Source organism: Adiantum capillus-veneris, chromosome 2 (genome assembly GCF_014529385.1).
Source record: "Adiantum capillus-veneris isolate H3 chromosome 2, ASM1452938v2, whole genome shotgun sequence".
In the NCBI taxonomy this organism is placed as follows: domain Eukaryota; kingdom Viridiplantae; phylum Streptophyta; class Polypodiopsida; order Polypodiales; family Pteridaceae; genus Adiantum; species Adiantum capillus-veneris.
In genome coordinates this window covers 58,258,189-58,330,277 of record NC_140932.1, presented here as the reverse complement: position 1 = coordinate 58,330,277, position 72,089 = coordinate 58,258,189, and the positions used below count along the sequence as shown (strand labels likewise).

Genomic DNA, 72,089 nt, shown 5'->3' with positions numbered 1-72,089 from the left:
AGAATAGAGTTTTTGAAGAAACAACTTGACAAAATACAGATGGACGAAAGTGACGATATTGTCGAGCATCTTACAAAAATCAGGGATCTTAAAGAGCAATTGCTTAGCATTGATGAAGTGATTCCAGAGAAGGACTTGGTTTCCAAAACACTCAATTCACTACCACCATCTTATTTGACTTTTCAGACTTCTTTGACTCTGTCTTTGCGAGCTAATCCTGACCCTCTTTATTTTGAAGAGTTAGTGGATTTGCTATTGCAGGAGGATCAATCACGTAAGAACAAGTCTTTACAGGTGGATGGTATGGATCATGCTCTTGTTGTACATAACAAAAACAGGGGTAAAGAGAGTGCTCATCACTCCAAGTCTAGTGCAGGACAATCTTCAGAGAAGTCTAAAGGTGATTCTGACAAGTCCAAGAAGAAAGGTAAATGTCACTACTGCAAGAAACCTGGTCACTACATTAGTGAGTGTAAAAAGCGAATTGCTAAAGAAAAGAAGAAAGAGTCAAGTTTGGTTGTTTCAGCTTCTGGTGATTCTTCTACAGCTAAAGAAGAGTCTGCAAACTTTGTGCAGGATTCTTATGCTTTTGTAGTATGTTCAGATTTTTCTGCTTACAGTGTTGACAAGACACAAATGCTTTGGTACTTTGATAGTGGTGCATCCAGGCATATTACTTCAAGGAAGGATTTGTTTTGTTCATTGGATACAGCTCCAGCAGGAAAGAAGGTGACATGTGCAAATAATGCTTCTTATCCAATCAAAGGCGTTGGTAAGATTTTGATTACCATTTCAGATGGTTCAGATTTATGCTTGCCAGATGTCTTATATGTTCCAGGGATCAAGAAGAATTTGTTGTCTGTATCCTCTCTTGCAAAAAATGGTCTTCGGGTCATTTTTGAGGATGACAGATGTGTTGTACGAGATCGAGAGAATGGTTATTCTCTTATCACTACAGGTACGCTGGAAAATGGACTATTTGTGCTAGATCGTTATGAAAAGCAGATTCAGGTACGTATTGCAGAAACAAAGACTCAGGCCATGCAGGATGCTGAGTTGTGGCATGCTAGAATTGGGCATGTTAGTTATGGCAGTTTGATGACTTTACAACGTCATAATATGGTGCATGATTTGTCTTTATTGGAGATGCCACCAAGACATGTATGTGAAGGTTGCGTTCTTGGAAAGATGCACAGATTTGCATTTTTGCAGGATGGTTCAGTTAGAGCGACACGAAAGTTGCAGCTTGTACACAGTGATGTATGTGGTCCTATGAGGACGCCATCTTTGGGAAACAGCCTTTATTTTGTGACCTTCATTGATGACTTTTCCAGGTTTTGTTGGGTGTATCCACTCAAAGCAAAGTCAGATGTGTTTGCAGTTTTTCAACATTATGTCGCCATGGTTGAAAATGAAATAGGTTCCAAAGCACAGACTCTTCGTACCGATCGAGGAGGTGAATACATGTCAGGTGCATTTAAGGACTTTTTGGGAAAGAAAGGCATTAAACACCAATGCACTATGCCATACACACCACAACAGAATGGTGTTGCAGAAAGGAAGAACAGGCCTTTAACGGAGATGGCTAGATGTATGCTCAAGGCTAAGAGTTTGCCTCATAAGCTATGGATGGAGGCAGTTGCTTGTGCAGCACATGTTTTGAACAGGTGTCCTACTCGTGCCTTGAAGACCATTACTGCATATGAAGCTTGGTATGACAAAAAACCTTCAGTCAGTTATCTTCGTGTTTTTGGTTGTCTTGCTTATGCTCACATCCCTCAGCAATTACGTGGGAAGCTTGATGATAAGGCAATCAAATGTATATTTGTGGGGTACAGTAGTGGAAGTAAAGGTTATAGACTTTACAATCCTGCTACAAACAAGATTTTTGAAAGTCGTGATGTAATTTTTGCAGAAACTACTGCTCAACCTATGGTTGCTTTTGATGTACCTCATATGCAGACACATGATGTATTTGAAGGTTTGCTTCCTTCTTTTGTGGAGAATCAAGAATCACAACAGGTTGATAATCTTGATCAATCTTTTGATCAGCATGTGACACCTCATGATGTAGAGGAAATTGTGCGTGAAGAGCAAGAAGTTCTCAGGGAAGAAAGAACCTTGCCTAAATGGGTTCAGAAAACTTTGCAGGATAGCAAGTTGGATGCACTGTTGCCACGAAAAACACGTGTTGGTACTACTTTTGGCAGAGAGCAAGTAGATTTGGCTTGCTTTACCACTCTTTGTGATGCAGATGAGCCTGATTCATTTGAACAAGCTTTAGAGTGTGTTCAGTGGAAAGATGCTATGCAGCAAGAAATTGATTCTATTCATAAGAATCATACATGGGATCTAGTGGACTTGCCTACAGGTAAAAAGCCTATTGGTACAAAGTGGGTTTTTAAGGTAAAAAGGAAACAAGATGGTACTGTTGACAGGTACAAAGCAAGGCTTGTGGCAAAAGGCTATGCGCAACAGAAAGGCATAGATTATGATGAAACCTTTGCTCCTACTTCTCGTGCGTCCACAGTTAGATCACTAGTTGCAATTGCTGCTCATCATGGTTGGAAAGTGCATCAGTTGGATATCAAAACTGCTTTTTTGAATGGTGATTTGCAGGAAGAAGTTTATGTAAGTCAACCAAGTGGTTTTGTTGTAAAAGGTCAAGAGCAAAAGGTATGTAGATTGCGTAAAGCTTTGTATGGTCTCAAACAGGCTCCAAGAGCATGGTATGAGAAGATACATACTTATTTGATTGGCCAGGGATTTCAGAATAGTCCAACAGAAAGTACTTTGTATGTCAAAAAGGGAGATGGAGTTCTCATTATGCTAACACTTTATGTGGATGATATGCTTCTTACAGGAAATACTGCAAATGAAATTGAAGCGTTTAAAGATGCTTTGAGAAAAACGTTTGAGATGTTTGATCTTGGTTTGCTACATTATTACTTGGGTATTCAGTTTGTGCAATCAAAAGATGGCATATACATGTTGCAAGCAAAATATTTGCATAAAATTTTGGACAAGTTTGGTATGCAAAATTGTAAGCCAATCTCTACACCCGTAGAAACTGGATCAAAGTTGAGCATGCATGATGCTGGAGAAACTTTTATGTACATACTTATGCAGCAGCGGTTGGTTGCTTGATATATTTGGCAGGCAACACTCGTCCAGACATTCAATTTGGGGTTTCACAAGCAAGCAGATTTATGCACAGCCCAGGTATGCATCATTGGCAGGCTGTGAAGCGCATACTTCGTTACCTTTCAGGTACCCCTAATCTTGCCATTTTCTTTCCAAGGGGGGATATGTATGGAAAACACAGTTCTATGCAGCTTCTTGGTTACAGCGATTCAGATTGGGCTGGTGATTTTGACACACGACATTCCACAAGTGGCAATTGTTTTTTCTTGGGAAATGCATGTATATCTTGGCTAAGCGAGAAGCAACCCACAGTGGCTACATCAACTTGTGAAGCTGAGTACAGGGCACCTTTCACAGCAACAGTTGATTGTGTATGGATACGCAGGTTATTGGCAAATCTTTGTGAGTGTCAACAAGCACCCACTACCATTTTCACTGACAGTCAGAGTGCTATGGCAGTTGCAAGGAATCCAGTATTTCATGCAAGAACAAAGCACATAGAGGTTCACTACCACTATGTCAGGGAAAGGCTACATGCAGGGGAGATCACACTAACTTACTGTCCTACACAGGATAACATTGCAGATCTATTTACGAAGGCGTTATCACGAGAAAAGTTTGAAGCTTTCCGAAAAGCTTTGGGCTTACTCTCATACACATGATGATCTGCTACCTTGTACGGATTCACACTATCACTATAGGGGGGATTTGTAGACATGTAGTAGTGTTAGTGTGTATACGCGCTTCACCAGGGGAACTTTTCTCCCACTGGGTTTTTCCCCCTGGACATCCGGTGTGAAAGGACACCTTATCTCTTAGAGTTTCATATAAGCTTTGTAGCTCTGAGTTTGTATACAATTATTATTCTAATACAGAGAGAGAGACTATAGAGATCTCGTACACAAGCTCTATGTCTTCTCCTTCTCCATCTTCTTCCTACTCTGAGTTGATGTCTTCCTTCTGTTTCCTGTTTCATCATCTTCAACAAAGGTTTGACAGTCAACTTAAGATTATGGTTTTGCTATGATGGTATGATAATCATCTGATGGTTATGGTTTTGGTTTTGGTTTTGGTTATGGTTTTGGTTATGGTTTTGGTTCACGTGATGGTTATGGTTTTGCTATGATGGTATAGCAATCGTGTGATGGTTATGGTTATGGTATGACAAGCAAGTTATGGTAATGGCTATGGTATGGCAAATAGGTTATGTTTATGGTTTTACAGTTTTTGACTCATGTTTTAATTATGTTAACAAGTTATGTTATTCTTACAATTTTTCTAATTGCCATACACTTGCTCTTTAGCGTTAGCTTGTAGGTGGAGTGCGGTTGCTTGTGCACTCTTCCTTTGGGCAGAGAGGGCTATTTTCTTTTGCTGAAGTACATGCAGCATAAGTTCCCAGCCCTCTCTACCCAAAAAAAAATTGCAGGTTTTGGTCGCTGGTACAGGCGAGGGCCAACGGAATGAGCGTCGGACTTTAATATACTAATAGCGGTGCTTATTACGTTGAGTATTCCGACGCCTATTCAAAGGCCTATTTTGACGCCCTATATACCCATGGTCATACCGACGCTACGATACCGACGTCTCTTACGAGGCTTATTTCAGCGCCTTTTAGTTTAAAAATTAACGCTATTTCATCGGTACCTGCACCGAATTCTACGCGACGTCTGGTAGTGACTTGTGAGGGGAGGTGAGATGCAATTACTCATTTAGCATAGTGGATAGATATCTTGTAGATCTACCTCGATGATCATCTCCTATCCAACACGAAGAGCAGCTTGTTGTTGTGTCAAGAAAGAAACCTGAGGAATGTGGAGCATGTAGAGAAGAAATAAGTCAAGGAGTAGGACAAGGAAATGATTCTCGAGGAGTATGAGCAAGTTGTGACAAGATAGATAGAAGTATCGGAGGGCACGAAAGCAGAGCTGAGAAATCAGTTGGCAGTGGTGGGAGGCCAAGAAGTCAAAGAGAAGATGGGCCGTGCAGCATGATCCGCTTCTAACTCCACTTCGCTAGACATTCTTCCCTCGCGACACCCGATTGGTCCCTTAGTCGCCCTCGAACCTGATTCCGATGATCTCGTGCAAAAACATTTCTTTTGACTCCTTTTTTGTTTGTCATATTCCTTTTTCTTTGCTTGGTTGAGGTTCATGCCACTCAACACAATACTTATCAACCATCGGCAGCTACTAAGGCAGGTTCCCACTCAACCATATGCAAGACAAACTGCCCTGATTTTGATGTCCTCAACAACTTGCCTCAAAAAACATTATAACCATTGAAGGGTTGTTTTTACACATCTTGTTTTTTCTTTTGAGGTGTCTCTGTATTGCTCATCTAGAATTGTAAAGAGGAATCATATTGTTATCTTTTTTTTTTTAAAAAACAACTCATCATTTGAAGTTTTCTAGCATTTAATACACACACGCTCATTATAAGAGGGTTATAGACACTGCTTGAGTCGGATGTGACCAAGTAAGACTGCCTCCTGGAGTAGAAAATTTCCATTATTACCACTTTTAATGGCGATGATTTTTTCTTTTCTAATGTGCAAAGGGCTCTGGCATTTAATAGAGCCGCATGAGGATGTGTTTGTAGAAGTCAATGTGGCTGCAAATCAGAAAGCATTGGGACTTATTGCACAATCACTTGATGACGACATTATTTCATATATTTCTGACATTAAGGATGCTAAAGAAGCTTGGAATATTCTAAACAAAGAATTTGGCACCGCATTAAAAAGCTCAAAGACCAACTTACTCATGCAATTCTACAAATTGCAAAAAAGAGATGATGAGTCCCTTGTAGCTTATCTCAATAGTTTTAAATCATTAAAGCAGCAACTACTAGGAGTACAAAAATAGATTCCGGACAATGAAGCTATTGCAGTTCTACTCAACAGTGTTGACAAGGCACCATTTGACATATTGGTGTCTACTTTGCAGAATATGGAGAAGGATCTTGATGAAGGCATTTCCGCACTTATGGATTTTGATTCAAAGCAAAGAATGCAGTAGACAGTGTTACTCAAGCAGAAAGACAAAGAGATCAGGAATTCTTCAACCAAGGAGAATTCAGAGGAGGAAGCATGATTAGAGGAAGAGGTAGAGGCCAAGGTGGAGGTAGAGGACACTTCACTTGCCAGAGATGTGGACATCCATGACATTTTTCTCAAGATTGTCCTCAACAGGAGGCAAATTTCATTGGGAGAGAAGAAGAAGAGGAGGCACCAGGAAGGGCAAAAGCGTTTAAGAGGACCAAAAATCTATTTGAAGATGTTTTGAGTGCACATGTCAAGATTTGGGCTAAAGGAATCTGGGGCACCATGTGTGGGCTATGCTACTAGGAAGTAGGCATATAGGACATGGTTGCAAAGATGGTATCTTTGATGGGGAGTGTTAAACTCTGTGGTCAAGTTTACTAGAGTGAATGAGAGGAAAGGGAAGAAATCCCACATGCAATGTACTATTAAAAGGCCAAGTATAAAAGGGGCCTATGGTTGAATGCAAAAGTATCCAAGTTTGTTCTCCTTGTGTGCAATGCTCTCTACATATGAACTTGTGATTACCTTGTCTATACTCAAGATCATGTTAATGAGCCCAAGCTTCCATCTTGGGACCTAACTTTCTTGAGTAACATTGTTTGCCAGTAGGACACACACACACACACACACACACACACAGGCATCATGCCAAAGAAGTAGAATGAACCCACCCTAGCTCTAGGACATCTTTCCGTTTTAACATGACAATGATGATGACTATCAGTGGTAGTCATCCAAAAGATGTACATGTTGAGTTTGACATCTCAACAGAAGTATGGGCCTCATCTCTATGCACTAACCTCGTTGACTTTTGGGAATCTGGGGGATTCTAATGGTGGTACACATGGATTTTAACCTGATTTGGTGATATCTCCTTCTTGATGTAGTGAAGGTATACCTTGATGGATGTAATGCTTGTACATATGGAAAGGTGGATGCAATATGTTTGTACAAAATGTAAAAATAAGCTCATGTTAATCTCATGGCATAGGGCTACTTGAGTACTCTTGGGATTGGATAAGCCATACATTGCTTTTGTGCTTAGGCTTTGCGGAGACTTTACTGTGGAAGTAGTGAACTTTCTTCTCTTTTTGTGATGCTTGTATGTTGGAGCCATTGTTGGTGCAGGAGTGTGACCCGCGGGGCGGTCACTTTTTAGAATGTGTATGATATCACATGAGTTAACCGGAGAGGATTATTAAAAGACCAAAATGTATAAAAATGTATACATACAGAGGGGGGTGGGGGTTTTTTAAATAGGCCTACAGTGTAAGTATAGTATGTATATTGGGGTATTATTAATTACCTCTTGAACACACGTGATATAGGGGTCTTTTGATAAGTGATTGCCTCGGGGTGTGACCTTGAATTATAGGACCCTCTCAAGAGACACAAGATCTGACACAAGAAGAGGAAGAGAAGCTGCGCAAGGCCATAGAGGCAGAAATTAGAGAAACGGACAAGGAAGCCTTGGAATGGGAGCAAAGGGTTTTTAAATCCATGACCATTCAGAAGATCGACGCCAGCAACTTCCGGCGTGAATGGCTACAACCCTCTCTCCCATATCCTTTGCTAAAGTACGAAGCCTCCACCATCAACAAGAGGATCAGAGAAGAGCCGACAATGCCACTCTACACAACAGATATCTCCCAGCCTGAAGGGGCCAAGTTGATAGTCGACTCCCAGCCCAGGTGGAGAAAGGAGTGGCTGACGAAGTATCCACAGTACCTAATCCATTTGGTAGAGGCACCCAAAATCATCAGAGATAACCTAAGCTTCTACCCTCTATCAAGGATACAGATGTGGAAGGCCTAGGAGATACTACAAAGAAGCCAACCCACTTGGCTGAACTATCCAAAGCGGCCAGGCTTGAAGCCAGGCAAGAGTATAAGTGTTCAATACATGGTGAAAACCCTAACGGGCGCCATAAAATTGTTCATTGGCTCACCTGACCTTTCTTGCATAATGATGAGGAAGATCTGCAAAACCCTTTTGGCAGTCTTCGAGACGTTCAGACAGTATCTTCTTCTTTCAAGATACTTACAGATGTGCATATGATCTGTCTGGTCAGCCTTCCAAGGAGGTGATACATGCATTGTATCAAAGGATAATGCTTCTGCCATCCTATCACCTCCAAGCCTTTGAAGAAGCATTCTACACCAGCTTCTTCACCATCAACACTGATATATTCGGCCCAACACTGCTGGATTTACATGCAAGATACGAGTCGCTGCTCAAGATGCGCGAAACCATAAGATGAAGAAGCAGCTCAACAGCCATGTCGGGGACGACATGAGAAAGGAGGGAGGGAGTGTTAGAAGCTGGACACACCCTACGGAAACTGACTACTCAGTAGATTATCATTTTTTGTAATTATTCATTTATTGAGAAAACTCGACATTTCACCTTGTAAATATTGGGGCTTACAGAAGTTTCCAGATTGTATCCTAGTTTTGATAGTTAGATTGAGTAGATGGTGGATTTGGAACTTTAGGGTTTGAGAATTGTAAGGTATTTATACCACTTTTTGACCTTAATGAAGGACCTTTTGTCATTTTTAAAAAGGTTTTGAAGTCTGTGAGTGAGTGTACTGTGTACGAGAGAGAGAGTGAGCTTCATCTTGATGCTACGTGTGCACCGATGGTTGGAATCGAGTGCGGAGAAGTGCAACGTGTTGCCCCTGACGAGAGCTACGTGTCGATACCTACATTGCGTGCATACGGTCCGGTTTTGCGAGCTCCATCTACGAGCTTTATCTCCTGATTCGGTGAGCATATATTGTCCGATTTTGCATTGCAGCATATCTACGTGTTCACATTGTAGAGCTACACATTAGGCACTTTAGGTTTTGGAAACGAAGACGTGCAAATTTGGACGAGACATCCTACGTGATTTTGCACCGAGTGTTTTGGGTTGGGGTTTTGGTTCATAGACCTTAGGGAGAGCGACCTATTGGTGTTAGTAGAGTCTCCTTCAAATTCAGTGGTGTTTTAAGATTGTTTGATGGGTGTTCGGCTCTAGAAAGCATTGTAGGAAGTTTCCTCTTATGCACTCTTGAAGGCTGTGACTTAGACATTGGGTAGAGACCTCTGTAGGAATTAGTTCAGAGTCGGTCGAGTGTAGGTTGACACCCTATGCTTGCTTCCACGCGCCTAGGAGTCGAGCTTTGTCCTTAGCTGACAAATCTTGTTAGGTGAGTTCTCGCTATGCTGACTTACGTCGCGGCGTATCCGTCCATATTCATTAATAAATTTCGTTAATATCTTATTCATGCCATTCATTAAATGAGCTACAGAATTAGTAGCACCCTGTGGCAGAGTGCACATCCTTACCAACCCGAGAGGTGTACGCTATCGGGACGCTCCGCTCCCATGACAAGAAAATGAGCAAAGGGATGCCAATCAAGTGTATTTGAATCCTACATGATTATTCAACAGTTATAAGGGCTTGCTAACAAGCCAATTTTTAAGCTAAAAGTGTGCCAGATGAGGCTCTAAGGCCCAAAAGATGTCTTGGTAATGCTTAACTGTGAGTATGCTTAAAGTGGTCACAGCTGGGATTTGATTGATCAAAGTTGAAGTACTTGAAGGGCTCTACAGGCTTGTCTTTACGGCTCGTCGATTGGAGCTACGGTGAAGAAGTTATGGCAGTTTAAAGTTCAAGTCGATTATAGATCCGTACCAGATTGGACAATTGCAGCTAAGATGACAAAATTGAAATGAATGTACGGGCCTGAAGTGCTCACTCTGAGGAGCACATTGGTCTTTTCAGATCAGTGATCGGAGTCCTGGTAGCCAAGATATTGGCCACCAAAGATTCACCGGGGGTCGGTTCTGTACCAGTCCCAGTCCGCTCGATCGGTGTGCCATTTTGGAATTTTAAGTAGCAGCCAGGATTTGGAACGCAGTAGAAGCAACAAATTTCATGATTAGGTTGCTCAATGGGGCTGTTAGGGGAAGGTGTTATGCTTACCAATGCCTTGCCCGATATTGTATCAGAGTGGCGTATATGGGTATTTTGGAAGTTTGCAGTGTGATTGAAGCCAGCAATGTGATTGAAGCTTGCAGTGTGATTGAAGCCATTGATAAAGGAAAGCACATTCATGATGAGATTTTTGGCAAGGACTGCTTAAGTGAGATGTTGTGCTTGGCATTGCCTTGGCCGACATGTGTACCAAATATGAACCCTTTTTGCAAAAATTGCATGGCCGGCATGTATGCACGAATGTGATGCCTTGCTCGGCCGAAATGTGTACCAAATATGGTGCCTTGCAAGCCAAAGGCCGCCCACCCTTTAAGACTGACCGCCCAAGGGCCTACTTCAAGGGCCACCCTGACTAAAAGAAAAAGGAAAAAGGGTGTGAACAAAAGAGGGGCATGGCAAGCAGAGCCGCAGCGCGGCAGCGTGTGAGGAAGGAGACAGGCTCGTACATGCCAAACGACGTCTTGGATGAGCTAGTCGTAGAATTGTAACTTTCTCAGGAGCTCCTCGTGCAGCGACGCTGGTTTTCGGGCAACTCAGAATCCACTTGGCATGTCATCGGGGGGGTACCCATTAGCGACATCTCTAATGGGTGCCTAGGCACCTTTGAGCAAGGAACTTGGCTCATGCAAAGTATAAAAGGGGAAAGATGCGGCTCTCTTAAGCTCTCTTGTGTTTTTTTTAGAATCCTCTTCTCCTTTCATGAGCTCTCTCTCCGGGGAGAAAAAGCCTAAACCCGAATTTCTTAAGCTCTCCTTAAGCCGAGCTAATCTTAATCTCCTTAAACCAAGCCAAAATTCAAAACACTCATTAGCCAAACTTGATCTCGCCCTCTTAAGTCGCACCTTCTCGGATCAACTTAAACCTAAGATAGGATTTCTAATCTTCTCAAGCTAAGCCAAAGCTCTGATCTCATTGAGCTAAGCTTAAGCCTTGATAAAACGAGCTCTAAGCCTAATCTCTATCTTCATAAGCCAAGCCTAATCGAAGGTATTCAAAATCCTCTTGAACTATAATCCTCAATCATAAGCCAAGCCTAATCGAAGGTATTCAAAATCCTCTTGAACTATAATCCTCAATCACAAGCCAAGCCAGGTTCAGCCGAATTTCATGAAGCTTCCTTAAGACATGCCTAATCACAAACTCTTAGTCCAAGCCTAATATTAATCTTGCCTAAGCCATAATCTCCAAGCTGTTAATCTGGTATTAATCTGTCACCCTTAAATCGAATTGGGCCAACCAAGGCCATTGGAGTTGAAGATAGAAGTAAATCCAAGGCAATTCCTACTGATCGTCTTGATTATCACCTGGATTGAGACAATTTAACCTTGTAAAGAGCATAAACATTTCCATTAAAATTTAATTAAGTAGGGTTTCTGTTGTTTATTAGGCTTTGTCTATTTTGAGCTTTGTTCCCGTTAATTATTTCTACTGCAACTCTTTTCGCCCGCACCTCTCACAACCAGGGGCCCGGTGCCTTTTCGGCTCACCTTTCGCATAATTATCCCCCGACAACGCATTGTAGTAAGATCCCCGCTCTCCAAAGCTAACTGAAATTGATCATATCCAGAGTAAAGATCACCCATAAAGTAAATTGATCTACCTGCAAAGGCCTCAGCAAATTCATCCTTAATTGGACACATTGCGGATTGTTACCTTGTTAACTGGCTGCATATCCTGTATGAACCTTAAAGTACCATTTTTCTTTGGAACAATGAACCATCGGTTAGAGTATGCGCACATGATGGCTCCAAAATTCCCATTTGTATCTTCTCATTAAGCAAATTAATAAGCTTTGGCAACTGACCTTTAGGAACTGGAATGGGACGTAAGCTCCATGGCATGTGAGGAACAGTGAATATAACCATAGGTGAAACAACACTTGGATCCACACACCCAATCTCACTTGGCTTAAAAGCAAAAGCTTTACCGTGTTTTTTGAGCATACCTTGAAAGCACTTGATGTCCTCTTCGTTGAGAAAACCATCTTCTCCAACCTTCAGCTGCTGTTGCAATGTCTCTTTCGTGAATTTATGCCCAATGTTCTTAGGATTTCTAAGCATAGGCTGTCGAGAAGCTTCTTTAATCACCCCTTCACTTCCTTCTGGTAGAGGTAGAGGTGTAGCCACTAGTCTCACTTTCTTTGCAATTGTCTTGTACTTTGTCTCTACCTGTGATTCAAATTCTTTACCCAAGTCATCCTCAATACGTATAAGTGCCTCGTATATGTCCAGCTCTTCATATATGTCCATTGAGTGCACCTTAAGAACTTCAATTTCACTTTCTAACCTGTTTTTCTTGATATTCTCAAGCTCTAACATAGTGTCAACATAAGAAATCTCTTCGAAGATTCCTGAAATCACATCATCTGGGTCCAGTACATCACATCCCTGCAATTCACTTTGAATGCTTAAAACATATTATTTCTCCCACTTAATTAAATCATTAAATTTCCTATAAGATACTGAACCCTCAGTTGTCAATCCCAAAAAACCTGAAGAGAAGGTTTCTCTTTGCGAGAAATTCTCCTCACTTGTACCACCATAGTCCCGCTTTATAGTGGCACCCCAAGAAAATCCTGAGCAAATCTTTGTTCTTTGAACTCTTTGTGTATCTTTGTCATTGGACGATCACATAAACTGTTTTTGTTTTTGGCATGGTAAACACATACAGTTAAAAATTGAACCGCTTTCTTACCATCTTGGCTCTAAACCCTGGCATGGCCGAGCCATCATCTAACACCTTAGTTTCCATCCGCACAGTCGTAATGTAGGGCTGATCCAAAATCACTGGGTAGGAGGAATGCTCCTTTATAAAAAAAAATTGCTCATCACAAACATCCCCAATAGTTACCTTAACATTTGCACATGCACCAAAAGATCTCCAAGAAGCATGTTGGCAGCTCAAATCCACCACCCGTGATCCACATCAATAGGCCACTTCCCCTTTTAGTGAAAATTCTTTGCCATAAGATTGATTTCTGAACCATGGTCTATAAGGGCTAAGATTGGCTCCTCAATGTCACCAAGCTTTACCATTGTTTCTGTCGTTGCTTTTGCTCAATGAGTCCTTGAAAACTGACTCTTGGGTATAATTTATTCATCTTCCCCATCAAAATGTATGTTTCTTACCTCGGGTACAATCGGGCTTGAAACCACCACAGGCTTTGACTCTTCTTCTTCAAGATCTACTAAATAATCTTCATAATCATCCAAAATTTCTTCGATGTGGCGAACCACTTGGCTCTTAACTAGATCTGGATCTTGATCACTTTGTATCTGTCACTTCCTTTTAATAATGTCAATGATCTCTTCATGGAACTCGCGCTTGGTAATTCCCAGAATATCCCACAATGTGAGCTCCACTTTACTATTCAGGATACGTTCTTCAAAAACCTTCTTCAAATCTGTAGCCAATTCAATATCAGATTTGAGTTTATACCAGGGCCCTTTAGGCTTACCTTGCTTTTTGTCCTTCCGAGCCTCCTCCATAACCACTTCAAGAGCAGGCTTAGGAGCAGGCCCTTCTTCTTTCTTGTTGCTGGATCTCGTTGGCCTTTTTGACGTTGTCGAGAAATTTGTGGTCTTGCCAGGAAAGCACTGGGCTTATGGCTGTGAGAGTTTGTGAGAGAACTCAACAAAAACTATATGAAGGAGTTAAACCATAGATGCCATGAAGACTAGGGTTTGGAAATAAGTGCAATAAAAAAAGACCCACTCTTTCTCTCTTGCACTCACACACACAAAGAAAGAACACAAAAGAGAATGTCAAAAAAACACAAAGATGAAAACATCAAGGCTATGGTCATATCGTATCATGGGTAATATGAAAGGGTTAATAGATGAGTTAATGGCATTCAATCTTGGCTGGCCAAATAGGCAACGAATTGTTCTTTGGAATTGTAGTTTTGTGCTTACCATAATATATATATTTTGTCTAGTGATTGGGATTAATTGTGTGTAGAAATCCTCTTGGTTCATAGCAAGATAACTATGCTTACATCAAAAGAAAATTTATAGTCTATGAGAGGTAGTATGATGGGATCCGGTAATAGAAGTATTTCATTGAGCCTTTCTGGGCCAAAGAGAAACACTATACGTTGTTGAAAGTGTATTTTACGGCTAATCCATACGTTAATTCTAATAGATCGTACAGACTGAAAGCGATAGAAATTATCATCATGTGGGTTATTCATCTAGGATAGTATGTGAGAAATGTAGATATGAGAGAAGTGAAGAGATGAGAAGTTTCCCTCCCAAGCCCTATTCTTGCTCGTATACGGGCAATAAGGATACTGCGGGGAGAGATGTACCTGTAGCAAAGAGAACTTAGAATTTGTAGAGAGGATGAATTACTAAGAATGAGAGAGATAGGTTTGGTTAAGGAGATGAGATTAGATACACACACACCCACACATATATATATATGTTGGATTAGAGATGAAAAAGAAAACAACAAGAAATCAAGAAACATCAATGTAGAACACATCTTACTTGACAAACCCTTCGGCACCATTATTGATGGAGAGAGAAGAAGAGGGGAGAAATCCACTTTGATTGATACGCCAAGTCCAAGACCTTATTTGATTAGAGTTGATCTTCCATGGATAGCATGCAAGAATGGCTAGTCTTCCTCTAGGAGAAAGTGTAGGCATAGGCTTATGTTAATGGTTAAGTACAATTTGGCATTACTACTCACTCCCTCATGAATTCCTCTCATCAATGGCTTAAATGCTTGAGTTTTTTTCAAGGAAGAAGAGGTCTTCTTTTATAGGTGAAGGGAACCCCCAAGGGTTTACACAAGAAGAGAGGAGCCAGTGTGAACAGAAACTGGAAAAGTTGGAAATGAGCTATCCCTGCATGATGTGGGCAGACTGGGGTCCAGTATTTTGATCATATCTCCTCAACCGTGGCTCCAAATAAAATAATAAAAATATGGGAAGAAACTTCTTCTCATTACCTACGACTTCCTTTTTATATGCATTTTCTAATTCGGATTGAAACCTTGTGCAAAAAAATCATCAAAATAGGGTCCATTTCTTGCAAGCAAAAGTCTTCCTGTGGTCTCCTTAGCCTAGACTTTCATTTGATTCCAAAGGACACCTCATGCCATATGAAAGCATGACATTGATCCTTGACAAAGTTTTGTAATCATTCTTGCAATAATGCATTAAAATAAGTGTATCTTTGAAATCATGCCACCTAGTGTCCCACTAGGATTTGATTCCCTCCTAGTAGATAGCTATTTAAAACGAAATATAAGAAAAATATGAAAAATACATAGAATATATATATATTGGATTTTACCCTAGATATAGGATCTAGATATGGTGTGAGACGATAATGAGATAATATTTTTTTCCCCAAGTTAAAGAGGCGGAGCTATTGACGCTTTTCCCATAGTATTTTATGATGGTAAAGTAAGAATAGGTTACCCTTGAGAAAAATAATAGGATGAGATAGAAGGATTATTATTATACTTAAATATGCATATGTACATTATAGGAAATATAATTATGTATCTAAAAAATTGCAAGATAGATCTTGTAGCATGCGTTCCCACTATGTACGTGTCACAGCACGACAACATACCAGCAACCTCTTCATCCCTTTTTCTCTTCTCTTCAACCATAGTTTCGTTGGCTTGAGCTTTAGCAATATATGCATACATTGAAAGAGAATCTACTGGATCGGTCCACCCTGTAGTTTCCCGAATTGAATTCCCCACCTGGCATAACTTTCCATATGTTACCTTACCTACTTCTACTGTCTTTAAAGCATATGGCCACAACTGGCCCTTTTTGCAGCTTTACCTTCATCATCTCCCTTACCACAAACTTGCAGACCATATGTAGCAACTCCTTTATCTTTTTCATGGATTTGACATGTGCTTATGTCCATTTAAACTTTTGATTCTTTCTAAGCAGCTGATAAAGAGGATCAGCTACATGTGCATAATGTGGAATCCAAATAACATAGAAGACACATGCTCCCAGAAACCTTCTAACCTCAGTGATGCTAGTGCATGTTTCTTTCATTATTTGGATGGCGTATACCTTTGTTGGACAAGGTTTCCTACCATATGGCCCGCACATGTGCCCCACAATGAGCACTTCATTGACACCAAATATAAACTTTTTCCCTGCCAATGTAAGATTCACTTCTTCCAACCTAGACAAAATTTTATCACTATCATTTATGTGATTTACCACAAACCTGCGATATCCCCTGAGATCCAAAGCTTCATCTTTGTCACTTTCTTCACATCCTTTGATAGGCAAATCATGAATGAAAGGCATTGTGATTTGAGGAATAAAGTCACGTAAGACCTTCTTCATCCCATTCATCATATGTGCAATCGAGTTGGTTGCTCCGTGTGGGCAAGGTACACATCCTTACCAAACCCAAAGGTGTCCTCATGGTTGTCAAGTCTCTGCTTTCGATTGCATGCTGAAATTGATCATACCCTGAGTAAAGATCCCCCATTGAGTAGATTGCCCTTCCTGCAAATGCCTCTGCAAACTCATCCACAATTGGACCTGTACCTACAATTAGATGTCACCTTGTTCATTGGTTGCATATCTTGGATGAAGCGTAGAGAACCATTCTTCTTTGGAACTGTGAACCACCTGTTTGAGTATGGAGCACAAGAAGGCTCCAAGATTCCCATTCTGATTTTCTCATTCAGTAGCTCTGCTAACTTTGGAAAATGAGCCTTTGGAACCGGAATAGGCCGCAGATTCCAAGGCACATGAGGTATTGTGAAAATTACCATAGGAGCTACAATAGAAGGATCAACACATCCTATCTCATGTGGCTCAAATGCAAAAGCCTTACCATGCTTTGAAAGCATTTCTTTGAAGCACTTTGTCTCCTCCTGTGTTAGAAACTCCTCGCAACCAATTTGCAACTCTTGAAAAGACTCCTTTGTGAAGGTATGCCCGATCTTTTTAGGATTTCTTAAACTTGGTTGCAAAGAAGCTTGCTCAATCTTTTCCCTATTGTTGTTGGGTGGTTTCGGTGAAGCTACTGGTTTTACCTTCATTGCTACAGTCTTGTATTTAGTTTCAACATGGACTTCTGGGCCAGCTGTTTGGTTTTCTTTAAAGGCTTCTATTACTTCATACATTTCCATAGAGAATACTTCCACAACTTCATTTTCAAGATGCAAACTAGACTCCATTATAGCATCAAGCTCACCCATAGTATCTACAAAAGAAACTTGCTCACACAAACCCAAAACATTTTCAGTAGGCTCTAGCAACTCACTCTTTTTCATGCCTATTTGTACATTATGCACATATTGCCTCTCACATCTCTTCAAATCTTCAAGTTTTGTAAAACATACTGATCCATTCCTTGTTACCGAAGAGCCCGTTGAAAAAGTTTCACCTATTTTTGGATCAGGCGAGACCCTTTTTCTTTCTGTACTACTGCAATCTCGCTTTACAATGGTACTTGGCCAAAACCCATCATTTCTCTATGATCATGAAACTCTTTGCTCGCCTTTTGTAGAGGATGTTCTCTGAGGTTGTCACGATTTCTTTCATGGTTAACACAAACTGGGAGAAATTGGACAGCTCGTTTACCATCTTTGCTACGTATCCTAGCATATGCTGAACCATCATCCATTACCTTTTTTTCCATCCGAACTCCCACGATGTAGGGCTGTCCAAGGATGAGATGATATGAAGATGTATCCTGTACAAAGAAGTTTTGGTCAATCTTTACATCACCTATTGTCACCTTCACACCTGGACATGCTGCATACAATTCACCGGATGAATTGTTTGCTACTTTCACCATCCAACCATGATCAGTGTCCATCGGCCATTTGCACTTGTTGTAGAGACTCTTTGACATTATCTTTATTTCTGAACCATGGTCAATCAAGGCAACAAATGGTTCTTCAAGGTCACCTACCTTGACCAAAGTTTCTGTAGTAGCCCTTGCCCAGTGACTTCATGAATAGTAGCTCCTAGGAATATCTTCAACTTCTTCATCATCATTTGAGAAATGCACTTGCTTCACTCTCCCACTAGATTGGTACAATCCTACCACAACTCCATCATCCTCCTTATTTTGCAGCTGCATCCCTTGTGTCTTCGAGGTTTCCCCTTCAACCTTCAACAAGGGTTTGCCTCTTCCTCTTGATGATGTCAATGATCTCCTCATGGAATGCACGCTTTGCAATGCCAAGAAATTCTCCATTGTAAACTCAATCTTGCTATTCAAGATCCTTTCCTCCAAGACTTTATTTAAATCTGTAGCAACCTCAATATCAGATTGTAGTTTATAAGTTGGTCCTTTTGTCTTACCTTTTGTTGGCTCTTTCTTCTTTCCTGTTGTAGAATCCTCCATGAGTACTTCAGGTGGAGATGCTCCTTGTGTTGAGGGTGTTTGAGAAGGCATTGAGTCGCTTCTTCCCCCACTTCTAGAAGTTCTTTTTGATGGTCCTTCATCAGCATTCTCACGTCTGCGTTTCTCTTCTACAATTGCCTCATTTTGTTGGCATTTTGTAATGTAGGCATGCATTGACAATGAGTCCACTCGATCATTCCATCTTGTTTCTAGACGTATGCAATCACCTGCTTCATGTAGAATCTCTTTTGTAAGATTTCCCTTTTTAGCTAATTGCATGACATTTGGCCAAATCTGACCATGATGGTCAATCACCTCTTCATCACAAAAATGCTCAATTTTTACTCCATAAGTAGCTGCCTCAACTGAAGAGCTGGCACGGTTAGTTGCCATATCTTCAACTAAGGTTTGCATTCCCCCCTTCCCAAAGTTAGTTCTCAAGGGTAGACCTGCCTCTCTTCAGTGGATTTTACCATCCTTAAAAATACAACATCTTTTGACAAAGCATCACTAAAATCATCACAATCCCTTCTTACATGGTCTATACTATCACACCACATACATCTATTAACAAACCCTTCTTTGGGCTATTGTCTTTGCCTAGGAAGTGGCCCTAATGGTTGGCCTTTTCTTCAAGCTTTGCAAGCTTCACCTTCAAGTCACACATTCCCTTCACAAGCTCATCTAGCATGGACTCATCAAACTTGAGAGACTTGAAGCGGGAGGGTCTTTTAGAGTATGCCACCTATGAGTCCAAGTTCATGGATTTGTGGGAACGGTGGGTTGAGTCACTGGCAAGAGGAGAAGCTTCACCCAATTTACTAAAAAAGACCGGGTCACCCATAACTTATGGCCTCCGCTCAAGGAGAAGATGAAGGGTAGGTTTCCGGCTACGTATGAGCTAGCCATGGACATTGCTTGCCTTAAGGACAAGAAGTTGCGGATAAAAGCCAAAGAAACCGAGTCATGAGAAGCGGGAACATCGCGTCAACTGCCAACCATGACAACCACTACTCCACCTCCACCACCACTGGCTCCTGGGGTAAGAAATGACCAACAAGATATGTATGTCCACTTGATACAGCAAGGAAGGAATCAGGAGAGATATCAGGACCTGGGAAGGGCACGACAACTAAATAGGGAGTATCACTGCTACAACTATGGAGAAGATGGTCACGGTATGTACTACTGCCCTTAACCGCGACAACCCTATAATAGAGGAGGTAGGAGAAACCAATTGTCACCCCCTAGAGAGAGAGCACCTCTACCCTGAGCACCAGCTCCACCAACAAAAATTCTACGACCACCCCAGGCACCACCACAAGCACCCATTACACCTCTTCCACTGGCACCACCCACCTGATCTCACTATAAGAATCATAAGCTTAGAGGAGAAAGGAAAGGCTGTAGTAGTGGATCCACCCAGAGTGAAGGAGAAAGGCAAGGATAAGGTGAAGGCAACCTTTGTAGAACCATTTGAAACCATGACTGTAAAGAGAGCTAGGAGGGAGAAAACTGCACAAGCTGATGATGAGAGAAGCATGAAGGGAGAGACTAGCAAAAGGCCGTCAAGGCCACGACGAAAAATAGGGATCATCAATTTTCAGTTAGGGGAGAGTTCAAGGCCATATGATCTAACATTGGATGTGTCAGAGCAAGGACCAAAGATTACATGGCCACAACTGCTACATCCCGCACCAAAGGTAAGGCAGCAATGGTCTAAAATGGTAAGTACAAGGTGATCCAAAGCAAAGGTGATTGGAGAAATTTCAGGTTGCAACATGGCTCACATCCTTCCAGTTCATCAATGTCAACATAAAGGGTAAGAGGGTTGGAAACACATAAATTGATGGTGGCACAAAAATCTGTGTGATGAGTGAATCTATGATGCTTTGGCTAGGGTTCAAGGTTGACTGGCCTTCTCCATGCAAGGCAAAGATGGCAAACAACGCAAAAGTAAAATGTGCGGGTGTAGTAAGTGCCGTGAAGGTAAAAGCCTTCAACACTAAGGTAGAAGTATATATTTTTGTGATGCCAACTAAGGGGGAGGGCTATCCATTGATCTTGGGAAGGCCATGGTTGATGGCCATGAAGGAAAAGCAAGACTGGGACACTAGTATTCTATGCATGACCGGTAAGAAGGGGGAAACAATCTACTATAACATGAGGATTGGCAAGCAAAAACAAAAGGACCTAGAGACATCAACAGATGAAACCACTAGTGAGTCTTCCAATTATGAGTAGGAGACCACTTCCACCAATGAGAGTGACAGTTCCATCGATGTGATGGGAAGTATCATGAAGGGCCTACAAAGGGCAAGGACAAATGGCAACCCATCACCAGAAGCTCAAAGCAACAGAGAGGAAAATAAATCACTGGGTCTAGGAGAGGGTAGGTGGAAAAGTATGATGTCTATGGAATTAACAAGTGAAGAGAAGGACAAATTTTTGCAAATGTTGATGGGATTCCCTGACCTTTTCATTGACAACTATGAAAGAATCATAGGCATTTATAGCAGTGGAGCATCACATTAAGTTGAAGGAAGGGGTAAAGCTAGTTGTGCAAAAACTACGACGGCTGGGGGTCATACAAGAAAAGGAACTCCTTGTTGAGGTAAGGAAACTACTGGAAGCAAGGTTCATTTACCCTGTGGAAAACTCAGAGTGGGTGTCACCTGTAGTGGTGACACATAAGAAGAATGGTAAGTGGAGGGTCTGCGTCGACTACAAACCACTTAATGCAGCAACAAAGAGGGACCATTTCTGTCTCCCTTTCTTGGATGAAATTCAAAATGAAGTAGTTGGTTTTGAATGCTACATAGTGTTGATGGGTATTCTGGCTATTTTCAAATACGTATAGCCTTTGAAGATCAACTAAAAACCACTTTCATTACACCATGGGGTTGTTTTGCTTATAGAGTTATGCCATTTGGTCTCACAAATTCACTTGACACATTCCATAGATATGTCACATATGTCTTTCAACCATTCTTTGGAACATCCATAAGAGTGTTCATTGATGATTTTTGTATATATAGCCCTCGCATCTCACACCTAGAAAAAGTGACTTAGAGTTTAGCAAGGCTGCAAAGCCTAGGAGGGCAGTTAAATGTAGATAAGTGCCACATTGAGGAAAGTAGAGTCATTCTCTTAGGCCATGAACTTTTATCTGAAGGTATCAATGACGATCCAAGTAAGGTGTCCGCACTCATCACACTACCTTCACCAACAACCACACGTCAACTAGTCTCTTTTCTACAGCAGGTGAGGTACTTGAGTAGATTCATACATCTACTATCACAACTTGTTCTACCACTGCAACAGCTCACACAAAGATCGACTTTCACATGGGACAAGGAGAGCAAGCATCACTACAACAAGGTCAAGGAAGTCTTAGCTACCCTACAAACTATCTCACCGCCTAAGTGGGACGAAGATTTCTATGTCACCTCAAGTGTGGGTGATGAATCCTTGGGGGCAGTGCTACTCCAGAAGGATGCAACGACATCTTTTAGGAGGCCAATCTACTTCTCCAGTGCATGATGATAGCGGTATAGAAAGGTTTCACCCATGTGTAACACCTAGTTCTAGCTCTTAGATTTGCAACTACAAAGTTTATATCATATTTTTTGCCTCGGAAATTTGTAATCTTAACCATGGATGAAATGTTTCCCTATGTGGTACAACACATGGATGTTTTTGCTAGGATTACTTAATGGCTAGTTCGTCTGCAAGAGTTTGACTACACGGTACAGGTGTAAAGCATGACAAGGGCAAGCTTGAGGGGACTCGTGACCTACCAACACTTTGAGAAAAAGGTAAAGCAGTCGTGAGGGGAGGGAATTCAACCACTTCCAGATCCACTGATGATAGAAAGAGCACACTCTCTCTACTTTGATGGATCCTACAAGTGAGCATCCGCCAAAGCAACTCTAGACATAGTGGTCTTTGATGACAATGGTATCAAGGTATTTTCGCTTGGCCATTTGTTAGAATCACATTCTACCAATAAAGCTGAGTATGCAGCACTGACAAAGAGATTAGGTCTCCCTGCTCTAAAAATAAATACATTCTTTCAAAACATATTAGTCCATAAGTGAAGGGTGAGTTTAGGAAATGAAAAAACAGATGAAGGTGGAAAGTCAAAAAACAAATGAAGGTGGAAAGTCAGAAGACAAACAAAGATGGAAAGTCAAAAGACCTTTTGTGTCCATATGAATAGGTGTTTCTCTTCTTTTTCATTTTTTCTTTAGCGTTTTCTTCTAATTTCTCTCTCTCTCTCTCTCTCTCTCTCTCTCTCTCTCTCTCTCTCTCTCTCTCTCTCTCAATGTTGTATTCATCCTTCTTAGGTAATATTGTTGCAAATCTATGTGCTTCGTCATTGCCTATCGTTACGTGCTATAGATTAACGCATCATTTTTCTTATTTTTGAGGGAAATATTTGAATTAGGAGTACCTTTTATTTTTCTTGAAACCATTAGGAGTACCTTTTAAGCAAATGGATTACAATGGTGCATCTCACAAGGGGCAAAACACCTTAATGTAGTTGGGGAAGCTCTACTTTTGGTAAGGCAAGTAAATGGAGCATGGACATGTAAGAATCCTAGCTTGAGGATTCACTTAAGCTGTGTAGAAACTTTGTTGGGCAAGTTTGAAGCAGTTCAATTACACCACATTCCAAGGGCTCAAAACCATGAAGCCAAAGCCTTAGAAAGTGAAAGACTGCAGGAAATGGTAGTTGGGGCTATAAAGCTAAAGCTCCCTCTATTTCAAGGTAATGACGCCTTACCCGACATAATGCATTTCTTGGAAACAGGGGAATGCCCACGAGATCTGACAAAAGGGTAGAAGCAATGGCTCACCAGGAAGGCCACAAGGTATTGACTTATCAATGACGATATGTATTGTAAGATAAGGACCAAGTACTCAAGAAGGTCCCTCTCTCTAATGAGATTATTGGGATAATTACTAGCTGTCATGATCGTGTTTGTGGCGGTAACTTTGCCCTAGATATAACAAGCAGGAAAATCTTGCAGGCTGGTTTTGTATGGCCTTGCCTCAATCGTGATGGACACCACTGGTGTAAGACATGTAATTTGTGTCAAAGGGCCACCGGTACCAGGTCATTCATGCATGAACCACAAACACCTATCCTTTCATATAGACCATTTGAAAAATGGGGTATATATTCCATAGGACCATTGCCTAGGGCCAACTCCGAGAAGTTCTATATCATCATAGGAGCTGACTGTATGACTAGATGGGTGGAAGCTACAGCCACAAGTAGGATCACAACCGTGGAGGTAGCCAAGTTTTTCTATGAGCACATTTGTTGCATGTTTGGCACACCATTAGAAATCATCTCTGATAGAGGTCCAAGTTTTCGAGCAGACTTTGTAGGGGAGTTAATGCAAAAATTAGACATTAGAAGGAGGCACTCCACATCATATTACCCTCAATGTAATGGCCTAGTTGAAAAATTGAATGGAATGATGTGTAAAATCATCACCAAGCAGGTTAACATTCATCCTTGGGATTGGGGTAAGTATCTACGCCCCACCTTGTGGGCCTATCGTACCTCATGTTGAACATCTTTGGGGTTCACCCCATATCATTTGGTATTTGGTAAGGAGGCAATCTTACCTATTGAGGTGCAACTAGCAAGTCTCAGAATAATGGCAAGCCAGCTTCAACAACCCAACATGCATTTGAAAGATCACATCCTTGAATTGGAACGACTACAGTTGGACAGAGAGGAGGAAATCAATCATTATGCGGCACAAGTAGAGCACAAACGGCTTAGTTTCAATCAACATCTTTGGCACAAAGATGTAAAGAAGGGCATGTTGGTTCCCCGCTATGAAAATCACTTCGACACACGCAAGGATAAGAAGTTCCTACTCCGATGCGAAGGTCCTTTCATCATCAGGAAGAAATATGCCAATGGGAGTTTCATAAGACAAGAGTCGATGGATGGAGGCTTAAACCCTATTTTCCATGATTTTATCAAGCTCCACTAATCGACATTCCAGATGAGGATACACCATCAACCTCCACCTGTGATGAATACAACCAAATGAATGAGTTAGAGGCATAAATGCCCCTAACCTTTAGGTGGAGGGCTAATGACACGGGGTTAGCCGCACTGCCCTCTAGCTCACCCGGAGACTAATGATGGCCGATTTTGACGAGCTGTCGCGGCCGCGAGAACCAATCCCACTCGAGGGGGGGTAAGCTTACTAAAAAAACAACAGAAAATATTTTTTTCTTTTTTTTTTTGCATGCTTCCGCCGCCACCTCCCTCCTTGACTAGCATGCCCACTGTCGGCTGCCCCCCTACTTGGCAATAAACACTCTCTCTCCTCCATTATCACTGCAAGCTGAAACTCTCTTTCTCTCCCTTGTTCGTCACCAACCCGGGGAGGGCGCAAATAGTCTCCCTCTCTCTCTCTCTCGCTCGTCAGCATAGTGAGGCCCGCCATGCATGAGCGAAGAAGCATAAGCTCTCTCCCCTCACCCGCTTCACTCACACCCTCTCTTGTTCTCTGTGTGCTCGGCGAGCCAGAAAGTTAAAAAAATAAAAAAATCTCTCTCATTCACTCTCGTTCCCACACACATACTTGTCAAAACACACACTCACTCACACAAACACACACACACACTCCCTCGGTCCCTCTTAGTCCCTCTCACCCATATACTATAAACACACATAGCCACACTCTTTGCGCACACACAACACGTACATACATGCACGCATAAGCACATATGCACAAACACGTAAAGCAAAGAAGAGAACGAACGCCACACCATTGACAAAAGGAGAAAGACAACCAAAATCACGCAAAAGCAACAACGAATCGAAGGTTTATACCGAAAGTATACCCCGGACAGCCCCAAAAGTGACAAATGCGTGGCATCTCAGCATCGGCAAAACACTAGTGACGGCAGTAGCATACTCCATCCCTCTTCTATGACTTTCCCCCATCAAAAACACCCTTGTAAAAAGCCCTAAACCAAGCTACCCTAAGTCTAGCCATGGCTAGCATTTGTAAATTTACCTATCCCTACCCCACTCCTTCCCTCTCTCTCTACTCTCTTCACCTTCTCTCTCCTCCTCAATAGAATAAGAAGAGGCTCCACTCGAGCAGGTCCCGCAATCACATGGCACACTCACACTCTCTCTCACCCCACTAGTAAGAGAGATCACCACTCCCAATATCCTATATAAGGAGGGTGATCTCTCCACTTCAGGATCACAGAGAGGAGAATGCCAATGCTGAGAAGCACAATATCACTATAATCATAACAATATGCACACCCTACACAAGCATGATAGACAACTGGTAGTGATGTCGGGTTGTCCGCACCACTCTCTAGCCTGGCCGGAGAGCTGGGGTTCTAGGGAATGAATGCCGGACACCATTTTTTTCCTTCAAAATCTCTCTCTCTTTCATCATGATCCGTACACTCTCTCTTATCCCCCCCCCCCCACCATTTCCCCATCTTTTCCCTCTCTCACTACCTCCATTTTCCCTCCCCCTTCTTTCTCTCTTTCCTTCCTCTCCCTTGTTGTCTCTTACGGTGTGTGAACAACCCATAAGGGGAGCTTAATAATGCATCCTCCTTTTTCTTTCATATTCCACCTTTGACTTCATTAAACTCCCCCTCCCCCCCTTCCTCGCTCAAATGGACGAAATCAACCCTACCACCTGACCATCTCACCCCCCCCCCCCCCTTGTGCGTCCTCTCGGACCAGCCCATAGGGCGCACAAGATGACCCCTCTCTCCCTCAACACCCACACCCTCTCCCTCACCTTCTCAGCCCGCCATCGCTCACTCTTTCAGACTCTCTCTCTTGCTCTCAATGTCGGCGCATATAGGCCCGCAGGCGCAGCCCAGAGGGCGCCGAAATCTCTCTCTCTCATCACACACACTCACACTCACACACACAAACACGTTGGAGAGGGGGAATGGGGATGCCACCCGGCACACAAATGAAGGCCTCCCTATAGCTCAGGGCTTTCACAATACCCCTATCCTCTCAACACACCTTCGAAACACGCACGACTTGCTAGCAAGACTCCACCTGCACATCACCTAATAACGCCTACCCTTGGCAGTACCACAATTGAACACACCCATGCCACAACGCTCAATCCTTGCCCTTCAGCACAGACGACACCTCTCTCTCTCTCTCTCTCTCTCTCTCTCTCTCTCTCTCTCTCTCTGCAAATTCACACACCGATGGCTCGAAGCGCACACACACTTGTACGCGACACCACGAATTGCACTAGAGCATAAGACGAGAGCAGGGGGGAAGGGGGAATCGACACAAAGAAGTAGGCAATGTCACTTCACTTTACTCAAGTTGATCTAGTACAACCGGCTCCGTCGGAACAACCTCGACGAGCACCCAAAAAAAACAGACCTCGACGGCCTTCGTTGACGCCGTCTTGATGGTGGAAATCTTCCTTTGCCTCCTTGCCGCCATGCACAAGCGAGAGCTTCCTCTCCTCGATCTCTCTTCCCTCTCCGATGAGCCGAAAACTTTTGAGCGTGCCACCAAAAAAAAAAAACTCTCTCAAGTTCTCCTCCCAAAATCCTCATTCCTTTCCAATCCAAAACCTAAGTCTCTTGTTTTCTTCCAAAGGGGCAACGACGGCGCCTTAGGGTAGAGGTACCACTTAAAAGGCGGGGGCCTTTTTAGGGCCAAGACTTAGAAACATGATGGGGCCAAAAAAAAAAACTTCTTGTTTCAATATTAAGGCTTTTACAAGACGTGTCTTAAAAATACAAAATGAATGTCTCCTCTTCCCGAGAAGGCTCCATGCCGTCTTTAATCTGGCGCCACCTCTCTCCAACGCAGGCTCCACACCTACACACAATCAAAGACAGTATACCTCAACAATCATGAATCATCCATGTAGAAATCCAATCACTACAAGTTCCAAGTGATGATAAAAAAAACATTTATAGCCACTACGTTCAGATTACAGTTACGCCCAGTCACGATTTACACCTCCATACAAATATGCGGTGTCTGCCACTGTTTTTAACTTGTCTTGCATCCCACGAACACTCTCTTTCTGCCCTGCAATTGTCTCCAGCACTCTTACCTAGCTCTCACTTTGTTTTCCATGACTCCACTCTGTTAGCCTCAACCCATTCAAACTACAACCAATTCTATCTTTAAATCTTACTCCATGCTACAACCATTTAGAAATCCCAGCAAGAACATAAAAACTTGGTTTGCAGAACAATTTCAGAACCAGTTTTGATCAGATATGCAATTCTACACAGATGGGTTCAAAGGCTCCATGTGAGTGCAAGACATGTTTGCTAGAAAGACACCCTGTTTTGGCTGACTTCTTGTGTACTTCTCAACTAGTACATAGACATGGTGGCCGAGCTTGTTGTTGTGGACGTGTGCATGTAAAGCCATCCTTCATGTGCAGCGTCCCAAGAAAGAAAGCTCCTTTCATCAATCCCAAGGAGTCCTCTTCAACAACAGAAGTTGCAAAGCGAGCTGCCAGCCCAGAGAAGACTGCTCCCCCTCCCCCGAAGAAAAAATTTTCTTTAAAGGAATACTCTCACCTACTTGAGAGCGTCAGTGACTGAGTTCCAACAATACAAGTAAGATTGTTACGAATCTGCATAATCATTTAAAGTCTAAGTACTTCACATGTGTTGTCCACCACGGTTGCTTTAAACCGACTGCATAGTTTATTAGCTAATAATCAGTTTTATATTTGCATTTAGGCTATGGTCAGAGGTACAAGGGCAACGAGAAAGAACAAAGGCAGTGCATCAGCAAGCCAAACTTCACCTGTTTCACCGTTGTTTAGGCAAGCTCATGACATCAAGAAGAGACGAATCAATGGACAACAAAAAACTAAGAAGCCTCCTCTTGTGCTCCAAGCCAAGGCAACATTTCCGAGACCAAGAATAGTTATACAATGTCAAGAACCAATATTTCAACCAGAGGGATCCACTCCAAAACCAGCCATCAAAAAACAAACGCGTACAAAGCTATCTTGGACGGAGGAGGACATGGAAAAAGCTCTTTCAGTGCGGGAACAAGGACTTTCTTTGCAAAAATGCTCCATGCAATTTGGCATGAGCAAATCTGCAATAACAAATTGGGAAGAAGGACGATCACAAAAGAGGAGGAGAGGGCCGGAAACCACACTCACCTTCGGTGAAGAAGAAGCACTACAAAAATGGATATTTTAAAAGTGCAAATCAGGACATGGTGTCTCTGTCTTGGATGTCAAGCTAAAGGTGGCAGAGATTTGTCAGACAAGACACACACTCTTCACAAATGGCATTCCCGGAAGGAGTTGGTGGGAAGGGTTCCGTCGACGGCACCCTCAGCTTGTTTTTCGTGTCTCTGAGGGCCTAGATCAGTCAAGAGCAATAAGGTTCAGACCGTAAATTGTCAAGACTCTTCACGATAATCTTCGGATGTTGTATGATGAAAATAAGTACCCACCTTCTAATATCTGGAATGCATACGAGACTGGATTTCAAGGGTCAAGGGACAAAGGCATGAAGATCCTTGCAAAGAAGGGAACTAAATCAGTGTATGGTATTACATGTGATTCTAGAGAATGGATGACAGTATTATGCTATGTTAATGCAGCTGGCCATGCAATCCCTTCATACTATATATTCAAGGGAAGTAGAATGAGTGACAACTACATCGAAGACTGTTAAGCAGGGGCTGCAATGGCCATGCAAAAGAAAGCATGGATGACAGGCGAGCTCTTCCAAGCTTGGCTAGAGCACTTACGAAAGTTCATCATACAAGACATTGGATTTGACAGCAGACACCTTTTAGTTCTTGATGGTCATGGAAGTCATGTTTCCCTCGAAGTGGTGGCAAGAGCACATGAAGCTGGCATAGATATTATCACTTTACCTGCCCATACATCACACAAGCTACAACCCTTGGATGTCTCCGTCTTCAAATCATTAAAGACGAATTTTTGCAAAGAGAGAGCAATGTGGCAGCAGCGGACAGCATCCAGCCAAGCAAGCAAGAGAGAGCTCGCAACCATTGTGGCGAGTGCCCTAAAACTGTCTTTAACGGAGTCAAACATTAAGGCAGGTTTTCGGGCAACAGGAATTTGGCCACTTGATGCTTCAGCGGTAAAATTCAATGGCATGCCATGCAATAATATACAGATCAGAAATGAACCAACAAATCAAGATGATGAAAGCATCTCATAGGTACCCAGCACTCCACCTAGTGCAGGAATAGAGAATGAGGCTGTTCTGGCATTACGCTCAATGGCAAGTCACACGCAAAATGCGCAGATTGGGATAACTGACCTGTCAACTTCACATGATCAGATTGAATCAGCACATCAAATCAGTTTTATGAGATTGCTACAGGGAGATTATTTTCAAGATGATACTAATTTGCCACCTGTAGAAGGGTATGCTGACATCAATTCAGAATTTCCATCAGCAAACAACCAGCATGAAATACCTTGGCAAGGAGAAGATAGCACAAACATACAATCAAATCTTCGATTGGCTCGAGAAATAGTGGAGTCTGACAAGGAGAACAATCCCAGCTCTTCAAGCAAGCAGCTGATGCAAAGAAACCAATCTCCACGCGAAAACACTCGTGTAATTGATCTTTTACGAGTACCAATGTCAGAGGTATCAGTAAGACAAGCACCTCGAGAGGCATTTGTGGACTATACAAACAGTTTAATTCTCACTTCATCCCAATATATTGCGAGCATGAAGGCTAAAAACGCTAAGAAAGACGAGATTGCAAAAGCAAGAGAGCAGAAGAAAGTGGAGAAAGAGCAACGACGACTTGAATCACTTGCAGAACTAGATGCACGTAGACAACGACAAGAAGAGGCAGCTCAAGCAAAGAGGTCTAAGAAAGCTTGGGAAGCACAACAACTCGCTTTTGAAAATAGAATGCGAGCTATTCTTTGGGAGGGTGGTTCCTCAGAAGGTCTAATTCTAAGGCCTTTGCATGTTGATCATCCATTCCATGCCAATGCACGAAGAAGACAAATGGAGAAATTGCGAAGGTCTCGCCAACAGGCCGCTAGAAGTATTCGAGGCATTACTACAAGTATGCGGGTTTAGTGTTTGGCCTCTTACCTAGTAGCCCTTTAAAACTACTTTTCAGCCGAGTGTTTACTTATTTTGGACCTCAAGTTTTTGAAGGTTTTGTGTTTGACCTCTTTCATATTAGAACTTTTAAACTACTTTTCAGCCAGTTGTATAATCATTTTGGACCTCAAATTTTTGGTGCTCTTTTTGAAGCTCAAGTTTTTGTTGAGTCTTTAGAATATAAATGCAATTATGTAGCCTTCAAAGCATGTAGCAATGTCACTCCTTTATTCTGATTTCAAAGCAGACGTAAAGTTCAGAAAAATAGTAGAATAGTAGACAATCATGCCATGAATCACGCTGATACACCTCACATTATAGGGATGCTCAAGAAACCCCTGAAAGAAAAAAATCCCACCACATGAATCATGATTGCTGAGTGAGCAACTGCAGCTCACCTTGGAGGAGCAAGCATTTGCTCTGAGTACTTGCACAAGATTGCTTTTGACATCCGCAGGAGCCTCTGCTATGATGACCTCAAACCGTTTTCGCGATGATGTTAGCATCTAAAAACATACACAAGCTTGTAAGATCGATAAGCTATCTGTCTAGCAAGCTTGTGCACACAAAAAACACATGCAAACATGTAAATAGACATGCACATGCATACAAATAGGTGGATATTTACAAACAAAGGCAGTTGGATTAAAGAGTTAGCTTTTTGATGGTCACTAGAGACAAACAAAGTGAAATTTTCCTTTGTTCTACCTAAGCAAATGCATATGCTAATGCAGAGTACATTCCTACTCCCCGTTCTCGATAAAAGACGGTTCTTTCAATAGCGACAACTGGCTGGACATTATTTGCATTTTGATAGCACATGAACGTAGAGATTGAATACATAGCCCCAAAGATGTTAAACAAGTCAGAGGTTGTGCTCCTGTAGGCACACATTAAGAGTCAGCGAAGCTTATATGGTGACATATATTAGCTTGTACAGAGTGTTGTACACTAAAACTTACGTTTTTGACCTAGTCTCCAGTAGATGGTTCCAAAGATGAGCCCAACAGCTATTGTGAACAGAAGTCGCACGGCATTGTAATGAGGATTGCGTCAATATGACTGTGATTCCTCGGGTCTCAGAAGTTGAAGAAACCAGCAGAAGGCAGTATCAGCGCAGCCTCTTAATTTGACTCCAGTGCTCAGCTTGCGAGCCAGCTCTACTTGCCAAAGCTGGATTCTCCTTCCCCCGCACCTCAGAGATCTTGGGATGGTCTGGAAAGTCTAGCAATTGCACGGTCCTCTGCTTTTTTGTTGAGGCAGCACAAGAATGTTAACTAAAAAAAGTCCCTTGATCCATCCCCTAACCAATGCTAATGCTAAAATAAGTAACAAAATCCCGAGACATACACTCACCATTTTCAGTTTGCTGATACCCTTGATGTAGCTTGCTTTTGTCAATCTCAATCTTCTGCTCTACCTGACTTTTATCCGACAGCCATAAGGAGAGACCAACAGGTTGGCACAGCAAGACCTGGCCACTGGCGCACCAAGAACTCGTAGCGTGTACCTACACACACAGGGCATGCATTGAGAGGGCGCACGTCTCTGAAGTGGCACAGTCAGGGGCCTTTATGGAGGAGCACCATTCGTGGTACTGGTAATTGCCAAAACTTTTCTTGGGCAGTTACCACGCACGTGCAAGGGCAGGCTCATACCTCCACTCACCCTCAAAAAAATTATACACAATTTGTTCCAATGCTCCCCAACGCCACATCAGTAAGCGCCACATCACCAACTTAGTGCCACATGTAGAGCTCCACGTAGCGCTCCAGGTCAGCACCTAACATTTACATTTGGGCACTTATTGGGCCCACACCAGCATTCCCAATCTATTCGTCTCTAAATAGGGACTTCTACCCTAGTTGCTCCCTTTCTCCCTTTGGCCAAAAAATTGTTTTCTTTTTTTTTTTCCTCCTTAAGCAAGCCTTTAATTTTTCAAAAAGGCTTTCACAGCGACCTGGGGTACAACACTCACTTAAGCTTCTTTTGTTTCATTTCCCTTTTTAACTTTGGAGTTTTCCGAGCTGCAAAAAGATACTGAAGGCCACCGATCCGGAGTCTGAACTTGCCGACCTACGCCACACTTGAACCTTGTCGAGGTCGCAAATCGGGGTTGCAAAAATCAAGAAAATCACCTGATGCTGCCTTACCGGCAATTGTCGTCAAATTCCCACCTAGTGAAACTCGATCATTGCAACTCCGATTGTTGAGCCGTTAATTTTTTGCAAACTTCACGTAACATGATCCACCCTCTAGAACCTATCGAAGCTCAAAACCCATCGGATGGCGTGTCTTTTGATGCTGCCAAGTGGGCACACACTCGACCCCCGGCTAATTTTCAATTGGCCATAACTTGCCCGTGTGGGCTCCAAAGGGCAATCCGAAAAGACCGGCATGCTCCACAACTTGAGCTTTACACATCTGCTTGCGCATTCTAGATTGGGCCACCTGTCCCCATCTCGCGTGCCCGTCGGGGATCTGCAAGACCTTCCAACTTCGAACTGGCACATCTTTCACACCGAAGCTCCATTCGACGAGCCATCTGGACGGGCCTCAAGAGCATCTTGAACCCTACATTCCAAGGTACATTCCCGACATTTTCGACACTTTGGTCTGCCATCCCAATTTGAAGGCCCCTTGGCTTAAAAAACCACTTTAGACATACATTTCCACTGCCACTGGTCTGCCAAGGACTTTCCCACCTGCTTTAGCTCGCCGCCATGCACCTGCTAGCATCCATAGCACTGCTTGTCACCCTTCTTGGCATGGACCAACTTTGGTTGCACCAACGTGCACTCTCTCCCCTCCCCCAGCGTTGTCTCATCTCGCCAATCCGATCTCCCTGCACAGTAAAACACACACACACACACACACACACTATATATATATATATATATATATCATGCACCTAATTTTTAACCCCCCCCCTTCCTACTCCCATTCCCACACACTCATACAAACACACTATATTCACACACAACACACACTCACCCGCATACACATACACAAAACCATACATACACACATACATGCACACACACATATACGCACTCACAACAAAAAAAAGAAGGAAAGGAAACTATCGACACCAAAATCAAAGGAAAGAAGGAGGCCAACTCGCACGCCGCCAACACCAAAACACGAAGTGGCATCGAAGGCACGCCTTAGCTAGCACCGAAAGGAGGTAACACATAACATCTCGGCTTCTCACGACAAAAACCGACTACCACATCACTGAAACCTCACACTGACCACCCGAACCATTGACAAAACCTGTGTAAATACCCTAAAACCCCCACTCTTCCCTAATAACCTAGCCATGGCTAGTGGATTGTAAAAAAATCTCCCCATCCCACTCTTTCCTCTCTCTCTATCTCTACCTTCTCTCTCTCTAGAGAGGCATCTAGATCTTCTACAGCGACCAAGGGATACTTTCAATGACCATTAGTTAAGGACCACCTCTTAAGCCTATATAAAGAGGCCTCCGCTTAGCACAATGGGAGACAGAAGAAGAGAGACACACAAGAGAGACAGAAGAAGAGAGACACACAAGAGAGAACACTCAAGTGAAGAAGGATCACACTAGCTCCATGCACTCTACATTGTAAGCACCACTAAGCACGTTGTGCACCCATGCTTGAGAGCTAATGGCATCATGTTTGGTTGCAAGTTTTGGGCACTTTAGCATTGGCAACATCACCATTCTCCCTGTGATTCACCATACCATGTTGAGTTACTAATCACGACCACTCTAAGCACATGAAGTAGTCACTGCTCTCCCACCAAGCAACATGAGCACACTTGGATTGAAGGCAATAACGCCATGCCATCTGGCCCGCTCTAATTTTTGGTGATTGATGTCGTCGGTGGCTGCATCGTCTTGCTATGTCCCTCAACTAACCCTCCCGCTAACTCCAAACCTCACCATGCACCATATGGCTCTCGTATTCCACGTTACATCCCTAACGCCAAGAGCCAGGTTTGTAGTCGTCAAGACCATCACTTGTAAGTATCTCCATCGCCAATAAAGGGTGTACTGTTGTCTTGATCTTTTGAGTCCATTCTCTATTATGATTTGCCATGGTTATGGGATGTTTCGTCTCTTGTATGTCACCCTACTCGTGCTCCATCATGTGCAATCTCTCCCGTCAGTCAGTGTGCCCTGTTCCGAGTTTTTCACATACCTCTCTTGTGCACACACCAATGATTAATGATTAGGAATTTCTCTACATGTGAACGGTTGTTACACCACCATTTCATGTCGACTACCTAGAGAGCATTTCACATTTGCTACCCTAGGTCATGTATGTTTGCGTCCTAGCTGCATTTATGCTAGGTGGTGGCCCTTCCTACCCATAGGATCACTCCCACCTTGAGATGATGCTTGGGGATGTTCAGGCTATGTGTGATGTAGAGGCCACCCCATATGGCATGTCCTTTCCGACAATCATTTTCTTGGCGCCCCCACCAAGGATCCTTTCATGAAACCCTCTAGTTTAAAAGACTAAAAACCCCTAGACTTTTGTGGATGGATGAATGGCTAGCAGGGTTCGCTAACTGGACGACAAAAGAAGAAGGGCTCCAAGCACAACTAGACGAACTCCACATCTCCATCGAAGCTCGAGTGACAGGCATAATGGTAATCAATCTGCAGTGGGAGAGTCAACCAACACGCCAAACTCAGTGGATATACATAGGCCAAGTGCCAAGAAGAAGAAGGAGAAGGTCGAAACCATGTCCGCAACCTACAACCAACCCACAGCAACAAGATGGAGGGAGCTCTGCACAATAGAGAATCAACACTATTCTACTTTGAGAATCGGGTAACTCAAGTCACCGAGGTAATTATCACAGTCAGTTTCCAAGTCACACCTGATGCTGCAGCACAGATGACGAAAGCATTTGCAACTAGGGATCAACTGAATTTGTTTCAGGAAATAACACCACCCTCGCCCAAAATCTTGGACAGTGACTAAGCGCCTCTAAGATTCACATGAATCAGTACAACCTACCTCAAGACAGATCACACATATTAGCACGAGTACGCTCAATCAAGGTAATACTGGACTTGAAGGCTCACTACCAACACATCATCGACACCATGCTGGGTGGGGAGCGGTTTTTTGAGGTTCTGGCATCAGATCATCCATTTGTCTTACCTTTGGTACAAGGCAATGTACCGTTTGAAGTTTTAATCTATGTCCTAGTATAAGAGGGTATACACACCTCCTTGTAAAGAAAAAAGAGAAAAAAAAATCTTTTTTTGCAAGCTAAGCAGTGTGCCTTTGTAGCTCTCTCTCAGTAATCATGGCAAGTGTAGCATTTCCAACATTTAAAGGAAAGAAGGGGGAGGATTAGGTAACAGACTTCCTAGATGACTTTGAAGTAGCATGTGTAGTGAGCAACAAAGATACGGATGAATCCCGGGTTAGAATCTTTAAGCATCTCGTGAAGCTAGAAGCTAGATTGTGGTACAATGCACTTCCACAAGCAACCAAGGATGACTGGGAGCCCTTAAAAACCGCTTTTAAGAGGCGCTTTGGGAGAGGTACCACTTCAGAGAAGTTGTGGGACAAGTTGAGAGACTTGAAGCAGGAGGGTCATTTAGAATATGCCACCTATGAGTCCAAATTTGTGGATTTGTGGGAACAGTGGGTTGAGTCACTAGCAAGGGGGGAAGCTGCACCCGATTTCCTAGATAAAGATCGGTTCACGCATGGCTTATGGCCGCTTCTCAAGGAGAAGATGAAGGGTAGATTCCCGGCTACGTACGAGTTAGCCGTTGAGATTGCTCGGCTTAAGGACAAGAAGCTGCGAATGAAAGCCAAAGAAATCAAGTCAACAGAAGCAAGAACATTGCGCAGACCAACAACCACGACAACCACCATTCCACCACCACCACCGACTCTTGGGGTAAGAGATGAACAACAAGATATGTTCGCCCATATTACTGACCGACTGCAGAATTTGTTTGTGCGCTTGATACAGGAAGGAAGAAATCAAGAAAGAGATCAAGATGCAGGAAGAGCACGACGACAAAACAGGGAGTATCACTACTACAACTATGGAGAAGATGGTCATGATATGTACTACTGTCCCAAACCATGACAAAATTATAATAGAGGAGGTAGGAGGAACCAACTCTCACCCCCTAGAGAAAGAACACCCCCACCCCGAGCACCAGCCCCACCAACACAAATTCTATGTCCACCCCAGGAACCATCACAAGCATCCATTCCACCTCTTCCACCAGCACCACCACCCAATCGCCCTGTAAACATCAAAAGGCTAGAAGAGAAAGGAAAGGCCGTAGTAGTGGATCCACTTAGAGCAAAGGAGAGGGACAAGGGTAAATAGAAGGTAACCTTTTTAGAACCATTTGAATCCATGACTGTGAAAAGAGCTAGGAGGGAGAAAGCCACACAATCAAATGATGGGAGAAGCATGAGAGGAGAGACTAGCAAGAGGCCATCCACGTCACAACGGAAATTGGGCATCACCGACATCCAGTTAGGGGAAATTTCTAAGCCTTATGATCTAACATTGGATGTGGAAGAGCAAGGACCAAAGATTACATGGCCACAGCTGCTACATCTCGCACCAAAGGTAGTGCGGCAATGGTCCAAAATGGTGAGTACAAGACGCTCCAAAGCAAAGGTAGCCGGAGCAATTTCGGGTTTCAACATGGACGACATCCTTCCAACTATCGACGTCAACATAAAAGGAAAGAGGATTGGGAATACCTACATTGATGGAGGTGCACAAATCTGTGTGATGAGCGAATCTATGATGCTTTAGTCAGGGCTCTAGGTTGAGAGGTCTTCTCCATGCAAGGCAAAGATGGCAAACAACACAAAGGTAAAGTGTGTAGGTGTGGTAAGTGTTGTGAAGATAAAAGCTTTCAACACTGAGGTAGAGGGAGATGTTTTTGTAATGCCTACTAAGGGGGATGGCTATCCACTAATCTTGGGAAGGCCATGGTTGATGGCCATGAAGGAAAAACAGGATTGGGGCACTGACCTTCTACGCATGATTGGTAAGAAAGGGGAGACAATCTACTACGACATGAAGATTGGCAAGTAGAAGCAAATGAATATGGAAACATCAACAGATGAAACCACTCGCGAGTCTTCCACTTCTGAGGAGGAGACCACATCCACCGAAGAAAGTGACAGTTCCATCGATGTGATGGGCATCATCATAAAGGATCCACAAAGGGTAAGCACAACTGGTAATCCATCACCAGAAGGGCAACGCAATGAAAAGGAGAGCAAATCACCTTGCCTAGGAGAAAGTAGGTTGAAGGGTATGTTGTCCACGAACTTAACACTTGAGGAGAAAGATAGTTTTTTGCAAATTTTGATGGGATTTCTTGACCTATTCATTGACAACTATGAAAGAATCACAGGCATTACAGTGGTGGAACATCATATTAAGTTGAAGGAAGGGGTGAAACCAGTTGTGCAGAAGCTACGACGACTGGGGGTCATACAAGAAAAGGCAGTCTTGGCCGAGGTAAGGACGCTGCTAGAAGCAGGATTCATCTATCCTGTAGAAAACTCAGAGTGGATGTCACCCATAGTAGTGACGCCTAAAAAGAATGGTAAGTGGAGGGTCTGCATTGACTACAAACCACTAAATGCAGCTACAAAAAGAGACCACTTTCCTCTCCCTTTCTTGGATAAAATTTTGAATGAAATAGCGGGTTTTGAATGCTACACCGTGTGTGATGGTTATTCTGGATATTTTCAAATATGCATTGCCTTGGAAGACCAGCTAAAAACCACTTTTATCACGCCATGGGGTTGTTTTGCATATAGAGTTATGCCATTTGGTCTCACAAATGCACCTGCCACATTCCAAAAATATGTCACATATCTTTTTCAACCGCTCTTTGGAACATCCATAAGAGTGTTCATTGATCATTTTTGTATATATAGCTCTCGTATTTCACACTTAGAAAAGGTAACTGAAGGTTTGGCCATGTTGGAAATCCTAGGCGGCCAATTAAATGTGGATAAATGCCACATTGGGGAGAGTCAAGTCATTTTACTAGGCCATGAAATTTCAGCAAAAGGTATCAACACCGATCCAAGTAAGGTGTCTGCACTCATATCCCTACCTTCACCAACAACCGCACGACAACTGGTCTCTTTTCTACAAAAAGTGAGGTACTTGAGTAGATTCATACATCTACTATCACAACTTGTTCTACCGTTGCAGCAACTCACTCAAAAATCAACTTTCACTTGGGACGAGGAAAACGAACATCACTACAGCAAGGTAAAGGAGGTCTTAGCCACCTGCCAGCTATCTCCCCACCTAAGTGGGATGAAAAATTCTATGTCACCTCAAGTGGGTGATGACTCATTGGGGGCTGTGCTACTCCAAAAGGATACAACAACATCTTTCATGAGGCCATCTACTTCTCTAGTTGAATGATGATAGCACAGCAGAGAAAGGTTTCACCCATGTGGAACACTTAGTCCTAGCTCTTAGATTTGCAACTACAAAGTTTAGGTCATATTTTCTGCCTAAGCAATTTGTGATTCTAACCATGGATGAGAGGTTTCCCTATGTTGTACAACACATGGATGTGTCTGCTAGGATTACTAAATGGCTAGTTCGACTACAAGAATTTGAGTACACGGTACAAGTAGAAAGCACGACCAGGGCAAGCTTGGGAGGACTCATGACCTATCAAGGCTTTAAAAGGAAGGAGAATAAATCTAAAGGGGAAGAAGTTCGATCACCTCCAGTACCACCGATGGTAGAAGGAGCACACTCTCTCTACTTTGATGGGGCCTACAAACGAGCGTCCGACAAAGCAGCTACGGACATAGTGGTCTTTGATGACAAAGGGGTAAAGGTATTTTTTCTTGGCCATTTGTTAGATTCACATTCTAACAACGAAGCTGAGTATGCAGAACTAACCAAGGGTTTACAATGGTGCGTCTCACAAGGGGTACAATGCCTTAATGTATTTGGGGATGCTCTACTTCTGGTAAGGCACGTAAAAGAAGTATGGACATGCAAGAATCCTAGCTTGATGACTCACTTAGGTGGTGTAAAAACCTTGTTGGGTAAGTTTGAAGAAGTTCAAATACACCATATCCCAAGGACTCAAAACCATGAAGCAGATGCCCTAGCAAGTGAAAGACTGTAGGAAGTGTTGGTTGGGGCTATAAAGCTAAAGCTCCCTCTATTTCAAGGTAGTGATGCCTTACCTGATATCATGCATTTTTTGGAAACAAGAGAATGTGCATCGGATTTAACAAAGGGATAGAAGCAATGGCTGACGCGGAAGGCCACAAGGTATCAGCTCATCAATGACAGTTTGTACTGTAAGGGTAAGGACCAAATACTCAGGAAGGTCCCTCTCTCTCATGAATCATGGGAGTAATTGCTAACTGTCATGACGGGGTCTGTGGTGGTCACTTTGCCCTAGACATAACAAGTAGGAAAATCTTGCAGGCTGGATTCATATGGCCTAGCCTCAACCGAGATGTACACCACTGGTGCAAGACGTGTAAGCTGTGTCAAAAGGCCGGCACTAGGTCACTTATGACTGAACCACAGACACCTATTCTTTCATATAGACCATTTGAAAAGTGGGGTATCAATGCCATAGGACCATTGCCTAGGGCCAACTCAGGAAAAATCTACATCATCATGGGGGTCGACTATATGACTAGATGGGCGGAAGCTACAGCCCACTACTAGAATCACAGCGGTAGAGGTAGCTAATTTTATCTATGAGCACATATGTTGTAGGTTTGGCACACCTTTAGAGATCATCTCTGATAGAGGGCCAGGTTTCAGAGCATACTTGGTAGGAGAATTAATGCAGAAACTTGGCATTACAAGGAGGCACTCTTCACCATATTACCCTCAATGTAATGGCCTAGTTGAAAAGGTGAATGGAATGGTTTCTAAAATTATTATCAAGCAGGTAAACAATCATCCGAGAGACTGGGGTAAGTACCTACTACCAGCTTTGGGCCTACAGAACCTCATTCCGTACATCCTTGGGATTCACACCGTATCATCTCGCATTTGGTAAGGAAGCAATCTTGCCCATTGAAGTGCAACTACAAAGTCTCAGAATAATGGCAAGCCAACTTCAACGACCTAACATGCATTTGAGAGATCACATCATCGACTTGGAAAGACTACAGTTGGACAGAGAAGAAGTAATAAATTAGTATGCGGCACAAGCAAAGCACAAACGGCTTAGCTTCAACCAGCATCTTCGGCAAAACGAATTGAAGAAAGAAATGTTGGTGCTCTGCTACAACAATCTCTTCGACACACGCAAAGATAAGAAACTCCTACTCCGATGGGAAGGCCCTTTCATCATCAAGAAAAAGTATGCAATGGAAGCTACCAGCTTACGGAAGCTGATGGAGAACTTCATGAAACCAGGATAAATGGTTAGCGGCTCAAACCTTATTTTCTTCGATTTGACCAGGCTCCACCTATCGACATCCAGATGTGGATACACCATCAACCGCCACCTCCGACGACAATAATCAAACAAATGAGTTAGAGGCATGAATGCCCCTAACCTAAGGGAGAGGGCTAATGACGTCGGGTTGTCCACACTGCTCTCTAGCCTGGCCGGAGAGCTGAGGTTCTAGGGAATGAATGCCGGACACCGTTTTTTTTCTTCAAAATCTCCCTCTCTTTCATCATGATCCGTACTCTCTCTCTGATTCCCCCCCCCCCCATTTCCCCATCTGTTCCCTCTCTCACTACCTCCATTTTCCCTCCCCCTTCTTTCTCTCTTTCCTTCCTCTCCCTCGTTGTCTTTTATGGTGTGTGAACAACCCATAAGGGGAGCTTAATAACGCATCCTCCCTTTTCTTTCATATTCCACCTTTGACTTCATTATACTCCCCCCCCTTCCTCGCTCAAACGGCCGAAAGCAACCCTACCACCTCACCATCTCACCCCCCTTGCGCGTCCTCTCGAGCCAGCCCATAGGGCGCACGAGATGACCTCTCTCTCCCTCAACTCCCTCATCCTCTCCCTCACCTTCTCAGTCCCGCCATCGCTCACTCTTTCACACTATCTTCCTTGCTCTCGATGTCGGCGCAGACAGGCCTATAGGCGTAGCCCACAGGGTGCTGAAATCTCTCTATCTCATCACACACACAGACTCATACTCACACACACACGCGTGCGCACTCTCTCCCCTCCCCCAGCGCTGTCTCATCTCGCCGCTCCAATCTCCCTGCCCCTTCCTACCCATAGGATCACTCCCACCTTGAGATGATGCTTGGGGATGTTCACGCTATGTGTGGTATAGAGGCCACCCCATCCAGTAGTTCTTTTGGAAGGTTGGCACTCTAAACGCATGGAATTAGGAGTAGTTGATGTTAGCACCATGGGAATATGGGTTTAGACACACATCTAGCTGATAAGAAATCTTTTTTTTAGCCTAGAGCCCATATTGAGCTTGAAATAGCTTGTAATCTTGTTATAGAACCACATCAATAGAAGGACCTCTTTGCCATCAAGACCTATGTTCTTGGGTTGTAGCATGTGATAGAAGTCGAGTGTAAGCATCCACCCTTTGGATGGTGGTTTCTTCTCTATGGAAGCTATTGGGCATGTCTGTGTATCCCTTTGGGATGTCTCATAATATGGAGTGGTCCTCTCTCTCTCTCTCTCTCTCTCTCTCTCTCTCTCTCTCTCTCTCTCTCTCTCTCTCTCTCTCTCTCTCTCTCTCTCTCTCTCTCTCTCTCTCTCTCTCTCCCCACACACACTCTCTCTCTCACTCAGGATTCAAAAGAATGTGGTTTGGGTGTGTTGTGCTAGAGTGACAAGTCCGAGGCCATCATACGCGTCCTAGCCGCGCTTATGCTAAGTGGTGCCCCTTCAGAGTTATAGGATAGCACACCTTAGGTGCTACCCCCCTGAGATGATGATTGGGGATCATTAGGAAAATTTTGAACTCATTTTTGGGCCTTTTCAGAGTGCCACATCATCAAAGTTTTACAAAAGAAAGCAACCCGGTAGACCCCTCTAAATATTGCTTAGAACCCCATGATATGACCTATCATTGGAAAGTTCTTGAAAAATAGATTCTAAAGAGCCAAGGTCCGAAAAGTTTGGATGACTTCTATGAAAGTTATGCCATTTTCTTTCAATCAGCCAGGTTTTGTTACCGTTACGTTAATCTAAAATCACCTTTTTCTAGATCTACATGAAGGCAATGTCGGATACATGCATGCTATATATCAATAGATAGCATTTGAAGAGTATATTCTAAATATCCAACCTCCGACAAGTTTGGATCTTATTTGCAAAAAAAGTACCAATCCCCACTTTTTGAAATCTATGCCACATCAGCAATTCTTACAAGGCCCATTTTTTAGTCCAAACTTTTCCTAATGTCTAGGCTATGTGTGGTGTAGAGTCCACCCCACCTGGCACGTCATTTTCGACAATAAACACCCTCAGCCACCTCAAGCTGCCCCGCTCAACACATGAGCTCTTCTTGAAGAGATCTTCTTTGATGATGATGATGAATAATATTGATGGCACAACACAAATGAACCATACAAGGATAGCAGATCTTTTGGGTGTTCATCAGAGGAACATTGATGCAGCCAATTATTGTCTTGAGATTAAATATGATGAGGAAGTTTTACCATTGAGTGTCTGTCAAAGAAAATTGCCTCAAGGTAACATTGTCACAGGTGAAGTAAGAGATCTAGTTTATGTCTTTTGGAGCTCAGAGACTTGAGTTTTGCTCAACAAAAGGGACATAGGTGAAAATTGCCTCAAGGTAACATTGTCACAGGTGAAGTAAGAGATCTAGTTTATGTCTTTTGGAGCTCAAAGACTTGAGTTTTCTCAACAGAAGGGACATATGTCAGAAGAGGATTGGAAAAAAAAGTGTTGTCAAACATCCAGTGCATCTTCTCGATGACTCTCAGGTAAATTTAAACCACTGCTAATGTCTTTTGTGACTCTCTATTTTCTCAGGTGTAATGTACTCTACTTATAGTACTTGAAGGTATTCCACTTGTTTTACCTCATACAGTACCTATAGTAACTTGGTGAAGGTATATCATTTGGTACATGTAGCAACCTAAGGTATAATATTAGCTATATTAATATGAAGGTATTCCATTGTTATACCTTATAATGCCCTATGCTTCCACGCTAGGTACTCAATAGCACTTTTCATGTGATTAGAGTACCTTATAATAATGTTCATAGGTCCTTCATCTACCCTATACTACCATATAAGGTACACTATAGTACATTTCATTTGATTGGAGTACTCTATAGAACCTTGTGATGTAGGCCAAAGTACATCTATCTACCATATAGTAGCATGCTATATAGAGCACCCTAAAATGTACTAAAGAGTTCCTTGTAATTCCATGTTATGTACTACATAATATCCCCATCCACCCTATAGCATTACTCAAGGTCCTCTATAGTACATTTCCTAGTACAAAACAAAAATACCTTTCATTGATAAAGTCTTACAGTACCAAAGGTATTATACACCACCAAATTGGTACTTTATGGCATCCACCCTGTACCACCATTTAAGGTATTCTATAAGACATTTCCAAACTAGTTTCAAACTTGGTACTGAATAATACCAAATTGGTACTCTACTGCACCAGGTGGTAAAGTACCAAATAGCTAATGTCTTACTGTACAAATCCCAATTGCTAATGTATTCTACCAAATGTACCAAAATTGGTACTATACAGGATGAAAAATTGGTACTATACAGGACCAAATGATACTGCTATGTACCAAACAGTACTATACTGTACCAAATGGTACTTTTTTGTACTAAATGGTACTATACAAAATGGCTAATATTTTACAGCCCCACATTTGCTATTTACTGTACCAAATGGTATTGTACAAAATGGATAATATTTTAATCATCTTCCTACAATAGACTTGCCATTTAAATAGTTTCTCGACAAAATGAAGAGGGGAAACTATGGCATCCTTTATACTAGCACTACAAAGGTTAGAGAGTCTTTTGCAAAATAAAAAGGGAGGGGATGATGATAAGTTGCATCTCTTATACAAAGCATCATTTCTTTGACACTAGCAATGCTATATATAATTGCTTCTTCACATGTTCCACAATGGAATATCCAAGAAGGTACATTCCCCCAATAGAATCTCATTGATGGGGAAATGGAGTGGATGAAGTGTTTGGTAGCCTTAAGGTCGTTGAAGTGTTTGGGAGCCTTAAGGTAGGCCATAAGTTTGTATTACCTTGGGAAAACCATAAAATAGATGCTCTAAGTCTTCACTTCTTTGACATCTGGGGCATTTTCCTTGACCTGGTGAATGATCAATCAACAAAGATAGCTATGCTTTTCTATGATAGGAAAAGCATATACATTTGAATTTAAAGATCCATTGACTTTGCATTTTTGGTTGAGCTTCCTTTTGAGTTCTTTTGGGAATTTAGAAGTCCTTGAGAAATTCATGTACACTCTCTTTGGAAGTGTCTTCAGTGTAATCTCCTTCTCGGTTTCCCAGTACTAGTTTTCTTTCATTAGTTTTAACTATTCTAATCTACACAAAACCACAAAAATACACCTAGCATTGAGACTAAATTTTAGAGAAATCAAATCACTTGACATAGGTAGGCCATTGTGAAAGAGATCTCCCGAAGGTTTGATCCCTGCCTTGAAGCATTTATAAGCTTTTATGATTGGTTTCTTTCTTTGTTGATGAGGTACTTTCCTGTACTAGATGGAGTCCCACATCAAAAAGTTATTTATGTTGAGGTATGCATGTAGCTTGCACTCACAATGAGAACAAACCCTTAAGCCAAGCATGCACCATTTATGTGCATAGTCACATTTTTCCCTATGCAACCTATAAGCCGGACACATGCTTCTTTACTATGCATGCGTGCTACACAATTATTGTCACATGCTATTTGGTATAGCCCACATGCTACTTGACCTTTTTCCACATGTGATGCCTATCACATTCTAGCATTTTATTGTCACCTTCCATTTTGAGTCAATAAAAGGCCACCATGCTTTAACTTGTAATTCTCTCTCCAAAATCCTAATCAATCAAGTTTAGTTTCTTTTAATTAAGTGCATTCTATCTAATACTTATTCCTAACTTCTAAGAACCTCTTATTATGATAAATGTCTCATTCTCTCTAATACTTATTCCTAATTGTCATGAACCTCTTATTATGATGAATACCTCATTTATCTATCCACCATAGGCATTACATGTGGCATCATGGTTAATGCACAATTAGCATTTCCTAATTGCACTGGTTAGATCTTTATGCTAATTTTAGTACTCTCTCTCTCTCTCTCTCTCTCTCTCTCTCTCTCTCTCTCTCTCTCTCTCTCTCTCTATCTATCTAAGCACTAAATCAATTCATAACTCTTTAGGGGTAGGTTAAATAAGTTCAAGCCTAATTATCTCTCTCCTTGGATATGGGTACATCTACATGACCACTTTCCTAACCAAGTGAGTAGAGATATTTGGAATCAACCATTAGAATGTGTGCAATTTTTCTTCTTTATTAAGCCTTGCTTGATTACCCGGCTTGATTGAACTATTGAAATGCATTTGTGTGCATACTGTTTTTGCAAGCTTTTCAAATGCACAAATTTATGTCACATTGGACCAAGCATTAAACAAAGACATCATATTTTTTCAAAAATTTTATGTTTGATTTCTTTGTTAAACCCTACTCATAAATCTTTTCTTTGTGTGTGTGTGTGTGTCCCCCGCCACCCCCCCCCCCCCCCCCCCTTTCTTGTTTCTCTTTTGTTTTCCAATGCACTTTGAAAGTCGACTACCCTATTGCTAAATCCAAAACCTAAAAGTTCTTTTACTTTGAAATCGATCTCATTTAAAGCATCCCTTCCCATGCCAACAATGGCTCCAACACACAAGCGTCACAAACCATGAAGAAAGTTTGCTACTTCCATGACAAAGTCCGCAAAGCCTAAGCACAAAAGCTATGTTTGTCTTATCCAATCCCAAGATTACTCAAGTAGTCCCAAGCCATGGAATTAGCACGATCTTATTTATACATTTTGTACAAAACATCCATCAAGATGTACCCTCACTACAATGAGAAGGAGATATACACCAAACCCAGTTCAAAAACCATGTGCACCTACATGTGTACCACCATCAAAATGCTCCAGATTCCAAAAAATCAAGGAAGTTAATGCATAGGATATGAGGCCCATAGTTCCCTAGCAAAAGTGATAATGTGCATTTGTCTGTGTTAAGACACTACCCTAAACCATATAGTTCAGGGGTAAGACCTACACTATTTTTCGTTCATCAAATTTAGCCTTCATGAGCCCTATGTAGTTATGTAGCCCATATTAGAATCCATGACTCAAAATCCATGCTTTATCGTATAAGCTTCAGCTTATGGGGGTGTTTGTTGAGGTAAGCATGTTGCTTGAACTCATGGTGAGAACAAACCCTTAAGCCAAGCATGCACCATTACGTTCTATGGAATCTATAAACCTCACACATACTTATTTACTATGCACACATGCTACAAAATTATAGTCACATGCTATTTGATGTAGCCTGCATGCTACTTGACCTTTTTCCACACGTGATACATATCACGTTCAACATTTTATTACCACTTTTTATTTTGAGCCTATATAAAGCCACCATGATTAACTTGTAATTCTCTCTCCAACATCCTAATCAATCAAGAAAGTTTATTTCCTTTAACAATGAGTATATTCTCTCTAATAATTCCTAACTGCTATGAACCTCTTATTATGATAGATTCCCCATTGATCTATCCACCACCATAGACATTACAAGGTCTAACCCATATTTCTATAGGGATTGTCCACCTGATTCTTAGCTCAAACCAGGCCTGCAAAAATCTTATGGATATATTGGAGCCATTTAGAATGATAGGAGCTAGTAGAGTAAAGAGCTCCCACTTTGACAAGTTGGTCCAATGTATCCTTGCAAGAAAATGTTCGTAGTGTTTCTTCTAAGAAGACAAGCCTAGTAGTCTTATGATCTAGAGATCTCTTGATCCACTTAGCCATCATCTTGCTGGCCGAATCTTCTATATTAAGAATCCCTAGATCTCCTCTTGACGTGGGTAAGCAACAGGTTTTCCAAGCTACCTTAGGGACCTTATAGAATTCATCTGATCCTTCCCACAAGAATTTTCTTGCCAGTTTAATAGCCCAATTGATTTGCTGCTTTGAAAGTTTCCAATAGAATAAAGAAATAGGTTAAGGAAGGTAACAATTAGTGGTTTAAAACAAAGGCCCTAGAAAAAACTGTTGGTTGAAAAGACTACAAGACAAAAAAAAAAGCCCTAAATTTGGAGAGTACCCACTGCCATCTCTATTCAAGTGAGATTTTGAATCCCATGAGAATACCCAACAGTCTCAAGATCTATCCATCCTGTATAGGTTGACAACCTACTTGAAAAACAACATATGGGCTATGCTCTTTAGAAGACTTCTAACCAGTTTTACTATGATTTATGAGGGAACCTAATGCCAAAAAAAATATTCCAAACATTTCATGAAAGATTCTATTGAAACACTTTCTGCACTTACCATTGCATTTGTATCATCTACAAACTATTGAAGACATAAATTCAAATCATATTCTAGTATTTTAATTTGATTCCTTTAAGATTTCTCATTTGCATATTATATTTAATCCACCAACCCAAAGCATCTGACATAATACATATAGAAATGGAGAAAGTGGATAGCCCTGCCTAATTGACCTCATAAGGAAAATATTCTTATACACATCGTCCATTAATGGTGACCTTAGCAAAAGAATTTCCAAACAAAATATGAACAATTATGATAAAATTTCTTCCTATCCTAGCATCATGAAAAGGCTTCAATATCAAGCTTAATTCCATTCTGTCATAGGCTTTGTTAAACTCTATCTTAAAGAAGTCTTAAAGAAGTCCTTTGCATACTCAAAAGATTTCCCATAATGTGATTATTGCATCTAGAATGAATCTCCCTTTGCTAAAACTTTTTGGCACTTTCGGAATAATATGATCCATTAGTGGGCTGAGTCTTCTAGCTAAGGTAAGAGCATAGATCTTGTAAAGAGAAGTCAAACATGTTATGGGCCTCCAATTCCCTAGATCCTCTTTTTTCCCTCTTTTGTGTATCAACTTTATAACCCTTATGTTAATACAAGCACAAAAGCTCCTTTCTTAGTAGCTTCTTGATATACTACATAATGTAAGGGATTAGAAAATCTTCATACAAAATAAAAATTCATTATGGAATTCCATAAAAAATTCATTAGGAATTCCATCTACACTAGGAGACTTACCAGCCTTGATTGTACCAATGGCGTCTTTGATCTCCCTTTCTCATATTGGTTGTTCCTGAAAATGTGCCATTTGAGAGATCACAATCTTTCTTCGCACTTGAGCCACTTTGGCCCTAGCTTGTGTTTGGAATTACTTATGTCCACATGGAGACCAGAGAAAACATTGGTAAAATACTCTTTAGCTATGGTCAAGTTTTCCTTGTAAGATGTAGCCGAAGATACATCAGGTCTTCTATGGAATGGAACAAAGTCCGTTTCTTTTCTCTTCTTTGACAACTCATACATATTTTTGGTTGGCTCGTCTATCTTGCCATGTCAAAACTCTCTAGTGTGGACAAGGGCACTACTAGCTTCCAAGAGGTCTTCTTGCCTGAGGGCTTTTCCCAGGTCAATGAGTTCTTGAGCAAGAGGGTCTAGTTTGGAGTTATATTCCTCTAGTTGAAGAATCTTCCCAGTAATCATCATTCTTCTCTTAAACCTATTGCCATTAGCTAGATTTTTGTAATCTGTTAAGACTCCTTGTGTATTCTTGACATCCAGATCCCATGCCTTAAAGGGGAGCTTTCAGCAATAAAATCCTTTTTAAAAACTTATACTACAAAATTTATAGCTGTAATCAGTTTCAAAGGTCTCTGATCTAGATGTGGCCATCTTGCTTTGTAATTATTCTTTGCTCTACTCAAATTATATTTATGATCAAACAAAAGCGGAGAAAAATCTACCTTGCAACCTACATACCAGTATTGTTGAAGTAGATTAACAAACATATGGATTTGTCCAACCTTGCTGCCTTGTAGCAATTCCCAAATTGTTTATTACTCCATGCAAATCCTAGATCCTCAAATATACTCACCAGGTTTTGTTGTTCAAGAAGCTCTAACCACTTTAACTTTTCTTGTGCCTCAAATTACTTGTCGTTTAGCAAGCCATCTGTCCTTGATGTCCTCAACCATAGTTAAGTCTCTTGTCAATATAATTTGTCTTGTAACTTGTGGAATGTCATTCCAATATCTAATTCTATCATAGCAAACATTATGTGCATATACATTGACTAGAGTAGCTAAAAGGAGTGTTCAATTTAATTGAAATCCAAGAGCCTCCTTTAAATTTAATGACATATGTGACAAGATGGTTAAAGCTAAAAGAGATTCCAATGACAAAGCCTCATCTTCTTCCTAGATGATCAATACAGTACCATTCATGATTGGTGTTGATCCTCTTTAAATTAGAAATCACTTGTCCTCCTGAAGTTTTGATTTCCTAGAGGCATATAAAATCAGGTTTGAGAGATCACTGGCCCGTTTGTTTTTTCTAACTAGTTCAGTAAGACCCTTGCACTACAAAGTGGCTCCTTTTATATTTGGACACTTCATTTCTTTCTATTCTTGGAGGAATTAGGCATAGAGATAGAGACTCTATTTTGGTTCAGTAAGACCCTTGCAATTCAAACTATCTCCTTTTATATTTGGATACTTTATTTCTTGCTATTCTTGGAGGGTTTAGGATAGAGATAGAGGCTCTATTTGGGTTCAAAAAGACCTTTGCAATTCAAAGTGACTCCTTTTATATTTGGACACCTCATTTCTTGCTATTCTTGGAGGGTTTAGGCATAGAGATAGAGGCTCTATTTGGGTCATTTCTTTTCTCCTTCTTCCTCTTGGGTTTTTAGAAGGTTTCTGTTCAAGTAGCTTTTCCTCTTCTGCTTCTCTCATCAAGATCTCCAATGAGGGTTTAGATGAGTCCACCATATTTTGTTTTTCTATATTGTCTTGGTCATTGAGCTTAGTAGCAAAGTCGAGAGGGGGGTTTTTGATGTAGGTTGAGTGACTTGTGTGCTTAAGATAAAGCCATTATCATCATCTGTAGAATTTGAATCAAAGGAAATGCCCCTAGTGTTTTCACACCTAGGTTGGGCGGTGCATGTAGTCCAACTTTTAGAAATTGGGGTTGCTCTCTCTATTTTTGGTTTTTGGGTCCTCTTCTTGCTTTTTATTTCATGGGTCTTGCCCCTTTTGTTCTGCTTCAGTTAAAAAGGGGCCAAATATCTCCTCCAAAAGGACATCAAACATGTTGCTAGCTCTAGAATTAGAGGTTTTTTTGGTTGATTTCTAAAGAAGCTCCTCCTATTTACCTATTGGAACCGGTGCTTGCCCTCATCAATTTTGTCATACTCGTTGGGCCTATTTACTGCAAGACAATCTTTAATAAGATGTCCTTGCTAATGGCAGTTAAAGCAAAAGTTACTAGGTAGATTTCTATACAAAAGATCATATGGTTGTTGGAAGTTTCCAATTTACCCAGATCCCATCAGAGTAATAGATAAATGCCACTATGAAGATCATCAAGGACAAAAGTGTCAACTGATCTCCACAAGGCAAAGTCAAGCCAACAAATCCAATAGTATTCAAATAGTTATATGTGACCAAGCTCACATATGCATATCAAGATGCACATGGTAATGAATACCAACAGGTTCATGACCTTGTACAAACATTTATAGATGGCCTGACTGGAGACAAAGACTGTCTAAAGATGATGCAAAGACTCAAGCTGTCGGAACAGGTGACAAAAAATTCAAAATCAATGAAAGTTAAAGTCCAGAAGGATACACAAAGGTCACCACCAAAATCTCCTCCAAAGAGACATATTCTGCCAGAAAGTACAGTGGATCTTTTAAGGTCAAAAGTTACCCAAATGCAGGCAGATAATGCTCATCAATTGCAAACAAAAATTATAATATTACAGCCAATGGAGTCAACATCAATTGAAGTAGCCCAGGCAATCAAAGCAAAGAAGTTGAAGAAAAATCTCAACCAAAGGACACAACCACCCCTGAGACGATCAAGTGCAACATTGTTGGTGAGAATGAAGAAAAACTGTCAAGTGAAGTAAAGCTAGATTTTCAACTAGGCAAGAACCTCATGTCCTTTTGCTCTTGGAAAAGATGTGGCCAACCACAGCTGGAAGATGCTCCTGGATTTGTGAGCATATCTGGAGACAAATGAGTAGAATGTTGGGGAATCATCTCCACCGCCATTGAAGTAAGTTCACAATCATCATACTTCAATTCCACGTGATCACAACAAAATATATGCCATACAACATCATAATGGGAATGCCTATGGCTCAGAAGATGTTAGAGATACAGAATTCAAACATGATGGACTCATCACAGAAAACTAAGAATGAGGACCAACAATGATCATCCACGGAAGACAACACAAAGTCCTCAAGCAGAGTTAGAATGGAGACTGATATCAAAGCAGATGTTATTGAACATGATTGATCTCCATCAATCAGAACTTTAGAAGAGATTAAAGAAAATCAGACGATAGCAAGTGCAGATCAAGTAGAGCAAAAAGAAACCACAATAGCTATTGAGCAGAGAATGCCATCAAAGGCAGAAGTAAAGAAGAACAAGGTTGCAGACAACCAAGAAGCAATAGGAAGTCCAAAGATCAATCACTCATTTCCATCTAAATCAGCTGATGAAATTCAGATTACAACAAAAATTCTCAAGCCACTCTCCATAGAGACACAATTAGATCAAGATGAAATCATGGCAAAAGAAAAACAGAAATCTTCAATAGAACCTCCAATGAGAATAGCTGTAGTTCTCAGCAATAAAAAAGGACTAAGTGTCAGATGCAATTCTCTACTGGATAAAGAAGCAAAGTGCAATATGATTGCAAAGAACATCCAAAGGTTCCTCCAGATCACTCCATGCAAGCATGATAGCAAAACAATGCTAGGTATGCATACAGGTTAAGAAGAAATGGTTGCTACCCTTAGCATCCAAAGTCATGAAGAGCAGGTAAAGTTTCAAGTAAAGTCTTCAAAGGAAATGCTTGCAGATGTAATCCTTGGACATCAATGGCTAGATCAACACGAGGCCTAAAAAGAAGATACAATGCTAATACTCTCTTCTCCAAGAGGTAGCTCCAGCAGCATTTACAGGTACTGTTAATGCTAGATTCAAGTAAAGTCTTCAAAGGAAATGCTTGCAGATGTAATCCTTGGACATCAATGGCTAGATCAACATGAGGCCTAAAAAGAAGATACAATGCTAATACTCTCTTCTCCAAGAGGTAGCTCCAGCAGCATTTACAGGTACTGTTAATGCTAGATTTGAGGATTCAAGCTTACTTTTACCTGAAGGAATGTTTGTAGTAAGCACAAGAATGTAAAAAGTAAACTCGCCAAGGTGCAAAAACACTCTTTGACATAGTCAAAGTCGGGCTGCTGAGCCATAAAATGAGCAAAGCATTAGTCCCAAAACTTCAAGTGTGCTAAGAGTCATAATTATTAGGCTTACGCTCAAGATGAAAGAGTTGATCATATCTAAAGTCATGTTATCTACTTTTTTAAGCCCTAGGTATTCCATATGCCTAGGTTTCCATACTTTTGAATGAGGTATAGTAGCTAATTGAAAATGGTATGCTTCAAATAAGGCAAAGCTGGTTAGCAAATAGAACACTCACATAGTTGTTCCTAATCACATGAATGATTTTGAGAGAACCATGTAATGAGTAATCTGAGTATATGTCCATGCTATCTTGAATGATTTCTTTAGAACATGGAGGCTCTCTTTAAACTTTTTGAGATCCTCTTGTGACGAATCATCTTTGTCACACATCAAAAAGAGTGCATATATCAAACACTAGACATCAACCTTGGCATTGTGAGTAGCTCTCTCTTAGTCCTTTGTGACCATATGCAATTTTTTCATTACAGATACTCGACTTTGCTAACTTAGGTGGAATGATATATCCTCCCACGCTTTGTCAGCTTCACATTTTTTATGCCTAGTGGTTTATATAAAAATTTGTGTGTCTTCACCCCACCAATGGATCGTTTGGAAGGCACATTCTTCTCATTGGTTGATCTTTTCTCGTCCCATTAGATTTTGACGTTGTCCTCCTGAAGACCCGTATCTAACAGTACTAGTTCAAGGGCATCTAGAGCCATCTGGCACTCACTTAACTTCTTGATTTTCCAAGCAAACCCAATGTAGAGATATACTAACTTCTCCACATTTCTACAACGAGCATGCATTGTACAAATGTGGACAGCGACAAGTGGAATTACCAGAACTGGGCAAAATTTAAGGTCTTCATTGTGATGAGTAAGAGACTTTATCCACCACTTTGGGTCCATCACTATTGCACAATCCATGTAGAACAAGCATGGAGATTTTCCATTGCATACTTATGCATACACTTCAGTGTTTTGTGCCATATGCCAAGACACCGGTTACTTATAATGAGCTGGTATACAATGCAAATTGGTGTTTCCCACTCACCAAGATTTGGAAGGAAAATTGGTCAAAAGAGCATTGGCAAAAGAGTGTTAATGCCATTTGGGAGATTAAATGGCCTAAATACATGAAGTTCATCTGGAAGGTGCTCTAGGGAGCCATGCCCACTGGGATTAAGGCTTGTGCTAGAGGGATTGGCATTGACACTTTCTTTGGTTTGTAGATTGTCTTCTCAAGACCCCCTTCATCTGTTCACTAGGTGCCCTACCTCACGGGGGCTGGCCACTAAAGTGTGCAAATGGTGGGTACAAAAGACTTGGAAGATTTATTTCTTTACTAATGATCTGATCTTGGGAGGGTATGGATTCCAAAGCCAGGCCATTTTGGTTTGCATACAAATCATTAGATTTTGCTACTTAAATCAGGTCTGAAAGTCTAGGAACCTTGGAATATTTGAGGCAAAACTAGTTGTGTCTCAATTTATTGATATTGTGCGTTTGAGCACAAAGCTTAACCATGGTGTAGGAGCAAAGAGAGGGACAATTTTCAAGGATGCAGAATGGAATCATGCACTGAGTTTCTTAGAGCACTCAAGAAGGTTTTCATAACACCCCTGTTTTGGTTTGTTTTTTGTCTATGTACAAGACCCTGTTGGAACCCATGCCCCCTCAAGGCACATGTAGTCCTTAATGGAAATTGTATTATTTTTTAGCTAATATAAATTCTCTCATGGCAAAAAAAAAAACGAAGGCTAAGGGCCAAGGATCATAACAATGGAGAAGTTTGAATCTTGCAAGCTCACATTGAATTAAAGTGATGCTATCCTAAAGAATCATACAAAGTAAGGAAATGTATCTAAGCTCATCACAAACATTGCATGTTGGTGGGAGAAATGTGTTCAAAACATGAGCCAGGAAGGCGTAGGACCTCTAGTTGTGAGAGGTGTGTGAGAGAGAGAACAACAGACACCGATAGCTCCGCCGAAAGTCACCGAATCATAAGTAAATTGAGTAAAGCTTTTAGTACAACTTAATTGATAACCAAGGTGGATTGCTTACAACGCCGTCACTCGGATTAACTTAAAAGTAGGAGTTTAAGCAGGCTGTTAACGGCTTCATGACTTATAATTAACAAAACTTAAATTGATGATGATGATGAACCTTCACTTTGTGTTGTTCCAATTTCCCTCATGAGCTCCTGCTCTCTGAGGTTCTTCTCCTTTCAATTTGATAGCACTGACAAGAATCGATGCACAATTGCCAAAGCGGTAATCCAATTAATTGTAGATTAAAACACTTAAACTCCCTTTACAAAAGCTAAACCAAATTAATGTACACTGCACTAAAATTGAGCGTTCGTCAATGCTTGGTGTTGATGGATGCTAAGTTTCCTCTGGTGATGAAGAAGAAGGTGATGACGAAGCTCTATTCTTAGTCCACGCTCTTCGCACACATTTCTGTCTTTGCAAAAGAAAGCTCCTCCCACTCAAGAGTGCTCTCTTCTTTCTCTTCCTTCCACTCTTGTCCTTCTTGCTCAGGAAAATTGCCCTCCTGTTGCTCTTGAGCAAAAATCTCCTCTTCCTCTTGTTTATTTCCCTTTCTTTTCCTTCTCTTCTTTTTCTTCTTCTTCTTTCTTTTGTTTTCCTTCTTCTTCTTTTCTCTTTCTTTTCCTTCTCTTCTTTTTCTTCTTCTTATTTCTTTCCTTCTCTTCTTCTTCTCTTTCTCTTCTTTCTTCTTCTTTTTCTTTTCTTTCTCTCCATGGTGCTCTCCTTCCTCTTCCACCTCTTTTCCCTAACTTTGCATAACTTGGCCACTTCTCCCCCAAAAAAAAACTTTTCAATGCTTGCTTTAGAAGAGGGGCAACGACGGCGCCGTCGTTGCCCTCTCTCTTTTTCTTTTTTCTTTTTTAAAAACCACTTGGTGGTTATTAGGTTTGCGCTCATGGGCGGTCCTCTTCTCTTGGGCTGCTTTTGGATGTTTATGGGCTACCAGCTTCTGTTGGGTGGGTGGCCCTCAAAGGGAACCACGTTTGGTTTACATGTTGACCAAAACCTCGCCAACCACATCATCGTTTTCAGTAGCCCCGGGTTGATTGACAATGTCATCGTGAATTTTGTTACTCATTTTAGTGCCTTTAATAGTGCCACATGCCCTCAAGATTCAAGTATATATGATTGCATTTGAAGGAAGGCCTTCCCTCCACATTCGATTGAAACAACCCGTAACTTCCTTGTTCTCCAGTTTGCTCCTTGTTGCTCAGATTTCCAGTCTGACAACCCACACCAAAAGCTCAATTTACCTGCTTCAACTCATAAGAACCCCGCCTCACTTGGACTCTGTTGGATGAACAATCCATGGCCACAAAAATTGGAAATAATTCACCTAGTACCGCATTGTCGACAACTACTGCCAATTTAAACTTTAATATCTTGTTGTTATAAGCTTTGATTGACAATCCATCAATTTTTATGGCCTTACACATTGTATACTTTTCATACAAACCTTGTTGAGGCTGTAAAACCTTCAGATGGCACATTAATCGAGGCATCCAAAGTGTTACTAAACTGGCCCTTAATGGAACTTAAACTGGCAATATCTCGACAACAGAAACTATGGTTGCCGATCTGAAAAGATTGAAGCACTCCACAAAGTGATCACTTTAGGACCATGCATTTATCTCATCCTTGATCCCTCATCCGTAGTTGCCCAATGCGGTACAAATTTGCAAACTGCTCAAACATTAAACTCTAATAACTTCCTCTACATAGCTCTAATTGACAAGCCGTAAATACACGCCCATAGAGCACCTCAAGTACCGCAATTCTACTCTATAAACTCTCATCTATGATCACTTCAATCAGACTCTCTTTTTTGCTTCATTAAGACAAAGCCACATCTGGCATACATTTGGCATTTAACCTGTTTGTTATCAAGCCCTTATTAATGTTGGACAAACATATAGGCTTCAAATAAACTTTATACGCATCCCGTTGCTATTTTTCCCATCATGGAAGCAGAGCTGCATGACATCCACCCCCTCTGAACCTACACAGCCTTCGGTTTGTGCCAATTGGTCTTCGATCTACATCTATCATAAGCGCTTAAAGCTCTTTGCGATCATCAAGCTCATAATTAGTAAGTACATGAAAAGAAAAGGCTTAAAACCTATCATCAATGGTTTGGCTTAATCATAACACCATTGCAAATCTTTGAACCGTATTCGTGTATCTTCAAAGCACTCAATTATAAAAAACCTATCTAGTGAAACCCACCTGACTCAAGTGCTCCAGTTAATTATGCACACGGCTTGACCATCAAGCTCGATTCAGGGAAATCTATCAAGCTCAAGTATGCCTTAGTATGTCTGCACAGGGAATGGCTGTCAAGTCCTTCTTTTCAAGTTCTAGCAACAGAATCAACTCAAAAGATATAAAGATACTTCATCAATTTTCCAAAGAAGTCAATTGGAAGATAGCTATGTAAGAAATTGACCACAAAACCCAAAAATCTTCTCACTTAGCACAAATCTAATTGAAAAATCAACTACCAAGTAACACAAGAAAATAACTCGTGTCCTTTGAATTTGTAGCATGTACTTCAATAGCCCCCAGGATAGAATGGGATAATAAGTAATTTTGTTGGGGTTCAACAACACAAGAATCTCTCTCACACACATGCTCTCAAACAGAGAATAGATACTCCATGATCAGACTCAGCAAAAGACACATTCAGATAACTTCAGAGTCAACAAACAGAACATAGAGAAAAGATTAGACAGAGCAAAGAACACCATGGCAAAATCTTTTCTCGCATTCCCCTACTCAGAACTCGTCCCAAGACAAGTACCAATTGATGGTTATAATTGTCTAACCCAAAAATTTTCTTGACATAAAATATCAGACTCAGCAAAATCCTTCATAACCAAAATCCGACCTAGCAATATTTCGACCCAAAAAATATTCAGACTCAGCAAATATCTAACTCACCAAATATTAGAGTCAGCAATATTTAGAGGCAAAAATATTCAGAGCAGCATTCTAGTTTCATACCCAAAAATATTCAGACTCAGCATATAATATTCGATTAACACATGGCACGTCCGGGTGGTGGATTTCATAGAAATCCGACTCAAATCCACACATCGCTTGATCAAAATCAAATGCCTTATCCTTTTTTCCCAAAAGTCCCTAGTTACTATATATCATAGAGTATAGTACTTGGAACCTAATCCAAGATATACAAATACACCATACAAGACTGTGACAAACTCAATGCTAGGATCTTCATATGAAGTAAAGTGTAGTGCCTGGTACTTAAACCAAGGTACACAAAATACATCATAGATAGAAACTAAACATCGCCCAAACATTCCCCAAAGGATTATATCACATGAGAGCTCATAGAAAATGAACTTATGAAACCAAAACTGAATAAGTATGTCCATTCTCCAAGAGAATGAAGTAAACATTATTAGAATCAGCCTCCGCAACCTCTAAAACATGAGAATCTGACTTTGAAAATCAGGTTTTTGTAATCCAAGCACCAAACTCTAAATATCCTCTTGTATCTTCAAACCTCCTTGAATTTGAAAATCTGCATATGCAGCCTTCAAGAGCATGTACATAAAGACATAATGCTCCCAACATCCAAATAAAATATGATCCACATGATCCATAAATATTTGTTGCTCAAAATCAAGCAATTCAGGTAAACCTGAAACAAAACAATTGCTTCCATATGAAACAATCATTCCACTCAGCAAACTCTGTAATTTTTTCATGAAAAACATCCAAAATATCATATCCCTTTGATTTCCACTTGACTTTTGCAAAATCAGGAAAAAAACCTCTTTGCTTGCTCATCAGTCTACAAAATCTGATTTAAACAATATGAAATATGGATCACTGAGTCATCAAATGCAACATCTTGCATCTGCAAAATCTGATTTGCAAATTGTCGTATTGGTTCAAGATGAAAAAATCTCTTTGCAACCATCAAACAATGCTTCTTCATCATGTGCAACATCTTAGGATACTGATACTTTGCTTCAAAATCTGATTTAGGCTCCAAAAACCCACTTTCTTGATTTTTCATATTCAAGAAACAATCAATCTGATCTTCCTTTGGTTCAATCTAAATTGATTCATAACTATAAAATAGATTATTAGCATCATCTTCACACATTTTGCAAACCTACATTATTTTGCTCAACTTCCTCCTCAAAAACATCATAAAAATCTAAGTTTGGCTACAAAACAAATAAATCAATAAACTCCTCCTCAATCTGAGCACTTTCAAGATCATTTTCAGTTGTGAGGAACTCCATAAACACTTCAAAAATTTAGAATCAATGCCTTGCATCTCAGCTTGCTCTTAACATTCCTCATGCTCAATCTGATATGTGAGACCTTTTCCTGATTCTTTCTTGTTTAGATTGGAACAACAATCAGTTTGATTCTTCCAATTCTTTGCAATTGAAGCATATCCTTGCTTGATATCTACCCGTGACATCAAAATCTGTCCTCCTTCAAAACATTCAAAACCAAAATTCTGATTCACTTGATCATCCGCAACATTTGGCATAGTGGTCAGATTTTTCGTCTGAATTTGCCTATCATATAGAATCAGCATCTGTAAACTCCTTCAATGTTCCTTGAGCACCTTTTTGCAACATTTTCACCTGTAGGGATCTTTTTGGTCGAGACTCCTCTTAAAATGATATGTTTTGATGAAATTCCTCATCAGCAAATTTGATTTCAGAAAATCTAATTTCCAGCAATTCCTTCTCTACATTCATCTCACTATCCACCTCTTCAAGTGGGCTTTGAATAACATGAACAACATCATGGTTATGTATGACGTGCTTCTCCTCACAAATAGGGTAACAACATTTTCTATATGCAAACAACATAAGCTTAAGCATTGGATCTTCCTCCTCCACTCCATGGGTATACTCTAGTGGTAGGTTAGTGATATCTAGGGGCTCTTCTAGGATCTTTTGGCCAACCTCCTTTTGCACCTCCTTCTCCTCCATCTTTGGTATCCCTACTTGGTAAATTACGGGATCCATGCTCCATCCATAATCTTCATCATCACTTGAATCCCCTTCAAACTCATTCTCCTATGCATCCCTCAGCTTCTCACATGCTTTTTGCAACTTGAAAACCTTCTTTCTACTAAAACATGATTTTCACCTATCCCCTTTATGATCATCTAGCCATTCATATGCATTCTCCAAGTCATCTTCAAAATCATCTAACTTCTCTAAGGCTCTTTCCACTTTGTTATAGGAAGTTGCCTTTTGCAATTTGCGGCTAATTTTATGAAGTTCTGTGCACAAATCCACCATGCACCACTTCCTACAAGCATCTCTCTTTGAGCACTCATCAACTACACACGGAAAATCATCCACCTCATGCTTCTTACTCATGCAAACCTCACATTTCTCTTTCTTCTTTCTACCCCCCATAACATTCACTTCATTAAAATACAACAATCATGTTCAGCCCTCAAGATGGGTGCACCACATCAATCCGAGACCCATTAAATTCGCTAAACGAAGAGCCACGAATGTTATATCGAGATCTGCATAGTCCATTTAATTGGTTGCTTAAATTGATTGGGATATTTTAGTTTAGTGATGTATTTATATGTTTGGAAAAATTCAGTAGAAAGATCCCATTCTTGAGTTTGTTTGCTTCGACGGATTTGATTATCAACATCAGATTCAGCATCAAATTTTTCTGTCTGATTTCAAGAAGTTGTTGTTTTGTCTTTGCAAAATCATCCAAATTTTTGCCATTTTGCACAGTCTGAATCTAGAGCACCTTGTTGAATCTGTGCAACTTGAATTTGCAGCACCTTACTGAACCTGTGAAACTTGAATCTGCAGCACCTATAGCAGCAAAAGCTGGATTTTGAATATGCAACAATGCTTCTAATCAAACATGATCTACTGCTCCTGAATTTTTGCTCCTCGGTCTAACAATTTCTCCTTCAGGATAGGTTCTTTCATAGCATCATTACTCTCGTGAAACACAAACATCGACCTCGAATGCTGACACAAAAGGTAATCAGACCCAGCAGACATTCCATTACAGTAGGTAATCAACAAGACAAACTGTCAGACACAACACATAACAATTGTAGTAGGCTCACCAAATGTGTTGGCAAAACCTTCAATGGCCCAGCGGGATCGCCAAATGTGTTGGGATTCAACAACACAAGAATCTCTCTTTCACACATGCTCTCAAACAGAGAATAGATAATCACCCATGATCAGACTCAGCAAAAGACACATTCAGATAACTTTATAGTCAACAAACAAAACATAGAGAAAAGATCAGACAGAGCAAAGAACAACATGGCTAAAGCTTCTCTCGCATTCCCCTACTCACAACTCGTCCCAATACAAGTACCAACTGATGGTTATAACTGTCCAACCCAAAAATGTTCTTGACATAAAATATCAGACTCAGCAAAATCCGACCTAACCAAAATTCGACCTAGCAATATTCCAACCCATCAAAATTCAGACTCAGCAAATATCTGACTGACCAAATATCAAAATCAGTAATATTCAGAGTCAGCAATATTCAAAGTCAAAAACATTCAGAGCAGCATTCCAGTTTCAGATCCAACAATATTCAGACTCAACATATAATATCCAATCAACAAATTTCTCAAACACTGGAGCATCATAATATCCACATAAGCATACATTTCTTGTATCAATCATTATTGAACATTTCTGGTGCAAGCATGCTATTCCTGGATCCAGCAACAAGCAACCACAATGCATACAGAAAAGTATCCATCCATATTGAGCGTGGTTTTGAAGATCCTTAGAATCTCCTAGATCAAATACCATTGAGAGTACATAGCATTGAGGGGCCCCACAATATCCTAGAGCATCAACTGAAGCATAGTGTAGCACCCACATCCCATACAATTTTGGCAACTTTAGCTCATTACCGGCAGCCATTAAAGAGAACTCACTCCCTTTTACTGGCAGCCATAACATCACTAAGATAAGCATCATTAGGAATAGTATCCGAATCCAACCATAGCAGGCATATTGTCCAAGGAAATAAAGAAAATTGTGCACTTTTTGCAGTACCAAGGATGTTTTAGCATCATCACCCCCTCTAGATTCATAGCCATAATGAAGATCCTTGGAACAATTTGTACCTATATCATCAGAGGAATTTTTACCTGGGATTTTAGCTTGATCATGGGAAATAGCTTTAGCCTGTAAATCTTCATCCATAGCATGCTTAAGAAAACCACCCTTCAAAATCTCAACATTCATCAGAACTGTAGGAGCTACCTCCTCATGCAGCACATGTATAAACATAGAAGTAGAATCCCCATCGATAACTTGTTCACAACCAACATGATCTAGATAATCTTCAAACTCATCAATGTCATCCTCTGCTTCCTCATTTGCACCCATGCTACTTAACAGCCCATCATAACATTGCAAAGGTTCTTTTGGCACCCCCTCTAAAGGTGTACATGCTTCAGAAAGCTCTTCTATACTGTTATAATCATCTCCTTTGGATATGTCCAAGAAACCATTAATTATGGCATCTTCTTTAGTAATAACAACACTTGCATACATATTGTTATTAGCAACCATAGACTCATCGGAATTCTCAGGCTCATTTTGTGTTGGCTCCGCAATCTTTGTCACTTCAACAATTGCTATATTTATAATAACTTTATTAATGCAATCATTTGGGATCATCTGTAGCAAACTTGTTGTCCTGTTTGTCTATAGTGCTGATAGTTCCATTAGTATCATGTAGGGACTCATCTTCTTGATGAACTCCTTGAAAAACTTCCCATGCCAAGGTGAGTTACTTGTGAAACACTTCTTGTACAGTCTACATCCTCGCTAGAATCATTATTGAAGATAACTCCCATTCGAGCAATCTTTGAAAAAAATTCATCTATTTTTGTTTCAGCATTTCAGTCATTGTTCACATTTGCTAGGTTGTTCAAAATATGGTCCTCTGAAGCTGAATCTTCTACTTTCAAAGCTGTATTTACTTTGGCTTTGCTTCTTGTAGAAATGTGTTCCCAAAATTCAATAAATTGCATCAATTGTTCTGGCATATCCATCTTCACCTCCAACCCCGGCTTGTTTCGCGTCGCGTTCACCAAGAATGTCGAGGGAAATGTGTTTGAAACATGAGGCGAGAAGGTGTAGGTGTGTGTGTGTGTGTGTGTGTGTGTGTGTGTGTGTGTGTGTGTGTGTGTGTGTGTGTGTGAGAGAGAGAGAGAGAGAGAGAGAGAGAGAGAGAGAGAGAGAGAGAGAGATATATAGACACTGATAGCTTCGCCGACAATCACCGTAAAATCATAAGTAAGTTGAGTAAAGATTTGAGTACAACTTAATCGATAACCAAGGAGGATCGTTAATGACGCCATCACTAGGATTAGCTCAAAAGTAGGAGGATCGTTAATGACACCATCACTAGGATTAACTCAAAAGTAGGAGTTTAAGCTCCCTTTACAAGATTAAGCGGGCAATCAAAATTAACAAAACTTAAATTGATGATGATGATGAAGCTTCTCTCCGTGTCATTTCAACTGCCCTCACAAGCTCGTGCTCTCTGACGTTCTACTCCTTTCAATTTGATAACACTGACAAGAACCGACGCACAATTGCCAAAGCGGTAATCCAATTAATTGTAGATTAAGGAGCTTAAACTCCCTTTACAAAAGCTAAACCAAATTCATGTAGACTACACTAAAATCAAGCATTCGTCAATGCTTACATTGATGGATACAAATTTTTCGATGGTGATGAAGAACAAGGTGATGATGAAGCTCCGTTCTTAGTCCACGCTCTATGCATAGATTTCTGGCTTCGCAAAAGAAAGCTTCTCCCACTCAAGAGTGCTCTCTTCTTTCTCTTCCTTCCACTCTTATTCTTTTTGCTCGGGAAAATTGCCCTCCTGATGCTCTTGATCGCCAAAAATCTCCTCTTCCTCTTCTTTCTTCTTTCTTTTCCTTCTTCTTCTTTCTTTCGTTTTCCTTCTTCTTCTTTTCTCTTTCTTTTCCTTGTCTTCGTTCTCTTCTTCTTCTTTCTTTCCTTCTCTTCTTCTTCTCTTTCTCTTCTTTCTTCCTCTTCTTCTTTTCTTTCTCTCCACGGCACTCTCCTTCCTCTTCCACCTTTTTCCCCTAACTTTGCATCACTTGGCAACTTCTTCCCCCAAAAACAAAACTTTTATATGCTTGCTTTTGAAGAGGGGCAACGGCGGCTCCATCATTTCCATCTCTCTTTTTCTTTTTTAATTAAAAAAATCACTTGTTGGTTATTAGATTTAAGCTCATGGGCGGCGGGCTTCTCTTGGGCGGTTTGGATGTTTATGGGTGGGTGGCCCTCAAAGGGAACCACGTTTGGTTTACATGTCGACCAAAGCCTCACCAACCACATCATCATTTTCAGTAGCCCCGTCTTGACTGGCAATGTCATCGAGAATTTTGTTACCCATTTTAGTGCCTTTAATAGTGCCACATGCCCTCAAGATTCAAGTATAGATGATTGCATTTGACGAAAGGCCTTCCCTTCGCATCTAGTTGAGACAACACGTAGCTTCCTTGTTCTCCAGTCTGCTCCCCGTTGCTCAAATTTCTAGTCTGACAAGCCACACTAAAAGCTCAATTTACGTGCTTCGACTCATAAGAACTCCACCTCACTTGGATTTTGTTGGACGCACAATCCAAGGCCGCTAAAACTGAAAATAATTCACCTAGTACTGCATTGTGGACAGTTGTTGCCGACTTAAACTTTAATATCTTGTTGTTCCAAGCTCCGATTAGCAATCCATCAATTCCTATGGCCTTCACATTTTATACTTTGCATACAAACTCTGTCGAGGCTGTAAAACCCTTAGATGGCACATTATTTGAGGCGTCCAAAGTGGTATGGAATCGGCCCTCGATGGAGCTAAACTCGCAACATCTCGACAATCGAAACTATGATTGCCGATCTGAAAAGACCGAAGCACTCCACAAAGTGAGAACTTTAGGCCCATGCATTCATCTCATCCTTGATCCCTCATCTGCAAGTTCCCAATCCGGTACAGAGCTACAAACTTCTCAAACTTCAAATTCTAATAACTTCCTCTCCGTAGCTCCAATTGACAAGCCATAAAGCCAGGCCCATAGAGCACCTCAAGTACTACAATTCTAGTCTATAAACTCTCATCTGTTATCACTTCAATCAGACTCTCTTTTAGCTTCATCAAGACAACATTTTGAGCTTTAAAGCCACATCAGCATTTAACATGCTTGATATCAAGCCCTTATTACTGTTGGATAATCATATAGGCTTCCAATAAACTTTATAAGCATCCCGTTGCTATTTTTCTCATCATGAAAGCGAAGCTGCATGACAACGTTCCAAGTAATGATCTTTGAGAGCGACAACTTAATTAAGGAATATAATATACAGTAAGTCAAAAAAAGAGTCTGTGAAACACAACTAGGTGCGACTCATAACAATTTCTATTACTCCCATCTGCCTAGCCTTCCCCTCGAGTAAGAAACAACACCAGGCAACTCTTGCTTCACCCGTGATGAACCCTAATGCTATGCAATCATTTGTTGGCTTTGATATATCACTTTTTGGGCATTTCATACCATTTGGGGCCAAATATGGGCCTTTTTTAACCCTCACGAAAGGCATGGCTAAACATTAGATTTCCACTTTTGACCAACTTTCGTTGCACTTATAGCGACCACACTTGTCAATTTTTGTATATAGGTAGCTTTTATCTCAAGCTGCTATTTTTGGTTGTAGTTAGTGCATCCATACCATAAGATTAGCTTAAAAAAACTATGGAAGCATAATACACATTCTAGAAGAAAAATCCATTGATGGCACTGTCCCCAAGGCCATCACTCCAAGATGGATAATATGTGTGTCAAAAATCGTCAACAAAGCACGTGACACTATGTGCATGTTGACATCTGAAGTGTGTGAGCAAGAGCATGTGTGTGTGTGCGCGCAGCAATGGAGAACATAGAAGAAGAGAGGGGACACAAGGTATGGTGGACTCCAAACACAATAGTGTTTAGGGTTATGAGTCCTTATTGTTTTATGTAGAATGAACGGTCAATGTTAGTTCCTAGTTAGTGTCCGACCACCCAGCACTTAGGCGTGGCACATTAGGCTTTACCACCCCCAACAACCTCCCACTTTAAGGACAATGTGCCTTTAAGCTGGGGTGACAACATATACATACATACAATACAGGTAGACAATGACCATGATCATCTAACCAATGCCCATGAGTGCCCGAAAATGTGCAAACCGCTTTGAAGGTAAGCCCTTTGTTATAAGATCAGCAAGATTCTCACTAGTGTGAATCTTGGCAAGGTGCAATTGCTTGTCCCCAAGCACCTCACAAATGAATTGATACTTCACATCCACATGCTTTGTCTTTGCATGAAACATTGGATTCTTTGCCAATTGTATAGCACTTTGGCTATCACAAAGCTGACCAAGCCATATAGTTTCCTTGCAATATTCTGAATTTGCAACATATTCAGCCTCTGTAGTAGACAAGGTAATGCAATCTTGCAAGTGAGATCACCATGAAACTGCACCTTCAGTGAATTTAAAAACATAGCCTAAAGTGGACTTTCTCTTGTAACCCATTACACATGCTTCCTTTCTTTCAAAACAAATGCACATGTCTTTTGTACCATTCAAACATTGCATAACCCCTTTCACTACCTCCCGATGTTTCTTGCCTAGGTTTGACATATATCTACTAAGACTCCCACTGCAAAAGCAATATGGCACATGTGTAGCAATCATAGCATACATCAAAATCCCAACTGCATATGAATAAGGCATTTGTGCCATTTCAGCCTTTTCCTCTTTAGACTTAGGGCAATCATTTTTAGAAAGTTTCACATATGGAGGCATTGGAGTACTCAATGCCTTCCTCCTCTCCATATTGAAATGCTTGAGCACTTTAGCAATGTACTCAAATTGAGATAGAAATAAAAAACTCTTGGATCTATCTCGTCTAATGCACATGCCAAGGATATGGCTTGCTTCACCCATGTCTTTTATTCAAATCTCTCATGTAACTCTGACTTCAAGGCTGAAATCTCATCCCTGCATTTCTTGGCAATTAACATATCATCCACATAAAGGATTAAAATTAACAAACTACCATCTTTAGCTTGCTTACTGTAGAGGCAGTGGTCCGTATTGCTATGTTTGTATCCTTGAGAGAGCATGAATGAGTAGAATTTATGATACCACTCCCTTGATGACTGTTTTAGACCATAAAGAGTCTTTTCTATCTGACACACCAAGTCTTCATTGCCCTTATTAACAAAACCTTTTGACTGCTGCACATAAAATTCTTCTTGAAGATCACCATGCAAGAACGCTGACTTGAAATCCATATGATCAAGTTCCATGTCTTCTTTAGCAACCAACACAAGTACACACCACAAAGTACTCATCTTGACAACCGGATAAAATATCTCATCAAAGTCAATACCTTGTTGCTGCTTAAATGCTTTAGCAACAAGTCATGCCTTGTACTTTGGTTTATTATCATGAGGTGTAACTTTCTGCTTATACACCCATTTGCATGGTAGTGCATTTCTACCTTTAGGAAACATAACCAACTCCAAAGTTTGATTCTTATGCAACGAGTCCATTTTTTATTGCATAGTTTTCTCCCACTTTGCCTTGTCATCCATTGACATGGCTTTTTTATAGCAGGAAGGCTCTCCACAATCTGTCAACATAATGTAGTCCAATGAGGGAGTAAGTCTATTAGGAGGCCTTGAAACTCTTGTAGACCTTCTAATAACTAGTCAAGCCGGTTGTTCCTCAGCAACATCTTGTACTATAGGAGGATTATTGGCCTTCTTTTCTAGCTTTAGGCACTTCAGCCCTATTGTGAAAAACTCCATCTTCTTGGAAGATAACTCTCTTGATATTCACTGTGTATGCACAGGCTCTTATGCATCTTTTCTTCATTAAGTATGTGTCATTACTGCAAAAAATCATTTTAGCTTCAGGATTTAATAATCAAATCCCCATCTTGCTAGGATTTCCATAGCCAAGAAATATGCATTTCTTCTACTTAGGAGCCAACTTGCTTTGAAACTCCTTTGGAGCATGGCAATACGCTTCACAACCAAAGAATTTAAGATGCTTGTAAGAAGATGGCTTCCTAGACCAAAGATGTTCAGGTACCATCTTGTCTAAAGCCTTGTTAGGAGATCTATTAATAAGGTGGAAAATAGTTGTTAGTGATTTCGCCCAAAATCCATTAGGAAACTTTGCATTAGACAACATGCTATTCAACTTCTCTTGTATCGTATGGTTCATCCTCTTAGAAGCACCATTTTGTGGATGGTTATATGGAGCAGTCAACTCTATTTTGATGCATTTGGAATCACAAAAAATTTTAAAGACTTGTTTTTATTAGGGTTGCAGGAAAACACACACAACTTGGAGAAGACGAAGGAAGCTCAAGGCACACAACCGAGAGTGTATTACTTAGTGTGCAATGGAAGGATAGATAGCCCTAGAGTGATGGGCATATTAATGCATGGGAGAAAAACCTCCTAGAGAGAGAAAAAATGCCTCGACGATCCTAAGTGTGCTCACACACATCACTATCACATGTATATGGTAACAAATCCCCCCCTAGGATGTGGTGAACAAGAGCTAGCACATAAAGTATAGGGAAGTGCCATGCCTTATGAGGGCATGATTTGTCCACAATGGAAAGTGAACCCAAAGCTTTGCAGAAAGCTTTGAACTTCTCACGAGACAATGGCTTTGTGAAAAGATCTGCAGCCAAAGCTGATCTCTCATGTTGAGAGACTCTCCCGGACATAGTGGTAATGCACCTCAATGTGCTTTGTGAGAGCATGAAAAACTAGGCTCCTTGAAACTGCCAATGCGCTCTGACTGTCAGTGTAGATAGCATTGGCAGTGTCCTATCCAATACCCAAATCAGCCATACGGCATTTGAGCCATACACAGTTGTTGTAAAGATTTCCATGTACTTAGCCTCATAACTAGAAGTGGCCATAGTAGGTTGCTTCTTGCTCAACCATGGCATGCATGAACTATCGAGCATGAAACAAAAACAACTTGTGGACACTTACATGTCAAAACAACCAGCCCAATTTGAGTCGAAAAAGGCATGTAAGTCTCGCAACAATGATCCTCCCTTGGTATAAAACAATCTAAGATGTAAAGTGCCCATCAGGTAGTGAAAAATTCTCTTGACAACCTGTCAATGCTTAGACCCTAGGTTATGCATAAATTTCCTGACCTATGAGACTGCACACTAAATAATCGGTCTCGTGTTGCATACATTTTGGTAAAGAGCGACATCGGTAAGATCAGCATCATCATGAAGACTCAATTTCAAAGTTGTTTCCATGGGAGTGGCAATAGGTTTGCAATCCTCAAGTCCAAATGTACATAGAAATGTCTCTATGTAGCTTGTCTAACACAAGGCAATACCACCATCACACCACTTAAACTATATATCCAAGTGATGATGCAACAGTCCCAAATCTTTCATCTTGAAAGTAGCATTCAAATTAGCCTTAAATTCAGTAACATGTCTCTCATTTGGTCCAGTGATCAACAAATCATCCATGTAGAGGACCACAATGAGAAGTACATCACCTTCACGCTTTACATACAATGTGCTTTTTGTTGGATTGTTACAAAATCCTCGTTTGACCAAATGAGTGTCAGCCTTCTCCTACCAAGCACGAGGAGATTGCTTCAACCCATACAAATCTTTCTTACATTTGCACACTTTATCTTCCTGTCCTCTAATGACAAAACTACGAGGCTGCATTACATAAACTTCCTCAAAAATGTCACCATTCAAGAAAGCAGTAACAATGTCTGACTGATGTACATCGCAACCAAAATGAGTTTCCAATGCACATAGAAAATGCACAGTAGTTATACAACAAGTGGGAAAAAAATTTTGTTCATAATCTATGCCTTTTTGTTGTGCATAACCCTTTGCAACAAGTCGAGCCTTATAGCGATCAATCTCACCATCCGGTTTGCGTTTCAACTTGTAAACCCACTTCATACCAATTGACTTTTTTCTAGGAGGAAAATCACATAAAATCCATGCGTCATTTTTTATAAGTGCATCATATTCTGATTGCATGTCATCCATCCAATTTTTAGAATTATGTGCTTCATCAAAAGACAAAGGTTTCTCAACATCACATAAACTAGACATAGCCAAAGCATAACAATCTCATGCATAAGATGCATGATGAGAAATGAACAAGTACAACTATATCCAATTTATTGTCACACAAAGTATGCACCAGCCATTTAGGAATACCTCTAGCCTGCTCATTCTCAGCCCTTTCCTCATCATGCACATCTACATCAGTAATAGGTTGTTTTGTAACATTTTCATAAACCCCCATATTTGTCTCATTGGAATTTACATTTGAACTTCCACCACTAAAAAGAGGCAACAAAGTATCATAAATGTCCTATGAGCTTACATTATTGTCTCTAGTACATGAAAACAAGAGACGAACAAAATCTTCCACAAACACGACATCCTGTGAAACCAAGATACACTTTTCGTTTGTGGATGGTACAACCTGTAACCTTTGCTTTCAGCACTATAACCAACAAAAATAATTTTGATAGCCTTATCATCCAATTTTTTGCGATGTGTTTGTGGCACCAAAGCATATGCCAAACAGCCAAAAACACGCATGTGCTCAATAGAAGGCTCTCTATCATCCCATGCTTCATATGGAGTCATAGACTGCAAAGCTTTTGTAGGACACCTATTAAGTACATAAGTGGCACACATAATATCCTCAAGCCAAAACAAATGTGGTAAAGCTTAACTTTTGACCATACATCTTGCCATTTTTGTAAGAGACCTGTTTTTCCTCTCAAAAACAACATTTTGCTAAGGTGTATACGAAACTGTACATTGGTATTTTATCACACGACTAGCGAGAAATGCATTTAATTCATGAGACATATACTCCCCCCCTTGAGGAGAATGGAGGGTGCCCATAGTACAATTCGAGATATTTTCAGTCATAGCCAAAAATTGCTTGAAGCACAAAAACACTTTGAAATTTTCCTAAAGGGAATACACCCATGCATGCCTAGAGAAATCATCAATGAAAGTCACGAAGTAAAGGTAATTTCCCAAGGACAAATTTGCATGGGCCCACAGACATCACTATGTACAAGCTGCAACCTACATGTGGCCCTAACTGAACCATCCTTTGGAAACTTCGAAAATTGCATATTATCCGAAATACGGTCTTCACAAACATTTTTGAAAGGTGCTTCAACAGCCGGCAAAGAAGCAACCATATCAGATTTTTGCAAACGCAATAAACTGACAAAATTTAGATTCACAAAATGTGCATGCCAAAGTTTTGCATCTGAAATAGCCTTTTTGCAAAATATTGCCCACACTTGTCGTACAAAATGAGCTTATACAACCCACAACATAAAATACCATATGCAACAATTTCATCACCAAAACTGAGATCATGTATTGTACATCTATCATCCACAAATTTGACTACAAGACCAAGTCTAGCAAGTGCAGATACGGACAAAAGATTCTTCTTGATCCAGGTACATACAATGCATCAACAAGTGTGAAAGAACTGCCATTTGCAATAGTAAGCACAATCTTTTCAACTCTCTAAACCGGATAAAAGGCTTTGTTGGCACAACTGACTGAATTCACGTGAGGGATAGACTCAAGAGAGGT

The 72,089-nt window shown here is 41.0% G+C and overlaps 1 protein-coding gene and 3 pseudogenes across 1 annotated transcript; 3 read left to right on the top strand and 1 right to left on the bottom strand.

The window, feature by feature from the left end:
• The first annotated feature begins 28,293 nt into the window (after positions 1–28,293).
• On the top strand, positions 28,294–28,965 carry LOC147462850 (uncharacterized; annotated as a pseudogene).
• A 294-nt stretch (positions 28,966–29,259) lies between these two features.
• On the top strand, positions 29,260–29,763 carry LOC147462849 (MFS-type transporter clz9-like). The gene has a single exon (XM_086494958.1). The coding sequence runs from the start codon at positions 29,260–29,262 to the stop codon at positions 29,761–29,763; it is 504 nt and encodes a 167-aa protein (XP_086351084.1).
• Positions 29,764–29,823: 60 nt separating this feature from the next.
• LOC147462848 (uncharacterized) lies at positions 29,824–30,517 on the top strand (annotated as a pseudogene).
• A 28,314-nt stretch (positions 30,518–58,831) lies between these two features.
• Positions 58,832–60,316, bottom strand: LOC147462847 (uncharacterized; annotated as a pseudogene).
• Positions 60,317–72,089: the final 11,773 nt, after the last annotated feature.

Excerpts from the sequence above, each read along its gene's own strand:
- LOC147462849 (XM_086494958.1), top strand. The coding sequence starts at position 29,260 with ATGGCCATGCAAAAGAAAGCATGGATGACAGGCGAGCTCTTCCAAGCT.